This window comes from Pterocles gutturalis, unplaced genomic scaffold (genome assembly GCF_000699245.1).
Source record: "Pterocles gutturalis isolate BGI_N339 unplaced genomic scaffold, ASM69924v1 scaffold9388, whole genome shotgun sequence".
NCBI lineage: Eukaryota > Metazoa > Chordata > Aves > Pterocliformes > Pteroclidae > Pterocles > Pterocles gutturalis.
In genome coordinates, this window is record NW_010120460.1 from 287 (window position 1) to 62738 (window position 62452).

Genomic DNA, 62452 nt, shown 5'->3' on the forward strand with positions numbered 1-62452 from the left:
GCACTGGGGAAATGAGTGTGGAGCACCGGGGGATGCAACAAAGAGCCAGGATCCTGCAGAGCTGAGGTGTCCTCTCGCCCAAGCAAGTGACAAGATCAAGCATGTTAAGTCCAGTAGAGATGATGCAAAGTTTGGAGAAAGTCTGTTCCTGTGGTTGTAACACACTGTCTGTGCCACCACGAGTTCCGCCAACACTTCCAAACCTTTGCTTGCGTGAAAATACATTTCATTTAATTCTACCATAATTACAAAAAAAAAAAAAAAAAAAAAAAAAATCTGGGAAACTGGAAGGCGGAAAAAAAACCTAAATGAATGCAGCCAGCAGGAGAGTAAAAACTAGAGCATATGCTTCCCGACCAGCAGTGCTGTGCTTTTCTCGCTAGCTGTGTCAAACTTCATCACGTACAAGACTCTGATGTCACACGAAAATATTTTGGTTTTCCAGCTGCAGTTACAACTTTGCCAAAGGTTGAAAATTTTGAAAAATTAGAGTTTGGTTTTATTCTTTGCTGCACTAAAGAGCAACACATCCAACAGCCACCTCCCCAAGTGCATGCAAATCAGTTTTTTAAAAAGTCTGTGTTAAAAGAGAAAAATCAACTTTATCTTCCGTATTCACATGATGATCAGCAGACCTTTTACACCCTTACTTGAAATGTCACTACTGGAGTGCTCAAGCCTCTGGACTACGAGATTCAACTCACTGTCAATAAGTGGTTTCTGCTGGCTAAGTCAGAGGCATTTTTTTGGAATGAGAGGAGTGACATATTCATGGAGGAAAAACATATAGAAATTATTTTCATTCGTTTATGCTTTGTTAATTTATTTTGCCAATATTTTAAGAATGTTACTGACTTTGACATTGCAATGGATTCCTCTGTCCCTATTTTTTGAGTAAAGGCAGATCGGAGATAACATTTCTTTAGCTGTTTAGTAGTATACGTTCTATTATTATGCAACAAATTGACAGATTATGTTGGAAAACGAGACACAGCATCTCAAGTAAAATTATATGGGTTTGAAAATCTCATTTCAGTCAGAGTTTTTAATTAAAAAACAAACAACCAGCAAAGATGTTTTCCTCAATAAGACAAAAATCAATCCAAAGTTTATGCCCTCATTTCTGTTTTTTTCACTAATACATAAAGCTGCCAGGGTAACACACAGCTGAATAACAGTTAAGATATTAGACTTTGGCTTATTCTAAAAACTAGAATTATACCGTAGCAACACATGACTTTTTAGCTAGCAAGAGGTCTCCGTGCTGTCAGCAGGTTATTTGCAGCCCTACATCAAGTCAAGACCTGCAACCCACAACAGGCCTCAGTTTCTTGCAAAAGCTGCTGCAAAGACAGGGTTTGGGCATTGCCCAGGCCCTTCTTCGGCTCAATTTGGTCAGACTTTTCTTAGCAGATAACTGTTCTCGCTAAAACAGGTTTAGTTTTATGTCCAAAGTAGAGGTGTTGGGTTTCTTTAAAAGTTATTTTTTGCTCCATTAATTAATACAATCAATCATTGCTTTTTTTTTTTTTTACCATTTTTTGTACTTGAAAGAGTCAGATGTAGGAAAAAGGGTCAAATCAGAGGAAGCAGCCATGCTATTGAGAGGCAAGTGCTGTTTGCAGAGGTGTCCAGGTAAATGCTGAGACACCCATGCAAGAAAAATAAAATATTTTCCCTCCTGGAATTATAGCTATATATAATGATTTATTAAGAAATTTGCCTTCAGTTATATGGAAAGACATAACAATTCAACATTTTTGTATTAATCTTATAATGTACTTTGCTATTTTATCATAAAAATGTTACTGCTGTGTGTGCAGTATGATTTCATGTGCAGTAAGTATCATTCCTACAGGAGATGCTTTTAAAGCCTCCCTTTTTCACTTAGGAAAATTTCAAAAATCAGATCCACAATTGTTTTTTTTATCAAAAACCCTCTTGAAGTCAACGATGCAAGGATTAGAAGGAGCCACAGCTGAGCGCAGTTCAGGTGAGAAATTAAGTCTGTATAACTACAGAAAAGGAATGCAAGATGGGAGGAAATTTAAGATGGAAACTCTCAGTTTGGGGAGTTCCCTTGTGAGATTTTGAGAATTAAATTAGAGGAAAGTGTTTGAGAACACAGTGAGGTGAGTAATCTTGCTTTGCTTACTGTAGTATGGTTTGGGTTACCTGGCAAATCTTTGCCAGGGCTATTGGAAGCTGGCTAGAAACTATAAATGACTTTAACGTTAATGAGTATTTCCATGCTGGGAAATGCAGCTGGAAGAGAGGAGCTAGGCTCCGTCCCAGTTCCTAAGGAGCTACACATTTAATTTGCAGTGTCTGGATTTCAGTCTTATTTTTCACAAGCGTAAAGATGCCAGATGGAAAGCATTCAGGTGAACACTTCTGAAATAATTAACTGGTTTCAGGTTTAAGACATTTTGTGCTTGGGGCACAAGGAACGGCAGAGGTTCCATCTAACGCCCTGAGGAGCGGCGTGCCCTCTGTGCCTTAAACCAGGATACGGCTGCTGTCAGGTGCTCATGGGTGCTGTCGTAGTCCCTGTCGTGGGTGTTACTGTTAACTCCTCCTTAATTAGCAAGTTACTGTGCAACGTGAGGTTTTGAGTGAGATTTCCAGATGGAGACAGAGATGTCAGCTTTCCCTGTAGCAGGGTGTTTCAGTAGATGTGTTCAACCAGGTGTGCTCCTGCTTCCGAGTGAAATAACATGCTCACATTTTTCCTTAGATGAAACAAAAAGCCTTGGGCTAATTAGCTGAAGAGATGATGGTGATAGCTAACTTCTGCATCCCAGATCTTGCTGATGTGATCTGGAAACACGTCACGACAGACTTGGACTGAATGTGGTGGCATGCTGCGTTGCCAGATGCTTCCACCACCTTTCTGGAGGCTGTCAGACAGCAACGAGGCATCCTAAGGCTGGCTGTCCTAACCTGCCCTGTCACTCACAGTGGTTCATTTCTGTCAAGTGACCATCAGTCTGCCATGCAGGCTGACAGCGTGACTCCTTGTATTTTTTGGCCTGAACTTGAAACTTGTAGAGGAAGACAAATTTATTGTGGGCTGTTGACTAAAGATTCCAGGTCATATCTCCCATTTCACAAGAGGAGTTAAACTGGTGTCAGCTCTGTAACAAAGCTGGCTCTGCCCTAAAGCCATTGGCAGCCCCCCACAGCCCTGAGAGGGAAGCACACAGACCTTCCTAACCCCATGGGCAAACCAGGCTCGTTCCCGACCTCACACAGCTGCACCGGACACCGCAGCCCTCCTACTCCTGATCCTGAGAGCTCACACTGAAAAAGGGGGTCCAGGTGATTTAGGGGCTTTCAGAGGCTGTCTGCAAACAGGAGACAGCTTCCCTCAGAGCGTGCAGAGGATGCAGGATCTCACCTAGTCCACAGAGCTGTAAGCCCTACCCTCCTAAAATCAGGAGAAATGGAAAAAAAATCTCCTTATGTCTGCCAGGAGATTTCTATATAGGTATGAATGGGACTAAATGGATTACAAGGCTTGGTCCTTATCTAGCAGGAGACGACCATGAATGTATGTGAGGGATACACAAACCATGACATCAACAAGGTAGCAGGGTACCTGCAGGTATGCTGTGGCTGTGAAAAAAAAACCCAAATAACTGAAAATGAGCTTACGCTGGTGTCCTGGTGTCAGTTGGGACAGAGTTAACTTTCTTCATAGCAGCTAGTAAGAGGCTGTGTTTCAGATTTGTGCTGAGAAGGCTGATAACACACTGATGTTTATGGCTGCTGCCAGGACAGTCAAGGACTTCTCAGCTTCTCTGCTGTGCCAGTGTCTGCAGGGGCAGGAGAAGCTGGAAGGGGGCACAGCCCCAATTCCTAGCCTAGGATTCGACCTCAGGTTTAGGATTGAGACACAAATTAACCAATACTTGCTAGCTGGGTCAAACCACAACAGCTGAACATAATATGCCAGAAAAATGTGTGCAGTGCTGTTAGAGTGGAATGAGAATCAACAGTCAGAAAGGTGACCAGTTATTAGTTTTGTCTCATGCATACATGTTGTAAGAGTCTTCCTGTGGTAATAGAACATTTTCCTGCTGCTTGCAATGAGTGGTAAAAATGTTCAGGTTTCTTTTAGTTCCAGTGTGAAAGCTATACATATTCCAGAAGGATGTATACATTAATCAATGCTTTAAGTGCAGCTTCTGTATCTATTAAACATTTATATTATGGAATAATCTCAAAACGGATGGACTTTAAAATATTTACAGATCTTAATAAATGTTTAAAATGCAATTTTTGTAGCAAACAGCAGAACTGGACTTCCTTTGAACTGAAGGACATTTCTGCATCTTCCTGTGTCTCTGGTAAGACATGAAAATATAGAGAACATGGATTGCAGAGGTATCTGGAAGCTCCCATTCCCTGTGAAGCCAACAAGGTAAAGGAGAATGTAAGCAGATGGTTGAGACACCTTGCATGGGGCAGAGTGAAGGTCCATGGAGCAGATGGGCGTAGCTCAGTAAATACCTTTGGACAGGTTAAAGGAACTGTTGCATGGACAGTTTTTCTTTCCCAATTTTCAGCCAAGTCTTACTATGTACCAGCGACACAGTGGGTGTCTCGGTGACAGCTCTTCCAGCTATAAGGCTCCCTGGGGTGAAGAACCCCGCACAGCTAGTGCTGCGTATTCAGCACGGTGCCAACCGTATATAGTGCCACACTCTGTTTAATGCCAAGACTATACAGTCAGGCTTTGCTCAAAGCGAGGGATTTAGTTCTCTCCAAGGGGCGAACGTACTCATAGCTCATGTCAGTCTCATGCACAGAGCACATAACCAGACACGGTATCTAACAGAGCCAGGTTTCATGCTCTTTGGCACGGTAACATTACAGTGCTTTAAAAAAGCCTTTAAAAAAAATGAATCAGGTTTCTAATGTGGGAATAGAGCAAAGGCCAGCTGGAAATGAAACCTAGGACTGAGCATGGCTTTTTGTATCTGAATTTGCAGCATTTTAGATCTTTAATTTTGCATGGATGACATTCAGGTTTTGTGAGGGTTTTTTTTTTTTGTTTTTTTGTTTTTTTTTTTTTTCAAAGACCTTAATGTTTTCTTTTTACAGAGGGGGACCACAGTTTCCATACATATGTGATAGACTTATACTACCATAGTACTTAGTGGCCTTAATGGGTTGCCTCTAAAGAAGCAGCAATGGCAACCTCAAAGCATCAGGACAAAATGAATGAAACAGAGAGGAGTGATCAGCCAGTCTCCATGGATTAGATAAATACACTTTTGTCCACAAATTCAGATGATCTCAATACCTGAGCTGATCTCAGTTACCTAATGTGGTCAAACTTAACAACCTTCTATTTTGGAAATGCTCCAAACTCTTCTAAGTGAAAACTACCATTCATCTCCCCAGAACTAGAATTAATCACTCATGTCTAAATTTTCCTATGTAATGAGTAAGAATTGGTTCAGTCTTCAAAACAATTGAGATGAAGCATGTCCCGATGTAGCTACAGAATCTTGGGTACCGTACGAGAATAAAATAATTAGTTGTGTCAGCACAGGGAAGAAGACTTGCTTCAAAAACAAACAGGAAAAATAGGGCTTTGGATGATCTAAAGCTAGCCAGAGTATGAGGATTCATAGGAAAGTAGTGGCTGATTGCTTCCCAAGTATAAAACACATATTATTGCTTGTAATTTTTGGAAAACCATGTAGAATGGCAAATTTATTAAAATGCTGTTCTACTGTAGACAAGACATGGCAACAACTTCATTGATCAAAACTAGGAGGCAACAGAGAAAATCAGCAAACAGACAAAATCCTTTTTAGACCCTGTTCATAGTAAAACTTAGAATGTAAATCTGAGAGCTTAGAGATATTAGATCTTGAGGAACTATTCAGAAGGCAATTATTCCCAAAGATGTCTGCCATATAATTCATTCAGGACCCTATTTCATTTGCAAAAAGCAGATTTAAAATTATTCAAGGAAAGCACTTTCTTGACCTCTCAAGACATTTAGCAACTCTTGAAGAGGCAACAGTCTCCCAAAAGAGCAAGCTGAAGAATGCTAAGTAAAGGAAGAAGCAAATTTCAAGTATAGTTTGGACCAAGAAATAAAAGCGTAAATAGAGAATATGATGAACTATCCTGCATATTAAATAAACAACTATCAGGACTTGAAATCAAATTAAATTTTAAGCTGCAGAGAAAGTAAAGCCCATCCAGTCCTGCCAATGTCAAATGACTAAGGGGTACGTACACTGCTGCTCTTGGGTACCCACCCAGAATATGGCAATTGTATTTACTAAACGCACTGGTTCTTAGCTTTAATAATGAATTATTCATGTTTTGTAATATTAGATTCCCTAGAGTATCCATGCACAGCATGCACAATGATAAATTCTCATTGAATTTAACAGAAATACTTTCCTTTATGACTATCAGAATGAGGCTTTAATAACAAAACACACCTCTTTACTAGTTCTTCTTCTCCAACTTTATATACAGAAAACTGATTTCTTTAACTTTGAGTACCCATGGGAAAATGATAATCCTAGAGATAACTGAACAACAGACTGACTTGACTAGGAATGGATTAGAGAACACAATTAAAACAATGTATTGTATCACAGAAAACCTAGCCAAAAAATAAAATAAAAATCCTACAGAGAAACTTCACATTGCTTCCAGGACCTTTGGTACTGTTTTTGAACATCGTCTTACTCTTTTTAAAGCAGGTTATAATTCAATTATCATATTCTATTGCCATTTTCTGCACCTCTAAAGAGACTATCTTCTTTGCAATAGCAGTTTTACCATTATAATAATAATAAGGAATTTCAAACACTTCATTTCACAGGGTGCTTATACTACTGTTTCCTGATGCATATTCTGGGTTATTCTTGGATTTAAGGGAGCTTTTCGTGATGCTCAGAACTGAAGTGAAACAGCAAATCCATTAAAAAGATGATGGGCCTTATTTTGAGTCCTGATTCTGCAAAGCATTCTGCATTTATAAAGCCTTAATCCTCATGCTGTTTTAATCTTTGTATAAGAAAAGTCCAATTTAGTTGGCAAATTGTAGAAAGAAGTGAAATTAATTTGCTGCTCACCAGTTTTCTCATCAGCATTCTAAAAGCCCCAATGAAATTAATATATTAAACACTGTAGTGGAAGAGGATATGGGAAATTTAAACATCACAGTTTAAGGCAAGAGGTACAGTGATGCTATAAAACTCAAAATATTGATTTAAATACATTCAAAGAAGAATACTCCCCTATATCAAACAACATAATAAAGTTGTGGAACTATTTATATAACAATTCTAAAAATAATTCAGTCATTCAGTAACTCACTAGAATGCAAAGATTATTTCAAAGCATTACATGGAAAAAGAAAATAAAACACATATGGTATGAAATGCTTCTAACACCAAATTTTAACGCCACATTTAGTTGTAGTTTAACAAATGAGATGATCATCTCCTTTTATGCATGCTCATAGAACAATTGAGAAAGCCACAAAATCCTGCAGAATGGCAGATTATACACATGTCAAATAACCTGTCCTGACTTCTATTTACCCTAGAGATATTTCTGAAGTAGAGAAAAAAAGAGCAAACAGTAAGTACAGCCAAGCAAGAGCACTCCAACAGTTACTCAGCATCAGGTTACAGATAGAAACTCATAAAGGCAAAGCAACTGGAGCTTCTGGCTGGTCTAGCTCATCAGCGGAATGAAAATGGTACAAAAAGTTACAGCAGGAGCTTTATGATGACCCGCAGCTTAAATCAGGTGAATGAGCCAATATGAGCAAGAGTCAAATAAATAAAACGCTATATGCTGACACAAAAGTAAATAGATGTCAAACAGCCATAGCCCTAATTAGTCTGGAAATTATAAAGGAAGGTTTGAAAGAATCTTCTAGCAGGTGGAGGGTAGGAACACAATGAATTTTAATATGAAGAGTGATCATTTTATCTGCAAGATTATAAAATATGGTTGCTTTGATAACAGGAAACAGAATAACATCTCAGGGTGTCCCTTTCAATTGTATGATTTGAGCAGTACAAAAAACACACAATTTGTCTCTAAGAATTTTTGGTAACATTTCTTACCCACCCATACAGTGACTAATTGACTACTACTGGGATGTGTTTAAAAAAATCAAGCTGGTGGAATACTGTGGAGAGGTTAACTTGGTTTATGGAGCACAGCTTTTGAGCAGATGATAGATTCTCTGGTATCCAAGTAGCTTTTCATGACTTCTCCCATACTATCCTCATGTCTGGAATACTCTCCCCAGAACTTGGTTGTAAGAGCTTTTCACCTTTAGAATATTAGTTAGCAAACCCTCTAAGTTTTTAAAATGCCCCTTCCACATAAGAATCAAACCTCTTTACACATCATAGATTATTTACTCCTTCGTCTTCCAGATGTCAAGGTTTTCTCTGCTTTATCAATGTCTGCTCCTCTCCCCTCTCAAACTTCTCTTTAACCATATCTTACTGAGAGCATTTTTTTTTCTCCTCACTTCCACCATTCCCCAAAGTATCTCTCTTTCCATGTCTTCCCCAGCTCCTTTCAAGACGAGTTATATTTTTCTTCCCTTCCTGAAAAACACGTTTGGTTGTGCCTTTTTATTCTTTACTCCAAATAACTGCCTTCTGTTTGCTCCTGCCTCTCATAATGAATGCTGCGTGAAAGTTTGCACCTCTTTCTTTCCCACGATATGGATTTTGTTCTCTCAAGCATGCAATGGACTTTCCCCCTCTTGAAGTACCAAATTTTCCCACTACACTTTTCCATCACTTACTGTTTCCATGCCCAGGTCATTCCAGTCTATCATCATATTGCACTTTTTCGCATTTCACTGAATTTGTCCCATTTAACATTTCTTCCCTGGTTCTGCGATCTAAACACTCACCTGTTTGTCAGCAGACTGTACCAACAGTTGTTGCTTATTTACTGGGAAAATATTTAACATGCAAAGGATACTGTCATGACTATATGACAAAGTCCTCACACATCAGATAAGCATAGATCACAAGTGCGTCAATAAATTTTAAGAATCTTGCGATTCATTTGAAAAGAACCTTAAAATCCAGTAACTCTAATGAGAAAAGTGTTTGAAATGGCAGCTTAGTTGATTCAGATGTCAGTTCTACCAGAATAAAAAACAATTGCAGCTACCTCTGTACCAAAAAAAAACACCATTATTGAAAAAAAAAAAAAACAATTAAAAATGAGTTACATGTAGGCCATTTTAAACAATTTAATAGGAGCATTTCCCGCAATGCTACATACAAGAAACTATTTTAAATAACATCAATACAAACTCAGAAAAGTCAGAGAACTTGAAGTTAGAAAGATTTAATCTTTCTTGCACATAATAAAAGACATAATACATATGATTCATTCAAACAACTATGTTATCATAACTGTAAGAAAAAAGCTTAAATAAAAGTGTTTAAATGAGGGAGCTAAGAGTCGGGCATCTAAATCCATGTGTAGGCACTGAATAGCTGGTTTAATTTTCAAAATTGCAAACACTTTCAACTTCCACAGAGTTTAAGGTGACTGACACCTACAGAAGTCCCATTAACACTTATCCACATAATTTAATTCATCTGAGTAGGTCCATCAAATTAAAAGGGAGGATTTATATGCATAAATCACATGACTAATGTTTACAGGATTACAACATATGCTGATATATGGATTTAGTTGTCTAATTTAAGTCTCAAATTTTAAAACTTTAAATCACAACATTTAAAATACGAGTTGTTTATTTAATTATGCATTTAGGATGTAAGCTATAGTCTTTAAAAACATACGCCGTGCAGAACTCCCACTAGATTTTAAAACAGAGCAATTAGTACGGTTTTTTTGAGTGGCAACCAGAGTCCTCATGATCAACATATTATCTGAAATATTGAGGTATACAAATAAGATAAATCATTCAGAAGCAGTCATTTTCCTTATCGACCATACTACTTCCACAGTTCAAAAGCAGAAATCCTGTTAGCAGAGATTTCTGCTTAGAAATGGATGACATAGATAGGTCTGGAATTTTAGATGCTTATGTAACTTCCTAAGCACCTAAAAAAGAAACAATCTCTTATACCCCAAGTTTTAATCAGGGATCAGTATTTACATTTGAATCAACACCTCTAAATACTTCATTAAAATCAGGATACTGGCCATCACAACACCATTAATATCAGTTAGTTAAACATCTTTTCAGTTGCTAAATGAAAATACACTTTCCAACACAAGGAATTTTAATCATTCTTCCATTATTATTGATGAGGTCAGTGTCACATTATTTGTCTTTACTATGCTCTTGTTCACAACAGCAAGATAATTAGATTGCTCTTTTTAGCACAAAGTGCTTTTCAAGTGTCTAATTTTATAAATGCTGATGGTCATATTAGTATACATAAAATAAAGTGACAAAATGTTTAATCAGGGTTCAAATCACCATAATAGTTATTATTGATATCAAGCCTGCAATGGTCAGAGAGCTACAGCACTGAAATTGCAAGATAAGAACATACTAATCAGGTAATATCTATGAAACTGAATTAATCTGAGGTCTACCAGCCACTTCTGTGATAAGATTAAAATACAAACCCACTTTGTTCACAGGAGGGAAAGACAAGGCAAGCCACGGATTGGGTCTTACCCTCTCCTTCATCACCACTGAATGGACAACTACAGATTGTTCTGGTTTGCAATACAGGTAAGGACTGGTTCTCTTAAAAGACTAGATCTTTCAAAATTTAAAACTTGATAAAGGACTGATCTGCCCTTCATTGTGTCTACTCAGATGTTTTCAACTTGCAGTAATCCACCTTGGTTTCAGAGTAAAGGTCTCAAGCATCCTCCCAGTTCCATCCTATTTTTTAAAAAACAAACCAAACTAAAATCATTAAGGCTGTTGTATATCTGTGTCAACTTGATTTACATATACCAAATGAAACAATCACTTTGAGGATCTTCAAGTGGAATGATTGGTCTTGTCAATATTCCAGGAAAAGTCATGGCATCCATTGGAATAATTAGTCTCCGACATCGCCATCTCTGTCACCTATGAGCCACAGAAAATGAAAACCTATAGCTAATAAGGCAGTTCCAAGCAGATCTCCCAGTGCAGTAAGGTAAGGGATAGAAAAACTGTCAGGATCTTTTCCTTTTTTCCAGAAGTGGTGCACCATCCAGTCAGCAATCCATAACAGAGTAAACACCTACAGAACATCAAACAAACAAAATCTGTATTATTATCACTGAAGTTATATTGCAAATAAGTCAACAGCCAACATTATTGTCTCCTTAGTACTTAGCACTATTGTATACAACTGTTTTTGAAAAATATTTTCCAAAAATAGTTTTTTTAAACACTCCCCACAACTAGAAACAGGGACACTTGACCAGCTTCTCTCAGTAAATCTCATGCACAGGTAGAAAGAACATATTGAATCATTGACAGCACTCTTCATCAGTCTACACTTGAAGACTTCTGAAAATGGCAAGAAAAAGCAAATATCCCAATGAAACATGCAACTGCACTTCTCACACAAGACATCCTTCTGTACAGTGAGAATGTAAGTGGGGCTTTGAGATCATTCAGAACTGACTGATGTTGCCCCAGCTGAAAACACTCAGCACAGGCATAACTCTTGTTTCCACAGGTCTAGAACTGAGCTGAAATCAGATGTGATATAATGAATAACAGGTCAGGTTAAGATCAGTTTAATTTGGATTGTATGAACTGCAAAAAAATGGGCTAGAAGCTACTTTTATGCATGAAATACCAGCTTCAGCCCTTCTGTAATAAGGCACACCTGCAACACATATTGTGAAACTGTCACTCCAGGCTGAATTTGTCCCAAAGTAAAGATTTCATTCCCAACTGGGAATGTCTGAACATTCAAGAGGTTTGATCTTAATACCAAAGGTATGCATAATCATTAATCCAGTTTTAGAAAAGAGTTCTTTTAATGTTTCACAGCTGCATGATAAGAGACTCTGGTTCAGTAGAATCATGTGGTGTGGCACAGCCCGAGATGAAGAGAGAAAGGACCTCTAACTGAGCATCCATTTCTTCTTGTCTCTTCTACAGAGATGCTTAAGATGAAATAAACACTGCATTTTATGTCTTTTTAGTTAATCAGATCTTTAGGAAGAGTAAACTTGAGACAGTTATTACCACAACTCATTCTTTAAAAAATCTACTATGTACATTTAAAAGAAATGTAGTATCAAAGTAGTAAAAGGTACAAATTTTATATTTTCTTTAGTAAATGATCAATTACTAGTATCAAAAGCATCTTTATAAATAAATGCACACATTTACTGCAATACTGATAAGATGGGTGCAAGCCACTTCTCCACAATACAAAATATAGTAAAATGAATGGCATATAAAAATTGTTGGAAAAGTGTATTAAAAAGTTTGTCAAAAAATCTTTGCAAAAGTATATGTTAAAATACAAGTCTGAATTTCTAATTTTTTAAAAAAAAAGAAAGGGAGGAGTATTTGCTTAATGAAAAATGCATGGCTTATTTATATAAACATATCTTCTGAAAAGGGAACTCTGTAGTCTAAGCTAATTATGCAAGTCCTAGGTGTGCTGACTGGAATCCAAACAAATATATTTAAAACAGATGTTTTCTTTGGAAGACTATCAGATTCTTAGAGTCAGCTCCTTCTTCTAATAGAGACAAAAAGAGGCCTGTTTATAAAGATACTGTACATTAACATCTCCTGCAGCATGTACACAGAAGACCCTGTAGCACCCCACATCAACAATGGTTATGCATCTCTGTTAGAAGATGAGAGCATTTGTTCCAAGACTAATTTATAATGCATTTATATGACACAACTAATTAGACACAGCATACACAGTTTAATTTAGATGACAGTATGCACTTTTGGCTGTTAAAAATTGTGACATTAAAACCTTTAATTTGTCTATATATTTTCCACCCTAAAATAACTGACTTAGACTATTGTGAAAAATGGGTAGTTTGGAAATTAAGTGCTGTGAACTTCTCATATTAACTTACAGATGCATAACATACAACACAAATTACAACAAACCTAGCTTCTCTAAGCAATAGGAAAAAAGTTGTAGCATATTACATTAACTGATGCTTATGAAAGTATATGGTGGCAGTTGGGACATACCACTTACAGAATGAGACTGCAGTTCACTAACGTGTACTTTGCTGAAAGAATAATGCTATCATCATGCATTTGCAGAGCTAGAAACTCACTAATATTTAAGAATTATATGTATCAGTCTTTGGAAATGGTTACTTATTTGGCCACAGTAGTTGGAGTTGTAAGATCAGTGTGATTTAAATCTATAATGAGATTTTACTTCTTATCAATGTTAAAAAGGGGCAATCAAATTCATCAATCAACACTTATTTTGGGAAAAAAAAAAACAAGTAAAAGCCCTACTATGAGTTTGCCAATTTTTGAAAGTAAGACAGTCCTTGAATTTAAAGTGATAACAGAAGTCACTCACAAAGACCTGCCAGAGGTAAAAAGAGAAAAATAATACAAAAGACATTACAAGACTTGTTACTTTAAGTGGCACAACACTTCACATTTTCTGGGATTTATCAGTGACCTTATACTTATTTCAGTGAAATCACGCAGATGGCATAGCAATGCAAATACTGTGCACTACTACTCTGCACTCATGCTAGGAAGAAGAAAGCCTTCCTACTTTGAATTGAAAACCACCTGGTTTTGAGGGAAAAAATAAAGGGATTAACATCACAGAAAAGCCTAATAAGACAGTGCAAAAAAATTATCTGTTTAGCACAAAATGCTGTAGAAAAGTGATAAGAAAAGCTTGTAAATATATTCAGAAGCGTTCAGGATGTGAGGTAGTATTTTTAAAAATTTTAATATACAGAGGAAGAGAACAATGAAGTGTTTTTCGCAAAAAAGAGACAAGTAGTAGTAAAATTATGAAACAGAACCCTAAGAGTTCTTCCAGACTGAAGAATTATATAACTCTGAAGTTTAAGAAAGGTAAAAAGTAACAAAATATCTATGTACATAAAAAGATCTATTTAAGAAAAGGGAGACACTCTTTAGCCACTGATCAAGAAAAAGCCCAGAGCAAGGACTGCAAAAATACAGGCAACATTCCGGATTTTTTGATATTTTAAAAGGAAGGTCATGCTAAGTTATTACTCTTCTGAAAAAAAATACAATCAAAATGAGGAAAATGCAACTACAGACCTTATCAGTTTTACACTAACAAAATATACAATAAGTATCCTAATAATGACCGATATTTTCTATTTATAAATGTGTATTTGTGAAAAGACGTATCAGTCACATTGTCAAAAAAGGCCCTCAGAAGACAGAAGCAGCAGGACACAGTGATAAGAATGAGAGGGAGAGAGCGAGCAAGGGAGGGAAAGAGCAAGAGTGAAGTCCTTATCAAATCCTAATGATGACAAATCTGAAAATAAGGAATATAAGTGCACATACCATTTTGTACAACAAAGAACAGAAATAGACAGTAATTCTCAATATTGAACTTTCTGATTAAAATTATGAATATCAGATTAAAATGGAAATCAAATATGAATACTTAAATAAGAGTGAGCCTCACTATTTAAAGCTCAAATATTATGATTGCATGACTAGAAGTGGGAACATTATACACTACAAAGCAGTTTTTTTTCCTTTGCTACTGGGCACAAAATTTACTTTAATTTTTGGCAGGTCTTTAGATACTATTATGGTTTTGAACCCTGGCTAGCAGCAAAACACCACACAATAACAAGTTTAGCTAAAGAAAAGTTATTTTTGGTCTTTTGCATTTAGTAAGGACCCCTGAGAGCTATATGCATTTTCTCATGTAATTACTTTCTCATTATTTCTGAAATGGTAAAAGAATGAAACTCTATTATTTAAAATAAAAACACATGATTCCCTCCATACATTTCTAATACTGTCTAAACTTCCTACAGCCTAATTGATATGTTTCAGGATGCTATGCCATTTTTACTGTTTCTTTCATCCGAGATTACCATGTTTCATCAGTGAATACACGTCAAATTTACAGTGATAAAAAGTATAACATTCAAATGCCTAATATTTGTAAAATGGTCTTGAATCTTTTATGTTTCTATTAGCTTATACATTAGTTGCTGTGATTAGTGAATTCCAACACCAGACTGGAAAGAGAAAGTTTAGGTTATACATTTGCATATGTTTTTTCACACAGGCATTATCAAAATTCTACTATAAGTTTAGCATGTAGAAGCAAGACCTTTTAGCAGTTTATTTAGCATGTCTTAGACAGAATATCCTACATATTGCTAGTCCTGCTGATTCACCTCAAATCGTTTCCATGTGAAGGTGCATGACAAAATAGTTTCATTCTCTTACTTTAGACAGGAAACACAGATGCAAATAAACTGTGACAACCTTTTTTTTTTTTTTTTCCAGTGTATTTTAATTCTGCCTTACTCTGAAACCTGTATTAGGTCAAAATTTACCTATATTGTAACCATGACAAGGTCTGCTAATTACTGCATAAGAACTATTTTAAATTCATGAAATTCAAAGGTAAGTTCATTTTTTTTAAATTATGAGTGAAAAAACCCAATTAAGTATCTCTAGAAACTACTGTGTCCTGACTCTGACATAATTCTCATCAGATTTATGGCTTTAGTCTTCTTGTGGTTTTGACCCTTCATGAAGTTAATTTTTAAATTACACATTACATTTCTCAGATTTTAAATGGCTTTTGATGTCTTCATGTGAAACTAAGTAGTAACTGTAAGGCACTCGTAATAGATCTACACTGAACTTAATTGCTAAATTTCCATTCTCTACAGCCAAGATTCTGTAGTCAGTGAACTCTCAGAGTAGGGTCTATATGTATTTTTCTAAAAGAAATTTTTCGACACTTTCTTCTCAGGTAGCATATCTGGTGTTAATCACGTCCAGGAGAAACAAGACCTTATTTCCTCCAAATACACAGAGATTTCCTTCAATGTCTGGTTGCAAAGAAACCACAGAACAGCAAGTTCTTGCTGTTGTTTGTGTTGTAGCTAAGTGGTATTAGCTACACTATGGTATCCAAGTACCCAGACAGAATAACATAAATTTATGTAAGACAAATAACTTAATCTAAGTAAAAAAGAGGATATCCCCTTCAGTTATTTCTAAATCAATGTGATTATAATGATGTAATTTTATGGGAAGGAACTTTTTTTTTATTCCACAGTTCAAATTCCTCAGACTGTCTTCCTGATTTCTTTGTAGCTTTGCCAGACACCCTAGTTCGACCGTGATAGTCCTAATTTCTGGCTGTTTGTCAGCTGTCTGAATGAGGAGTGCAGCCCAAACCATTAAGTGTTCAGGTATGCTCAGCCTGCACTAGCTGTAGCACAACTCAGGGTGTCATGCTACATACATAAGCACTTTGAGCTCAGCCTTCCAGAGGCAAAAACAAGATATCGCTGTGAATGACTCAGTAGGAGCGAGGCTTCTTACCACAGCAGCAACATGCCTGGGAAGTGAAAGAGTAGGTGATAGCCACCCAAAGAATCTGGCAAGTCTGCTTCTCACGCTGCAGTGAGAAAACACTGAACATGCAGAACTGTCCAGGTTTGGTCCTTGATTTCCGTCTTTCCTTGAATCACGTGCCCTCTTTAGCAGTTATGTGCTCTACAACTCTGAAGTAACTTTCCCTATTAGAAAAAGCTGTATTTAAAATGCATCAATGTTTTCTCTATAAACACAACCTTCCTTATTTCTCTGTAATGTACAGTATACCCCAGGAGTTATTTTTCCACATTGAACTGGCCCATACCATCATTAGAATCCTCACACTAGTGAGAAATCCAAGATGTTTTTGATGTGAGTAGGAAGTCATTATGACACTGCCGAATTCTTGGCTTTCTATTGCCCCAAACAGCCTTGAAGCACTGCAAAAGTTACTTCACATCAGTAGACATCTGACCTTCACTGGATAAGAAGGACTGCATTTTGGAATTACTTATTTGCTTGGTAATAGCTCTGGGAATCTCCTATTGTTTGTTTATTCCCCGAATCTTTAGCATAACTGTGTGCTCAGATTTGGTTAGGAGGTGTGAAAATTCCTTAGAGGGCATTTTGCTGGCTCAGTGAGAATGTGCGGAACAGAGGCTGCCTTTGAATGCTCAGAGCCATGTGCCAGGACTGATGGCTTGGCAATTCCAATGCTGCTCTCATTCTACTGCAGGTTGACAAGACCGAGGATTAAACTTTGCTCAGTGCATAGCCTCATACAGCTAAGAAATATTTGTGCCTTTGTGAGGTATAAGAGGACTGATTTTCAATTAATATATTCTTTGCCGGTCAAAGGCCAGTTGTAACTGCATGTAGCATACTGGTATGTGCTTGAGGGTGACTTGTTTTTGTAAAACTTTCAAGAAAAGAGTAACCCTCTTAAATAGAGGCCACTCACTAAATCCAAAATATATTTAAAAGCAATATACTGGTTCTCATTAATGCACATTGCCTTGCCCAGATACTGTACATTGCATTACATTAAGTACCCCACATACTTAACAAGGTATACCTTCCTCACAATATTTTTGTGTGTGTTTTCCTCTGGTGCTGCCATTCATAAACACAGAACAGGCTCTTCACTACAGAGCTAATTCAGACCCTTTGAACTCAAGCCTAAAAGTTCTAGTTGAATGCAGATTAATATAAATATTTGTGCAGTTTTCCCCACCTTTATGAAAATATAATTGTGAAATCATAGCCCTGCTAAAGTTAAAGGGCATATAACCTTGGATTTCAATAGAACTAATGTATAAATTTAATTGAAAAACATTTCAAGAATATGTATTTATTTAAAGAACAAAAAAACCTGTGTTATTAAAGGTAGGAAAATTAAAATAAAAGAAAATAAAACACTTCCTGGGTTTTCTTAAGTCTCGAAACCCAGAACTGTTATGTTCGTAGAGAATCAGAGAAAATGCAGATCCTAATGCTGGCTACTCATATGATTTAAAATATCTTAATTTAGTGATTTTTAGAAACAACTACATATTCAGTGAAACTGTACTTTGTTTCACCACATAGTGTATTTTTGGTCAATAATAACTAAATCATGCTATAGCTAACGTATATAATGTCAGATTAATTACTTATTTCCCATACATATTTCAATTAAATTACATGCTGGGGAGAGAATATCTAAGAACAGGTAGCGAGAAGAGAGGAAAAAAGCCGGAAGGCATGGGTGGTGAAAAAACAAAAATCAAACAATGAAAGTATCAGAACTAGATGAAAATGAAATTAACTATCTGATTGGAACTTCAGTAATACTGTATAGAGCTTGCAATGGAAATAAATTCCGTTTTATCACTTTGGAAAGAAGAATACTGAACTTTACAGGTGATCTGAAAAAGTCTTGTTAATATCCCAAACAGAATTCATATATATGCTACAAATTTACTGTAGAGATAATATGGAATAGCATAAACTGACAGAGGAAGAGAGAAATAGAAAAGCAATAATTAAAGTTTTTGTGTTAACATCTCCTTGGTTTTTTTTCAGCTTACTATAACATTCCAATTCTACTTTTATCACTTCCCTAACCACTTCCTCTCCTTTTTAAACAAATACAGAGCTGGACAGTCAGAGATAATAAACAGATCTTGAAGCTAATTAACAATTTATTTCAGTCCACTGTAAAATATGTCATTAAATAATTCAACATTTTACTATAGTCACTTGAATTTTAAAGATAGAAAAACCACTTCGTTGCTGTTTTTTTTTTTCAATTTAGCATTAATTTTTTAACACAGTGGAGAAAATGTGAATAGGTGGTATATTGCCATAATCCTTATTCAGCTACCTTTTCTGCCCCCCAAGTCAATGTAAGTAAGGAACTGGAAAGGGCAAAACAGTGATATCAAACTTCTTCAGACAAAGGACTGACCATAATTAAACTCTTACCTTTAGGAATCACTATTTTCTATTAAATTATCATCTACCACCTCAAACATAGAAACATAAAAAGATACAGCCTGCGAGCAGGCTTGTAATTTTTGACATCCATTTTCACATGCCTTCCATGCAAAGTGAAAATAAATGTGAAGTCCAATATACTATAAAAAAAGGCCTAGAATGCAGATCTCTCACTGCTCAAAAGACTGACAGTGGATTTTTTTTGTTCATAATTGAAATTACAATAACTAGCTGTGAGGTATTTTTACAGCACAACTGGAAATGTTCTTATTAGGAGGACAAAAATATAAAAGAATTCTGGAAAAATGAGATCAGTAGATGTTGGCTTATGCCAAAAGACATGTCAGCTTGAAAACTGTTCCTTACTATATCCAGGTGCATCGAGGATGTCAGTGAAAAAAGGGAAGAGGAATGAGTACAAATATTTAAGTGTTTTCCTTGAGAGAGGAGAAACTTAAAACCACATAACTGCAGCAGGAAGTGCTTCAGACTGTCAGGTAAATATGTTCAAGATTTAAGGGTTAAAGCAAGAACCATTTCTCTGAAAATTTTTAATCTGCTCTTATTATGGTTATGCAAAATTACAATAATCACTACTAGAAAAATGCCAGAATGATTAAAATGGGGAAAAGAATCTATTAAATATTTTCAGAAGGTGTTAAAATACATGGGGTTCCAAGCTGTAAATCTGTCAAGACTCATGAGAAGTTATAATGTGCAATACTGTTACTCAGTTTCAAAGTAAATACATCTCAAACTGCCTGTTATGGCTAAAGTCAGAAGATAAAGAGGAAAAAAATAGTCTGTAAAAAGGAGTGGAGAAAAAAGAAAAAAAGCTGTATGTTTGCTTTATAGGTGAAAATCAAGAAAATCAGGTGTGGCCTTATGGACTGCAATGGAGATGCCTGACTGCAAAACTGAATACTCTAATCAGACCCTGAATTTATAAAAATCAACTTTATGTATGTGCTGATGCTGGGGCTTAAATACTGTGTGATCTAGAAGTCCTGTCCTAATGGCTTAATTTGGTTTTCAGCTGAACTTCTGCATTTCTCATATCTTACCCTATCCTCTGCTGCTGAAGAAAAAGTTTGTACCTGCAAACATATTATGATTGCAGTTCTGTGAGCAGTAGGACTGTATGGATTTCATATGAATTTATGAATACAGGTTGATTCCCATGTGAAATCTCTGAAGTCTAATAATGGCTGAAATCCCACTGCAGTCTTATCTTCAGCAGAGGCATTAACAGGGACTCCTTCCCCAGCATCTTTTTGTTAAGCTTATAAGAACTTAGTATTACTGAGAGCTGAGACTTGGAAAAACTTGACGGAAATGGCCCAAAGAATTCAAAAGTTATTGGAAAGGACAGACAGACATAACAGACAGAGGGAAGAAATAGCATTATTTCCTCAGGAAAACATATTATAAAACAAGTGATACGGTTGGAAACTAGGAATATTATGTAGGAGGAAAATGAAAAGTAATTTATAACTTTCAGTATGACATTCTCACTTGCAAAGGTTGGAACATTACCAGTTATAGTCTCCCAAAAAAGTATAGGATTCTCATATGAAATTAAAATAGTAACAGTTTTTGAAACCTATCTTTATTGAAACAGTAACATGATAATCACAGCAAGACAATTCAGAACTTTAAAAATTATAATTTTTATTAAGGATTGACTGATGATAATGTTTGTATTTTAAAACCAAATTGGTCAAATTTTAGAAGGAGTATGTATATTTTACTAAAGGATATTTCAACTGCATTTTTATTGTGTAACATGAACAGTCAATTTTTGTTATTAAGGTACAATGAAATATGATAATTAATCAGACAGATTTTAGATAAAAATTGTCTGTAGATTTAATAAAAACATTTCATTTTGTATTACTGATTTCTCTAAGTGAAATTATTTCACCTTAAGACATTGCCATTTCAAAAAGCATCTTTCAAGAACTGCCCTTGCTGGGTATGAACAGGACACTAGGTAATAATGTAAAAATTTTTGACAATTAATGCAATTACACTTTCTTGTATAGTGATCACTGTCAGACTAATTTCAACTTTCATAAATATTAAGAATGCATCAAGAGCAAGCCATAACATTCTCATCTACTGCATATTTGACTATGTTAACTAAAACAGTAATGTTTTACTAAACACTAAGATATTACTTTGAGAGTTTTCCTTGATATATTCATTATCCATAAATGCTACTTTTCCTTCTCTCCATCTCCCCTCTAGTTGATTAAAATGATGGGGGTTTTAGATGCAATGGTTCCAAGAAGCACGTGAAAGAGAAAGCGCCAAGATGCATGACTGGGAAATAATGCAGTCAAGTGTCTTCTGAAAATCACTCACAATACAGATACACCTGTGTAAGCTGAATACATGTGGAGATAATTAAGTTACTTCAAAACTGTGCTGAAGCCTGCATTAACCCATACCTTCTTGTACTATTCATGAGATTTCAGAAATCAGATAAAACATGATTTTCTTCAAGAACTTTATTCTAGACAAGCATTTTCAAGTTGTACTTGTTCTTACCTGTAGCAGAGCTGCAAACAAATATACTGCTATAAAGATAGGAGTTAAGGAAGTGTGTCCACTTTTCATTAAGTGGATAGTGTACAGGAAAATCAGGTGTCCAGGAATCACCAAAAGAAGCAGAACTTGGGCTGATTTGTTATTTACTCCTATAATAAAAAAATTCAAAATTCAGTTAAGCTCTTCAATTACTATATCAGATTTTTATTAATTTTAATTTAACGAGTAGTTTTGGAATTCCACAGCATTAACTATTGTGGAACAGCAAGCATTATTTTCTGCTGAAAGCCTCCTTGAGGATTTTCACAGGGCGAAAAAAAGCCACCTCTAGTGTCTGCCAGAAAAGTTAAGCAGTCCCTTACAGAAGAGGGTACAAACCGTTGGCTTTCATTCTGCACTCATGTAATACCATCTACTTTTTTGAAGCCGCAGTGACCTCCTAAAGCTTTCCTAGAAAGAGGATGTTTTGGACACCATATTCAAGACATCCTCAAAAGTACTTTATATTTCTAAAAAGTAATCCCACATTTACCATTTTCTCATCTGTTCCAATTCATTTCATAAATACGAAAGTGTAATACATGCTGTTGACACATCACATTTCACCACAGTTACTACATTATTAGGAAAAGGGGCAATACAGGGGATTAATAAGCTGTGAAGCAAGAATCTATAAAGAAAATGGCAAATGCGAAATGGAAAGCAGTGACTTGGCTTAGTAATAACATTAAAGTTTGGTACTATCAGGAGATTGGTTTGAAATTCTGGAGCTAAATGACAAAGGTTAGGAGCAGGTAAACAATCTAAGGAAAGATGAAGGTTGAAATCCTTCTGAGTGGGTATCAGTCCCCATCTTCGAGCCTTGCAGGGTTACACCTTTCTCTGTGTTCCCCTCCACACACTGCTTCCTGCAGGGAGTTCCTTTCGATTCTCACAGGCAAACAGCTGCAGGCAAAGGAAACTGTCAAGCCTCTGCTGCTTTTGAAGTACATACAACAAGTTCAGTTTGTTGCCATTTCTCACTGGTAGTACAGTCTGGCATACAGAGGATAAAAGAGGAGAAATGAAACAGTAGTTTTAACAATTAACTGACTAATACATACCTGTACCATAATAGGTTCTGCATGGATAATAGCAACCCTTGGCTTCTTCTGGCAGCTCTCCAGGAATGCTATGTAAATGGAGGTAGGTAGAAATTCTGCTAGCTTGAATAGCTACTAGATTACCACCAATGCCTGAAACAGAAAAGGGAACAAGCATTAACTTTTCAACTATTTTTTTCCTCTAGTAGGCAATAGTTTTGTAAATTTACCAACTTTCTCAATGTTTACCACAGTCCCCTTCATACAACAGTCAAAAAGAGAAACATCTTTAGAACATATGTTAGTTATAGATAGGCTAACACCAAGCACTAAAATAAGTCAAAAAACTTGGGCTGCAATTTGCTGTATCACTGGATATTTGGAATATTCAAATTGGAAATCTGGATATTTAGAGATCAGTTTTAATTCTTTATAAGTGCAAAAGGTCTGATCTGGTGCTTTCTCATAGGTGAAGCTCCTTTTTATTGCTCCCTCTCCTTTGGAAATCCCTCTTAGAAGAACAGAAGTACTACATAGTTATGTCACTACTATATTACATTCCTAGGTCAGTATTGCTGGCAAGTATAAATAATGCAAAGCAGATGCACTCCCTACCACAAGCATAAATGCAGATTTCACACACAGAATCATAGGGCTGAAGAAGACTTCAAGAGCTAATCTATCCATTCCTCTTTGCTACAGAGCATGATTAACTATAATCTTCTGCCATTCATAATTCATGTTGAAAGAACAAGACAAGTGTCTGAATAACTGATTTTTAAAAGAACGGTACTGATGGAGAGCCTACCTTCTCTGTGACAACTGTTGATATAGTTCCCTACTTTCCTTGGAAAAAAGATTTCTATGAAACAATTTCTATGAAACAAACCACGCTAGAATGCAAAGAGACATAGCTGGCATTCAATCTTTGAAAAGCCATGGAGATCAGGGGATACCCCTGACAGCTGGAAGAGGGCAAATATCACACACAATGTCAGCAAAGCATTTGACAGTGTCCCACAGCTTCCTCCTAGACAAAGTGTCAAGTTACACACTGGATGGGTAGTTTGTGAGATGAGCAGGAAATGTGCTAACAGGTTGCACCCAGAGGATGGTGATCAATGGTTTTTACTCAGGCCCGCAGCCTGTCCCAAGCAGACTTCCCCAGGGATTGACACTGGACACCACACTGTTCAACATCTTCAAAAAACTGGATGGTGAGGTGGACACATCAGAAGGGAGATCATCTTACAGAGAGACCTGGATGCCATCTTACAGAGACTTGGCAGCCTGGAAGAGCGGGCTAGCAAGAACAGCATGAAGTTTAACAAAGACAAATGCAAAGTCCTGCACCTGGATAACATAACCAAAAAGCCCAGTACAGGCCAGGATCTGTGTGGCTGGGGTGCAGCCTTGCTGAAAGAGACCTGGGGGTCCTGGTGGACGAGATGGACGTGACTCAGCAGTGTGCTGCTGCAGCAACAAGGGCAAGTTGGATCCTGGGCAACATCAATCTCTTGCAGAGATAGAGACATGACTCTACTCAGTGTTTGTCAGGCCACATCTGGAGTACTGTGTCCACTCCTGGTCCCCACAATTCAAAAAAGTTGTCGACAGAGAAAGTCGAGAGGAGGGCCATGAAGATGATCAAAGGGCTGGAGAACCTGCCCTATAAGGGAAGACTGAAGGAGTTACACCTTTTCTCCCCGGAGAAGGCCCAGGGGAGACCTCATCACAGTTTTTCTGTGCTTAAAGGGGAGCGACAAAGAGGACAGAGGCTCTCTATTCACAAGGAGACACATGGAGAGGACAAGGGGCAATGAGTACATGTTGTGCCAGAAGAGTTTTCATTTTAATATCAGAAAGAATTTTTTCACAGTGAGAACAATCATTCACTGGAACAACCACCCCAGGGATATGGTGGGGTCCCCACCACTGGAGGTTTTCAAGATGTGACTGAATGGGGTATCCTCAGATTCAGATAGATAATCTCATCTAGGCTCCCCTTCCTATGAAAGGTTGGACCAGATGATCTTTCAAGGTCCCTTCCAACCTGGGCTATTGTATGAGTTTTTACTTCAGTCAACAGAAAACGAAACCATTTGTTATACCTACATTACAGAATGCAGTGGCACTAGCATAAAATTCTCCTACTGCTATTATACACTAGGAGTTGTCTACTTGTTTATCAAGCATATGCTTTTTTTTTCCCCTGATGCTTTACACAGCAATGGGTTGCTCTGAGAAGATATGATTAGGCAGAAGTAATGCACATCTTGTCCCTACTTCAGAAGGAGAAAGCCCTTTTTTATTCTAGTTGAACTGAAGGGTTTGTTCGGCTGCAGAACAAATGTCTGTGCTCACCAGAAGATGCTATAAGCCAAATTATTTTGAGGACTATAGAGTGGTTAGGGCAGACATCTAGTATTTAGAACTCAAAGATTTCCTGTTTCACCACCGCCTAAAGACAATTTATGGCACAGCCTAACAAAAGAGTAGGACTTTGAAGCAAAAGGCTTCAAACATAAATCAGGAAATAAGGTAGAAAAAAACCCATGGAGTTGGCAGAAAGAGCCATTTATGAAACTTACCTGCATCTTCCCAGTCAGGAGATATTGTGACAAAATGTGAACTACAAAAAGGTTGAGTCAGTCTTTGCAAAGAAAATTAAAACAACAGTAGTTTTTTTTCAGGCAAACTAAAGAATAGTAAGTAAAATAAAGGAATTATATAAACTACAAAAGGAGTTTAAACAGATTAAAACCAGTCTAAGCAAGGTCCAAAGTCTGTCTTTTGACTGAGAACAATGATTTTGAGACTTCTGACAAATGAGAATAAGGAATGCAAAGGGAGGCAGAAATAAAACTAAGGATCAAATGCACTAAATTTGGATGGGGATCAGATAATATCTGTGACTGAATTATAAAAAAGCTGTTATGTAAAGCTGCTTCTTAATAAAGCTACAAAGCTGGGGATGGTGCTATATGACTAGAAAATACAAAACAGTTTCTGCTTAAAAGAGGGGATAAAAGAAATCTGGGTAATTACAAGCACGCTAACAATTGCAATAACTGAGATATTAAAAACAAGGTTAAAAGAAAAAATTGATGAACTTTTCTCTCACTATCTGTATCTATTATAGCACTATGAGAAGAAATAAAAGATAGAAGTAAATAGAGCTGTTTTTCAATGTATGCTTTGAGGTTTGTCACAATGCAACCAGAAACCATGTTGGCACAAAAAACCCCAGATTTCAAGTATTTCCTAGGAGGTATGCCATTTCTTCTTGGGACTGATAATTATCTGCTTCAACAAATTCAATCAGAAATATGATAGATGATCTGGACCTCTTTGCCTAATTAATAACAAAGGAAACTGAGTGAGAGAAAAGAATTAAGGAAAATGAAAATTTGCCAATTTGAAATGGCAATTAAAAAAAAACCAAACCTATCTGGACAACAGAGACATGGACAAGTCTATGAAAGAAGGCAGGAGATTGGTTGCCAATCTTTTGATGGGTTGCTATGAATTAAAAATCTTTTTACTTATATACCATTGTTTAGATAAAGTATGTCCCAAGCTCTATTGTGCATGTAGATAACAAGAAAAATTATTGAAAAATATTAAAATTTATTCTAAAATAAACTAGCGAGGCAAGGGATACTGGTAAAAGAAGGTGCTATCTACTCTGCAAAGGAAGCTGACATGCTAACCATGACAGCCAGTGTAGAGTGTGAGTTCAAGAGGTGTAACATTCTCTCTCTATTTTAATTACAGCTAAGTTGAATGTATACAATCTATTTTAGCTAACTGGAAATGCAGTATTCATATGTTAAGCAAAATTATTTTAAATTTCATTTGGTCTGAGTCTCAATAATCTAATATCAGTGGTATATTTTTAACTCGTAGAAGACAGGTAGGTGTACTGAAGTGCAAAAAGCTTCTAGAATCCATACCTCCTGTTCAGATTCAACCAGCCAACAACATGTATGGTGATGGACAGCAGCAGTCACACTGTCTTTTAGTCCTGTCCATTCATCTATCAATTCTTCCTTCTAATTATTTTTCAACCTTTGAGCCAACTTCAACCATGTCTGACACAAGGACAGAGATACTAACTACTTCCAACTATGGTTAAACAAGCTAACAAAAAGGAAACAGTGGCTAGGTAAGTAAAGAGAAAGATTCAAACTCGTACCCTCAGGGAGAGAAAGGCAGTAACAGGAGCTATATAGTTAACTGCATAAGAATGCCAGCTGGCCAGTCAGCACCTAGCTTGGAGCTAGGCATGATGCCTCTTGCTCTGCCAGTAGTTCAGTGACACAGAAGAGGAACGATTATGTTGTAGAAAGCAGAGGGAGAATGGAGAGAATGCTGCAAGCAGTAGATATGCAGGGACACAAGGCCATAGGAAACACTGGGGGCTGAAAGGGCTATCCGGTGCTCTGAAAACTCAGGATACAAATCAGCACGGAATCAGGTTTCATTATTCTGCTGGTCATAGAATGACTTGTATAAAGCTGTGCTTGCACTGAATGAATCACTTCAATACGTACAGAGATATTAAGTTTGTTTTGTAACAGGAGTTACTGTGCATATGAAGTTATCTCAGCAGTATTAGATTAATCAGATCCCAGCAAAAAGTAGAAAACATAAAACTGCATAGGTTGACAAGATGTCAGTACATGAAATTGATAGCTTCTCAGCATCTTCTGAATGCATAAAATGGTCATGTACTCAATAGCTGCTCATATTATGAAAATCTCTGTAGACATATGAAGACTGTTTCCATGAACATTTAAGTCAGAAAATTATTTTCCTGGAAAACAGTATTGCAGTCATCATAGCAAATAATTTATAATAAAGAGTAACTTTGTTAGCTTCTTTTCATTCTCACGAAAACTACAACACAGAGGAAAATAATTTATTTCAAAAGTAAAATTCTGCAACTGTTACTGCATTCCTCTCAGAACAGCAGATGTGTTTAACTTCAATATGAGAGTGCTACTTTGTCAATAAGCAGAAGAGACATTGCTAAAAGCATGAAGGATGTCAATCTGACTTACAACAGTAAAAGAATATTGAAAACCTCATCATTTTATGACGCCAGCTAAGGGCTAAGCAAGAACAAATATTTCTTCTGAAAATTGTTATCACGGTTCTTTTTTGTCTAATAAGCACAGAAAACCTTATTCAAAGCAGAGCCAAAACCATGTAATGTATTTGCAAACAGGCCTACAGGTGTGATTCTATTAATCATTATCTGGAAAAAAGGACTTTTTTCTAAAAATAGAAGTAATCATGCTATTCTGAAAACCACATTGAAAGTACTTTACATCAATGCATCTTAAGGAATATTTCAAAGCAAATCTGTGTCTCATAACCCTCATTACAGGTAAAGAAAAACAGAAGGTAAGGGAAGCTGAATGGGTGTTGTGGACCCAGACTAGTCTGGGTAACACACCAGCCTGGTTATTTCCTCAGTTTTTATACTGCATGTTTTGATAAAGAGGGTAACATTTTCCAGGGAAAACTGGGAGGAGTGGCTGATAAACTGGAGGGTTGTACTGCGATTCAGAGGATACTAGATAGGCTGGAGAACTGGGTCAAGAAGAATCTCATACAGTTCAACAAGTGGAAGTCCTACATCTGGGTAGGAATAACCCCATGCACCAGTACACGCTGGGAGTCAATCATCTGGAAAGCAGCTCTGCAGAGAAGGACCTGGGAGTCTTGGAGGACAAGAAGTTGACCATGACCCTGCAATCCACTTTCATGGCAAAGAAGGCCAACAGAATCCAAGGCTGCATTAGGAAAAGCATCACCAGCAGGCCAAGAGAGGTGAAGCTTCCCCTGTACTCCGCACTGGTGAGGCCACACCTGGAGTACCATGTCCATTTCTGAACTACCCCGTACAAGAAATGGACTTACTGGAGCAAGTCCTACACAGGGCCATAGGGACTGTAGCCTCTTTCATATGAGAGGCTGAGTGCTGTGGCTGTTCAGCTTGGAGAAGAGAAGGCTCAGAGGGATCTTATCAAAGTACATAAACACCTGAGGGGAGGGATGAAGACAAGGGACCCAGGCTCTTCTCAGTAGTACCCACTGACAGGACAAGAGGCAATGAGAAAAAACTGAAACACAAGATATTCCACGTGAATACAAAAAACTCCACTTTTTTTTACAGTGAGGGTGGTCAAACACTGGAACAGGTTGCTCAGTGACATTGTGGAGCCTCCATCTGCGGAAATATTCAAAACCCTACTGGACACAGTACTGCACAACCTGCTCTAGTAGACCCTGCTCGAGCAGGGGGTTGGACTAGATCTCAAAAGGTCTCTTTCAACCTAAATGATTCTATGATTTCATGAAAAAAGTAAATAAAGTCACTTCAACCTCCTAACTCTGTTTCACCTATGCTGCAAATGAGCAGAGCAAGCACTACTTACTCCTTCTGAAGAACAGATGTATCCACTTAACCTTAGAAAAGGACTAAATTTTGAACCTTGAGCAGACAAGGTACTTGTCTTCCTGTGATTTTCCAAGGCAGCTCACTCTTTCAGATACCGTTGGGAGCCCCTTGCTCAGGGTTTCGCTTTATCTGTAGAAGGCCAGGGACCCTGAATCAAGGTGTTCCAAAGCCAAAGTTCATAGTAGATACAGATAGATTAGAGGACTGCAAATGCTCCATGGGTAAAATTGGTATAAATCATGATGCAGTCGAATAATACAACTACTATTCTTCCTCTCAGACCTCTGATTCAATACCACAAAGTATTGCCTAACTAAACATCACTTTGATAATTTCCTTTGTCCTTAGCATATAATGAATACCTGATAGTCTTATTTAATATGCACTATTCAAAGCTTGGATTGATTAGAGACTTACTAGTTTTCTTTCTGCTTTCCAGTGGTGCTTGTCACCATAAATCTGAGTGCCTTACAAACATTAATGAATTTATTTTTAAAACATACCTGTGAAGTGATATTTTTGTACTCTCTGCAAAGAGCATTCTTCAGTTCTGGATATTCAATGTAAAATATTTACTTTTTTTTTCCAAAATGTTTTAACATTTAAAGCAGACTTCTCAATTATTTCATTTGTACCAATAGATGTGTAGTATTTCTGAGAATCTCTGACCAGAGATTCCAGAAGAAGAAAATAATTAAGTTATTACTAATTAATAAAAAATCTAGTTAAAAGTACTTGTTTAACACCAGGGGAGAATTATATGATAAGGTCAGAGCAATTTTCCAAAGCAGTATTCAACTACCTTATTTATAAAGTCACTTTCTCTCCTGAAGGTCCCCATCTCATTCTTCCTTTTTTTCTTAAATATATATAAATGAAGAAAGGTTTCTCCAGAAAACCACCTCCTATGAAAGCACTGAGACCACAAGATAAAGCGTACATATTCAGCTTTAATGACCAGCGCCATAACTCTTCGCGAGACTACAAAAAAACAGTTGCATGATGTGACACACAAATAATTCTGTAGGAATGGCAAACCACATGCCTATCAATTCATTGAGATTAAAGATTTTTAGCAATCCAGTTCTACGGAGACAGATTAACCAGCGACAGAATACCATGTTCTTCTCAAACATTTACAATATAGCTTGTGCAATGGGACAAAAATTAACTAATTCCCACACAAGGGAAGACTTAGTCCAACACAGTTCCCAAACTGATTCTTCGTGTAAATCTATCACGAGAAGGAAGGCAAGAACATTCTCACTTTTTGTGCACTCCTGCCTACAATCCATAATTCGAAATAATCAGTTGTGACAATTAGTCTTTCTAGAATTCAACAGCAATTTGCTTCTTGATGTCATTTGCATTACAATGAAATTAAAAGGAAGGAAAAGAAACTCAGTTACAATAGAGCCCAAAACCTCTAAATTTTTGAACAATCGTTTTATCTTTCAGAAAATTCAAGACCAATTTTTGTCCTGACCTCTCTATCACTAACTTCAAACATTCATGTTTTATGCAAGGGAAATACTTCGAATAGAAGCCTAGCTTAACTAGGCACTTTTTAATGTTGCTTTTTATCCATATTTCTTCTATCTTCCTTTGCACTTTGTAGCTTTTCTTTTAATGTTTAAAAATGTTTCAGGGGAAACAGCTGAAATTATTAGCTTTTCTCTAGGGATGTTTAAGAGAAATCTCTGAGACAACATTATATATGCAAATTATTACATTTTAAAATGGAGTAGTGTATGTTTCATTTGGCTAATAAATAATCTCTTTCTTATGCCTAATTAAAAATTGTTCTGTGATTGTCAAAAAATGAAAATATTCTGGATATAATTTTGACATGAAAACAATTATTGAAATCTTGTAAAAAATTTACAAGTAAGATGTAAAAGAATGAACATACATCTCTAATAGCATAGAATATGCAGATTTACATGTACAGGCTAGCAATTAAAAAGTAGTAAAACTATCACCCCATAATGCATTGGAATTAAATATCTAGAATCAAAACCCTCCTCCTTTTTCATGTGAAAATAAAGACTGAATTATAAAGTTCTCGTACAGCATCGGTGCCTTCTAAGACTATCATATTCTTTCCAAATCAGGATGCGGAAAAATTAATTTGCTACCCAGCCAAATTCCTCTACTACCATACAGGTACACTAATGCTTTCCCTTGTAATTTATAGAGGCAAATTTCAGATGCTCAACTGTCTGAGACAATGGTTAACTTCTAATCAAAGCACTTCTCTTTTGTGTGAAAGCTGAGAGTACAACTATGTTGTAAGAGATTAAAATAAACAAAGTTATTAAAAATGCATTTTCTTTTTCGAGGAGAAACTGTTTCTGGGTATTTTCTTTCCATACTCTCCAAAGAACACAATTTACAGCAAAAGCTCCCTGAAAAACCTGAAAGTTTGTCATTCAATTTGTCCTACTAATAGATAAAAAAAGGTATGGTTTGGGGAATAGACTATGTAAGCTTAACTTTCATCTCCCAGACAACAGATAAATTTTGTGTCAGGTTTTCTCATATGAGTTTCTCGTATTTCTTGATCTACATTTATTCCCTCCAGATATCAAATAATCTTACAATATATACAGCCAAAGAGCAAGAAATACTACAATGGTTTTATGTCACCCTTAAAGAGTATTGCTTCAAACCACCTGTAAAGGCAAGTTTTTCTACATAAAGCCTGCAAAGCATTTCTGATTTTCAGATGTTTTCAGAATTAATTTGCAGAACCTCCATTTTACAAAATGCATAAAAATGGGGTAAGGTCTACCAACATGTTTGTCATTATGCAGTAACTCCTGAAATCCAAACACTTAGGAGATATCTCACAAGGTTTTGTTAAAGCATACAAGTAAAACGCATAGGAAAGTGGTTCTATCTGGTAACTGCACCTTAGTTCATTTCAGCTGCATAATCAGAAGCATATAATTGTTTAAGGCATTATCTTTTTTCTGCACAAAAGGAACTCAGTTACTTGCAAACTGCAATTCCTGAGCTACAACACGCTGTGATGCTGTAAGAGGATTTGCAATTTTTAACCATCTCATCCATTAGAAAACATAAAAGATCAACCGGAGTATCTAGGCTGAAGCACAGCCACGCTTGGGCTTAGTTATTTTATTCAGAACTTCAATACATCAAACACGGACATCTAAATCTCAAGTAGTTTATAAGTACCACAGTGGCTAAAACCACAAAACAGTTTATTTATCTTCAAAAAGCAGAGTTACAATTTAACCCAACCAACCATAGAATTAAACATAATAATTCATCTCAAGAAATTTGTTTAACAAGGGAAAAACAGAAAAGTGGTTGGGAAATACTTCTGGCCACCAGCAGTAAAGCTGACTATAACTGCCTGTCTGCTTAAGAACTATTTTAATATTCTTGGCAAATATTTGCAGTTATTGTTAATAGGGGTAGGAACCTTTGAGGCTGCTCAAATTCCAGACCAATATTTCTTAAAACAAAAGATTTATGGCTCCACACCTGTAACATGTGATTAAAGTAACTTGTCTCAATCTAAGAATACGCAAGTCACCTAGACAGGACCAGCCTGAAAGCTACTTAATGGCACACAAAGGAAGGCTAACACCCGACAACTTTGCAAGTACATTCTGTTCAGGATTTTCAGAAATGGTAACTGGCACTGAAAAATACAGTGATAGATTGAAATCCTGGACAAATTTACACTCCTCAAATTTTGCCTGGACACAATCCCAATAGGTTACAATATTTCTTTCAGGATTCTCCCCTTTCTTTCAGGTTACTTGGGTCATAGAAGCAACAAACTCCAAGGTAAGAGAAAGCAAAAGGCATCTGAAAAGTGTTTTGAGGGTAAATCCCTCAACTCCTTTTGCTACTTAGGCTTACAATGAGAATTCCAAGGCCAGGAAAGCACTGGTAGAGAAAGCTTTCTGCAACAGTGATATTTAAAAAGCCATCTGTTAAGTGGTCACCTTTTATGTCAGTAAATGAGGGTCAACAGATGTGGTTTTTTTAACTGAAAGATTTCCTAAACTCCAGTTTACTACACTACACTGACCAGCAATATCAAAAGGTACCAGTAGAATTGTGAAACCCTGGAGAGGCTAATCTAACAACAACCAAAAAAATCACCTACTTACTATTTCCTGTTTTAGGAGGAGTACCATAAAACAGGCACACTCTGCATCCTCTACACAGAACATATTTGCTCTATATTTTCCAACAGAAATTACTCTATCCTTAGAATTCTGAGGGGGTTAGCACACACACACACAACACTTACACGTTACTCCCCTCTACTCTTTTGTGGAGGAGGGAAAACCAGAATTCCTTATTGCTTGTATTGTTGCCCAGTGGCACTGCAACAGCATTATTGCTATTAAGAGGCCATGGGCCTTGGGCTTTACCTTATGCTACTGTTGCAAGACTCTAGTCTTGGTCCATTAGGCTTGTTGTGAGCTTCTTATGAGCTCCAAAATGGAGCTTGGCATGAGGTTTCTCTTCTTACAATGTAGAGTTCAAGTTCGGGATAATAGCAAAGGTCCTGAAAATATGGACACAGGACTATAAACAAGTTGCTGACAGTCCATTACTGGTCACTGAAGAAGTTTAAACTCTGAGAGCCAGGCAAACACTGCTTTATGCATAAGAAAAGAAGGAGCCAAGCATGAAAAATCCAGATGAAAACGGAGTAAGGCACCAGATGTGGCTTGAAAAATAACATTCTCAGGGATTGCATAGTAGTTCAGGGGGCAGATGACAAAGGCTAAGAACAATCCAGAAATGCAAAACTTCTTATGAAAAAGCAATATTTTGAATGTGGGTGGTACAATCATCACAGGAATCCTCACCACAGGACCACTGCGGGTCTGCCACAGCTACTAGCATGCCTCCTGCTGTCCCCACCTTCTTGAAGGACTCTTTCTCTCCCTGCCTGCTCCAATAAACCCAGCTTTTCCTCTCTTCCACCTGCATAATTCTTCAAGGATCTTTTGGCCTGTCAGCTAATCATCCAGGGCTATGTATATTTTTTGGCTAGTTTTTTTTTCTCTAAAGATAGTTCAAAACAATCTATGCATGTTGCCTTAATTCTGTTGACAAACTTATGAAAGAAAAAAAAAAAACAGTGGTACATTTACCCTTTTCTTTAGAGGCTTGTTTACAGTAAGATGTCATTCTTAGCAATTAAAATTATTTACTTTAGTCCAATCATTAGCTAAAAATGTTAAAAAGCTAAAAAGTAAATGCACAGGCAACACAGGTTTCACAGTTAATTTTGTGAAAGAAAATTACCTTGAACAAGATGCATAGTTCCACTTACAAGAGCAGGCCATAACTGCTACAGGATAAAAGACCATCATCATCTCCTGGGCTGCAATAAAAAAGGGGTGGCCAGCAGGGAGAGGGAGGTGATTCTCCCCCTCTAGTCTGCTCTTGTGAGGCCCCATCTGGAGTACTGTGTCCAGGCCTGGGGTCCCCAGCACAAGAAAGATGTGGAGCTTTTAGAACAGGTCCAGAGGAGGGCCACAAAGATGATCAGAGGGCTGTAGCACCTCTCCTATGAAGAAAGGTTGAGGGAACTGGGCTTGTTCATCATGGAGAAGAGAAGGCTCCAGGGAGACCTCATTGCGGTCTTCCAGTACTTGAAGGGAGCCTATAAACAGGAGGGGGAGCGACTGTTTACAGGCGTTGATAGTGAAAGGATGAGGGGGAATGGTTTTAAACTAAGGGAGGAGAGATTCAGGTTAGATATTCGGAGAAATTTTTTCCTCAGAGGGTGGTGAGGCACTGGAACAGGTTGCCCAGAGAAGCTGTGGATGCCCCATCCCTGGAGGCATTCAAGGCCAGGCTGGATGGGGCCCTGGGCAGCCTGCTCTAGTGGTTGGCAACCCTGCCCACAGCAGGGGGGTTGAAACTAGATGATCTTTAAGGTCCTTTTCAACGCAGGCCATTCTATGATTCTATGATTGTTGCAATACCTGGTAGAAGCATAAGGCCTTGAGAAAGGTATGTATCCACGAGACCTGTATCCATTGTAAGTAGCAAGTCTAGAAGTGAGCCTATAGAGAGTAAGTGAATCTATAAAGAAAATCCAGAAGTATTCTTGTGCTGTACTGGAGCAGAAAGAGAAGCCTATGGGGAAACAGTAAGAAACAATCACCAGACAGTTGTTGGTTTTCGTAATCAAGGGATGTCATCTGGTAAAGCACGACCACTGGTAAGCGTACTGGTTTGGGTACACCTGCCTAAAAAGAAAAAAAAAAACAATCCTCTTCTCTTAGGAAGAAAACCTGGGGGTTTCCTAAAAAGGACAAAAAGTTTCAGATGTAAAGCAGAAAAAAGTGGAAGATCAACATGTCTGCCCTGCTCTTTAGGTATCTGGAAATCAAAATGGGAACAAATAAAAGGTAGGTGGAACTACTTGCAATTTCAAATTAACATAAAGACAAGGCAGAGGCAAGAAAGCATAAAAGCTGAAGCGTAAAAATTAATTTACAGTTAGCAAGGGAACACAAATGGCACCACAGAAATTCCTATTCAAAGTAAGAAGAAAGGAAATACAGGATGTTAATGGGAAAGAAGAATAAGCAACGTGCTCCATGAAAGACTGAAATGCTCAGTTCCTTTTGTCTACTGCCTTCATAAAAATTACGATGTCTGATCACAGACTGATACATATTAAGTCTGTAGGGCCTGAGCATAAATTAAATTCAGTACATACTTAGAGAGCTAGATGAACAATCCATGAATTATCAGTGATCATTTTTGCAAACTGATTATCTTGAAGCTTAGAGAATACCAGAGGGCTATAATGGGGAAAGCAGAAAATATATCTTTAAAAAGGGCCAAAAAAATGGTCCAGGGAATCTGTACATCAGTGGAATTTCTATTCCTAAATAAGTATTAGAACAAATTATTAAAAACACAATTTATAAGTATCTAGAAGATATGAAAGCCATAAAACAAGACCTAACATGAATTTGCCAAAGACATCCTTCTGTCAAAACAATATGATTTTCTCCTCTAACTGAACAGCTTGCCTAATGGGCACAGCAACAGATACAGTAACTCTCAGTTGTAGTAAAGCTTGGAAAGATGTTTTGGTGCTATCCCATGCTACATTTCCATTAGCAACCTCTGGAAAATTAATTATACCAGGGTAATGTGGTTCAAAAGTGGAAAAGAAGTGGTTGTAATTCATTTAACTGGTAGCTTAGAAAACAGAATAGAATATACCCATATGGAATTTGCGAAGGCCAAGTTAAATCAAAAGTATTTTTTAATCCAAACATTAGAAGTCAGAATCATCTTACTTCTCACAACTGAAGAAATGGTTTAAAAATCAACAATATATAAAAGTGCAAAATAATGTAAGAAATCAAATGGAGAAGTACAAAAGGGGAAAAGAACAGCTAGGCAACAATACAGTAGGAACAGATCTGGTGATTTTAATTATTGCAAACTAAATTTGTATCAACCCTGTGATACTGTAAGAAAAAAAGCTGAAAAGTTTAAATTTTTAAACTGCATCAGTCTAACAAGATATTAACTGTTCTTATGAAATTTGCCTTGTTGTTAACCTTGGATGATAGACCTCTTTTAACTTAAGCACCAAATTTTCACAAATACATTCTTAGACACCTGGAAATGCATACCAAGCATGTGAAAAAAATACACACTTTTCCTTGAGAAATCTATTTACTTTCTTGTAGCATTCCTGTTAGTTCTGATATCTACATACATTACTGTAAATAGTAAATTACTATTTTGAAAACTTGTACTTGGATGTTCATAAGAAAATCCTTTGAAAGAAAATTTTATCTACATTTTCCTCAACCATAATTGTTTCAATATAATATTTGATCTTTTAATATCTGAATATACTACTTCAATATCTACATTTTCTGTTTCTTAATGCATATTTTAGGTTCCTACTTCTCACATTCTCTATAATTTTTTAATGGCTGCAGTATGTAAGATCAGGAAGCATTCCTTAGATGTTCAAATAAACCACCATTGACATCAAAAACAAAACTTGAAATTAATATAGCAGATACTAATTAGCAGAACAGAAACTTACTGTAACAGACTTTTCTCAAACCAAGGTACACCAATTGATACATAGTAGCACACAATCCTGTCAGAGTCTTACCATTAATTACCGGTGTATAAACAACAATTCCAACCAAATTAGGATCAGATACAGTTGTGTCCAGAATAAGGCCACCAATACTGAAAACCAAAGCATAATATTTAGAATAAGGCAAGCATGTACGCTCATTAGTATTTAAAAACTTTTTAGTAATCTGTCTTGGAACATCTTTGAGTCCCAATTTTCTTCGCAATTCATCTTTCCCCCCCACACCATTACCTCTTTCTCAGCTATAGACTAATAGCGCTATAATTATTTATATATTAAAATCAACTTCTTTTATAACAAAGACCATAGAATTTCAGCCAATCACTCCACTTTTAAGATTCATATCTTTCATGAAACTGCAGGAGACAAATAGCTCACCATTTCCTTCCCTTGATATGGCACTCTTCTGCTCAGTCATTGCCACAGGCTACTGCTGGCTCCCCCCTCCTTCCCACCTTTGACTTTGCAACTTCCTCATTTTCGGAAGATTCAAGTTTATTCACACTCTACATTCTAGAGGCTCCTTACATGTTTCTTTTTAGTACAATCATTTGTTCAAACAAGATACAGACACACAGGATGACCATCAAGATGAAGCCAGACAAATAGAATTATAACCATGGCAGTTATAACAGGCTCCCATCCTGAATGGAGAACAGTTCTGGTAGCTGGGTGTTTGGCAGCTATGACAATCCCCATCGGAGTCAGAGCCAAAAAAAAGGCACCAACCAAAGGAGATATATAGTAATATGTCTCTAAAATAATATAGAAAAAAAAAAAAAAAAAAAACCTGATATACTTTCAAGACATTCACATTTTTTTTTCTAATTCAGAACTCTAAAATAGATTATAATCTACACCATGCAACTGAGGAATTTTAATAGTCTTTATGACTACTGTACCTACTGCACTAAACAATATAGTTAATATCTGCCATCCGTGATCACTGTCTCCCATCTTCTCCAGGATAAAACTGTCTGCACAAAGAAGGAATTTTGAAGAGAATTTTTGTATGATGCTTTATGATAAAAATGCAATAAGGATGTGGAATATAAAACATTATTTTGTAACATGTCTACAAAAAAAAGAAACTGAATATATTGAAAATGCATTTTGTTTATACATAAACTCACAGCATATGTGCACCACCTTCTTTCCAAAGCACAGATAATACTGTAATCTTCCCAGAAATAGCATATGTAAAAGGATGCAAGCACAATGTATAATATTGAGACACTTATATCAGTAGCTCAGTTGTTTTATAACCAGTTTGAGTTTGAAAGTTCACAGCCACAATTCTGCTGCTTGCACCTATCCATCAGAATTGCATCATATTTCATAGAAACACAACTGCAAACACCAGTGAGTACCATCATAAAGCTGAGCTTATGAGGCAAACAGCTGCCTCCACAGAAAGAATACTATTTTTTTTTATTACTTGGCTTTATAATCCTATGCACACAGAAGCTATTACAGTCATCCGAGACTTCCTAATTCAACAGTGAGGTAAATGATGGAAAACTTATCCCAATGATAAATATACATATATATAAACTATGCTAATATTCCACTTTTAAATACATTTAGTTTTATGAGAAATGTTTGTCTAAACTTTCAGAATATGGACAAGTCTTAAAGGAAAATATATTTTAAATTAACAGGTTGAAGTAGTTAATGTAGGTCACACAAACACTTTACCAAATAAGAATATTTAGTATATAAAAAATTATTCTCATCCATGTATTATGGCATATTACAAATGCTGCAAATTCAACCCTGAAGTTACTCCTGGAAGAATTGCTGTAGGCTTTCTAGAAGTTACTATCCTTCTGCATTGACTGGCAACAATCTCTGCAGCAGAGCCAGCAGAAAAGATAGTAAGCTACCTGTCACTGGGTAAGCTAAATGTAGAAACCTATTGGAATGAGAGTGAAACAAAACCCAAAAGAGAACTAATTTTTTCCTTTCCTTATCTAACTGTTCTATAGTTTGTTATCTCCTTCTTCCTTTGTGGTGACTTTTTTTGCTCCTTTCTTCTCTTTCTGTGAACTAAGAGATGGGCCTAATGTAAAACAGTTCTCTCTCAAAAGAGTATGCACAATCCATTATTCCTTTATTTGATAATTATAGTTTTATCAAACTTAATAAAAAAGGCAAAAAGGTACTGATGTAAAGTTCTTGAACTACTTACTGGCCAGGTAAATGCATCCTTCCCTCCACTTGCAATGAAGAAAGATCCCTGTGTGCACTAAAATTGGTCACATGGAGAAGCATCATTCATTCTACATCTATTTATTTGAAGACTGGAAATTTGTCTCCTTTTCCCCTCTCTTTTTTTCCTCCAAGATATAAATCATACTGTATCCCTGCTACTTTTACCTTCTCCCTCTCTGAATGTTCCTCTCATATGGAAACAAGTTGAGGCATTAGCATGTTCCAGACACCCAATAACTGATTGAAAGGTCAGAATGAGAGAATAGCTCTAATGTACTATATTCAGTAAAATAAAAACAGGCACAAATAAGTTCCAAGTCTTTGCCACATTTTCGGAGAGGTTGCCAATTTCATTAAAAGGTAAAGTCTGATGTCAGCAAAGATCCTCTGTTGCAAACAAACATCAAACAGCAAAATACAGATGCAATGGTGAGCATTACCCTAATTTATCACTAATTTTTGAAATTCTTTCACTTGTACATCAACAACTAACCCACTATAGGGGTTAGTTATTACAGGACTTCCACCAACATAGGAAAGGAAATTAAAATTCAAAAAAGTATGCCTTTTACAATAATTTATTTTTTAATCATACTAGCAACTAAATAACTGTTTACAATGTATTCATGAAAAAAGGGAGAATATTTAACTATCTGCACCAGTCTAAAAGCTCGGAGAGCTAGTCCAAGAATGTAATCCAAGAATTACAAAGAACACTAAAAATAAGTAAAGTATATCATATAATACCTTTCTTTGGGGAAAAAAAAAAAGGCACACAAAGTACACATAGATAAAACTGAAAATGAACAATGAATACTAACCAAGAATTATTTAATAGGCGACTTCTAAATAAATAATAACTATGTAAAATATGATACACATATGTCATCCCGCCACTGAAGTGTTTTGTAAGAAGTTTAAAAAAAGGAAAAGAAAATATGAGAAGACAGTCTCGCTAGTGTATAATGATTCATGAATTATAACTAAAAGAAATATAATTTATATCTGCACTGCAATAGGACCATTTCAGAGGTCAACAAGAAGCTAGAAGCAAGGGCAGCTTTACAAATCTTAGAAAACATGACTAACCCATGACTGATTATCAAACCTTTCACTAGTTGAATTAAACATATTTTAAGTTAGTTAACAGCAGCCACAGGAAAAAAAGAAATATGTGTCCATAAAATGATATAAGCTGTCATTTTTACAGCTAACAAAGCAAAAATTAGATGAACTTTCAAGAGGGTATGTGTTTTATAGCAATAAAACGAAAGTGCACAGTGATACAAAAGACAATGACATGAAACAAAATGCAACCAGTGGTTTTTTTACATGTTAAGATAGGACTTTCAAGACTACTCAGCAATGGCTTAGCTTTGTTCCTCTGAGTGAACAGAAAGAGAGAGGAGTTAATTTTTTTTGCTTTATTGTTTAACATTTAGTACATATACATGTCTTAATTTCACTGTAGAAAAAGTACAGAGAAAACTTACAAAATAGGTTTTATATCCAAAGCCTTTATATGGAGTTGGACATAAAATGGATTATAAAAGCTACCCCATGTTGTAATACTGACATAAGTTTCTTCTTGAAAATAACAAAAGCCAGGAATGGTTCTCATGGAGTGGAGGATCTCCAAAGACAGGACACACCCAGAGCTTAGATTCTTTAAAAAAAAAAAATCTTTTGCTGTGGTAAGACACTAACACTTTATTGGGATTTTCTGTTCTAAAGTGCTAGAGAGAATGATAAATAAATAGGCCACCAACCATGCTGCTAAACAAGGACGAGGTCAGGTATACATATTAATGTGTTAACAAGTTTTAGACCAGACAACTGAAATTCACCCTGCCGGGGTTTTTTAAGGCAAAGATGATGTAACAATTAAGGCAAGGCAGTTGCTCCCTCCCTTCAATTTTTTAAATTCTACTGCCTGTCTATTAAGTTATATTAAAAACAGAATTATAGAAGCAATTAATAGTTTAGAGTTATATTACAGAATCTGTCACAAGTGAGCAACGATAGACTCCAACTACCTACAGGACCACTGAAACTACTCAGCTTCACTCTAACTCTTGGAAACAGAGCACAGGACTTTTTTTTTTTTCAGCTATAGGAGACTCTACTTGTAGAACACCTTACTATAAGAATCTAAAAAGACGTTAACCTTGAGATGCATCTTTTAAGCAAGGGTGGGCCATCTTCCTCTTCATATTTAATTCACAGAAGAAGAAAAGGTATTCTGCAATAGCTGGAGAATGGGAAGAGGGAATAAATGACTCCTGTTTTAGGGTTCACTTCACTCAGTTTTTGATAGATTTATAGCAGGCAGCTTACACAGTAAAAGAACTCTCGCTCAACCTGTCTCTGCTATAGAATTCGTACCATCCCACAGTGGAAGAACAACTCCTAAAAGCACTGAAATCTTCAATGAACTACTGGCTGTGACCTTTAATTAAAAAAAGAAGGGGGGAAGAGGAAAGAGACAAGGTTCTCAACTGAGTCCCTACTGATCTTAATTTACTTTAACCCTCATCCCTTTAGTAAACAGTGATATAAATTAACCTTCTAGTTCAGAGAACTCAGGTGCTTAATGTCTTACTCCTTGTGCGGGGTATCTACTGTGACATACTGTTCAGCGCAGTGCCACTAAAAAACAGTGCAACCTCTGGCAGGAATGAGCTGTAAATTGGAAATATACTACTTCAAAGCAACTGGTAAGAACCTTAAAATAATAACGTGAATCACACAATTTGTCTTCTCAGCCTGGATCCAACTTGCACGAGATACAACTGCATATATTTAGGCCATGTTCTGTGAGAAAAAAAGGAAAGCTTTAAACGAAGCCTTCAGATCATTACTGACAAATGACAAGCAGATGGACTTCCACATTTAATAATATATTGGGTCTTGCTATTCCAGAGCGTTCCCCGTGTTCTGTCCAAGGAAGAGGAGCGGGGTCTCAGCGCCGGTCCTGAGGAGCCCTCTAGTGCTCTCCCCCAGCTACTGAACATCGATTCCCAGATACAGTTCTCTTTATGGAGTTGTTACGAGAAAAAGAATTGTTAACCTTTCATTATTTACATCCCCATGTTTGATAGCTTTGACACTATTTTTGAAGCACTCAGATGAACTTTTAAGAAATTTTATATATATATCTATATGATGATGGCCAAACAAGATATTTCATTTGGCTCTAGCCTAGGTAAGAATGCTAAAGTCCTTTCCCCTGCCTCTTCTGGGTATGCCATGAAGCATCATATCAAACCAAACACTGAGCACAGGTGTACAGCTCTCCTACAGGCAAGCATAAGGGTTGTATATAAATCATTCCCCTCTTCCAGTCTTGTTATCTGAAAACAACTCTTCCCACACAGACAGAAGCCAGAAACTTACACTTTTGTTTCAGTACATTTAAGCAGTTAGGCTAATAAACCATAGGGGAAAATCATAGTTATTCAGAATACAGTTCTGAGGTGAATCTCACATGCTTCATTACTAGCCCATAAACTGTGAGTTTCTTTATAACATGCCCATTGTGCTTGTTACACTAGCATTGAGAAAGCAAGGAAATGAGAGAAAGAACATAAGAACATCTGTATTGGATGAGGCCAAAGGTCTCATCTAGGCCAGTATCCTGTGTCTATGGTCAAAAACAGTACGAGTCGGTATTAATGATCTACTGTCTTTGAGTCATATGGGTTCAACTTAGGCAATTTTATAGACAACATTTCAATGCAAATACATAAGAAACTAATATTTTTAGGGAAAAGATTTAGGAAACAAATGAAAAATCACTGGCACATTCATTACAATGTAGTCTACAAAGGAAAATTTTAAAAACCAAAATTAAGTCTGACCCACAGGGCATAAGTTTCTAAGAAACTTCACTTGAAATACTAGTTAACATTTAAAGCCTGAAGTCTACCATTAATTATTTTAAATCAGACACGTTCCTGGCTAGAACAAATTTTAATTATAACCCTAGCCCCAAATCTGATCTCAGTGTTAACCGAAATTTGGCAAACTTCCAACTCCACAGAGGGCTAGTATATGCCAGTAATCCTGGCTAACTCTCTCCTAGATAACTCCTTTCTATCTAGCTGGTATAACACCTTCCCTGACACTTTATTGACTAGCATAAACTCTAATTTTGAACTCAATTCCAATCAAATGTATCAATTGTTGGGACCTGAAATCTATTTTAAGCAGAATAACCCAATATCCCAGTCTAGTAAGACTTTCGGCCATAGCAATAAATCTAGATAAATAGTTTCTAATGAGCTAAACTCTTAATTATTATCTCGGTCCTAGCATTAGCTAGAGACACCAAATTTCATGAGAATAGAGGCTTCCTCTCTGATCTTCTCATTAGAAGAAAAGAAAGAAGAGAGGTTAAAAAAACTACTAGTTTTCTTTTCACTGTAAGTTTATAAACTTCTTTAAAAGAAGTATCTAAAGTAAGTATTTCTGAAATAAGTTATGGAATATAATATATTTAAATATAGTTATGAAATAAACAATATCATTTAAGTTTTAACAAAAATACATAAAATATTAAAAATGGCTGTATTGCACACAATACAATTTAAAACACAATATACTTCAAATAGTTTTTGTGGAAGGAGACAGTTGCAGCAATAATTTAATTTTAAATATTGTTCTGAACATTCTTCTCCTGTGAGAAAATGTTTTCACACTTTTTCTTTCTTCATGGGGGGGGGGAGATGAAGAAACAGGAAGAAAAAGACTGATTGTTGAGTTCCTCGTTCTCATCTTCCAAGCTCAGCTCCCCTTTGTGACAATCAAGCATTTCATTACATCAGCTACTATCTGAACATGCTTTTAATAATAATAATTATAGGCATATTCATTTTAGTAGATATGGTAATGATGAACTTTTCTTCAGTGGACAGAGTAGGATTTAGACAGTACAGGTCCTAGAAATCAGAAAAGTCATTTCAAAGGGACTACAGAAACATGCAAATAACCAGTAGAAGAGAAGAACTGCAGTCTGAAAGAAAGTAATTTGTAAGAAAATTAGTGTGGAGCTATTTATGTGTAATTCATAGCTATTAGTGGGAAAATAAGCAAACAGCAAAAAAACTCATCCAGAAGCCAGACAGAATTCATAGATGAAGTATGATTAGATCATTGCCCTCTGTAGTCAGCGAAGGCCTCTCCTTTTCTGCTTAGCTATTCAAAGCGGTTACATATGTGCTCATCTTTCATAGCAGAACTGCTGTTCTGAAGAAAGCTATAGCTAAATTAGCAGAGTTATGTTTTTAACATAGTCACCAAATTTACAAGACAAGACAAAACAAAGAAAGCAGAAGAGACTAGGGCCATTATTTGGAGAACCTGGAAGTGGCTACTTCCTTTACTGAAAAGCAGAAGGATATGCTCGTAAAATCAAGCACAGACGCAGGGAACAGGAGGGAGACATGGAAGAATCACACTGTGAGGGAAACAAGAGATAGGAAAGAGCTGAGGAAGCGGGTATTGCAAGCGAGTAGGGAAGACGAGGAAAGAAGGAGGTATTGCAATGGGAGCTGGAAAGCACTTGGAAGGAATCAGAATGAAACTCACAATAGTCTTTTCGTAAATCATTTAAAAGTCATAGCAATCACAAAGCACAGATATATCCAAAATTAGGCTTTACTTCTTTGAGTACATAATTGTAAACTTGTTATTGTTACTCCAAGTACTTAAATTATTGCTATTTTGATTTCTGCGCATAACTGCGGTTCAAGATATGCTTGAATGTTGTCTAATACCACACCCTAACAAAAAAATTTCTCAGAACTCCTCTCGCTGTAGCTTATCAGGATATCTAATTCAACTCCTTCCTCTTAGTGCATGGGGAGAACATTTCACAAGGGCTCTGGGAAGCAAATATTTGATTTACGAGTGGGCATTCAAGAACACTTGGATGAAGACAGCTTCCTTCCCCTCCAAGAAAAGAGAGTAAGTTCAGCAACTTCAGTTTCTAATTCACATGTAGATTGACTGTGATACTGTGAGAGTCTTTCAGATATCCGTAGACTGTGCCAAAATTGTGGTTAGTGACCTTTATCATCTTAAAAAAGATCATGGCATAATGTTGCAACCCAAGATTCATCATTCACTGGTATAAATGTCGACAAAAAAGTCAGTCAAACTAAAAGGTTTTCTAAACCTCTCCCTGCCTGCCTTCTCCCCATTCTCCCAACCCAAAGGAAGTTTTTAGGGAGACACACACACTTAGAAATATACTTACCAAGGCAAGTATAAAGACCCTGACTTATCCATGCTAGTATAGCAAGAGTGATAAGATCTCCAAAACTTGCTGCTATAGGAGTGGCAACATTGTCAGGATTAATACCAGTCTTCTTTGATCCAACAATAACTCCAACCATTATTATTCCTAGAATCACCAAAAGACAGGACAGTAACTGTATCTACTATTGTAACTCCACAGAAAATTCCAAGATAATGGCACTTTCAAACTTGATAAATAAGAAGTCAGTGCTTTTGTCCCAGGATAATTATTCTTCCCACCAGACTGGTGTATTTTTAAGTTTTAGCCATTTTTAAAAATGAGGTTATATATTTAAAAGACTACAGTAAGCATACACACACAAAGATCAAGAATCATCTGTACAATGAACTATTTTGCTTATGATTAGAATTAGGACCATTGAAATTGTAAATCAGCCATTTCCTGAAGAAAAAAAATAGGCAGTGTATTATTTCTATACCCTATTAACTTTAGCCTACTGAAATTTAAATTACACTAGGCTGAAAACAACATAAGAATAAATACTTTGACATCTGATATCATGCAATATTCCCAGTCATAGACTTAGCACCAAATGTAAAGAAGCTACATCATAAATCAAAAACTAGACAACATATAAAAATGTTACTTGCTATACAGTTTAAACATTTTAAATTGAGGATGTCAGTTTCTATTTTTTCCCTATAAACAGCAACAATAACTTTTTAAGAGGCTCGTCCCTGTAGAATGCAAATGGCTACTAAAAATAAAATTCACATTGTTATTCACAGCCTTCTTTGGCATAACTTGAGTAATTTCCCTCTCATCATATAACACACATAAGAGCTTCAACTGCGTATACTAACCTTTATGTTACTTTAAATAACTTTTTAAAAATTGGTATTACGATTTTCATGTATTTTAGCATTATGTAGTGTAGGCTACATTAGAAGTTCACTTTGAGAGAAACTGCCTAAAGAGTTACACTCCATTAAATTCTCAAAAGAAAGAACTGAAATGGTCCTGTAGGATCACAATATTTCAAAAGCACCTGTTTCACATGTAGGAGGATGAAGCTTAGAAAGTAATTTCTTATGTTGGCCCATCACCAGATAACAACAAAAGTTTCTCTTCATGTGCAAATTACACATGAGAAGTGGAAAAAATGCACTCATGTTCCCCAGTTCTCTTGCTGCTCTTAATTCTGTGCATGATCAAACTTAATGGCTTTGCAGTCACTAAAAAAAAGTGTGTGCTCATAAGTCCAAGCAAAACTTTAAAAATTTTGTTATTTTCACATAGGTAAGCATATCAAGTGAGTAAAAAAAGGAAGTTAAACAATTTACTTGACTTACTATTATTAAGACTACTGACTATATATTTTCATTAAGAATATGTCACAAGCAGAGGTACTTTTTTCCCTCCTTGTGTCCACTAAGTACCATCTTCTACTGTTAAGTGTTTCCTGACAATTGGGAAGAGATTAAATTCATCACACCATATCGCTCCAGACATTGGCACTGTTTGTAAAGGGGGACTTGAACTTGGCCCAAACACTTCACATAAGAAGCCAATTTGTTCACTACAGATACAAAGCAGAGCACAAACTAACATAGAAACATCATGGGCAACCAGGAAGTTTGGATTCAGCTGAGCTAACATCTGGGCTCACTTGACCTTAATTACAAGTTCTACCTGTTTAGTACTAAGAATATATTTTTTTTACATTAATGAATATAGAAGGCAGGGGACAAAAGCTCTCCATCATATTAAGTAAAATATAAAAAAAAATAATTTTGTTTTAGATATGCTCAGGAGGTCATGCAAATCAAACCTTTTCAAAGAATATGACAGGAGAGGAATGCAACATGCAGGCCTATATGGAAATTGCAAAATGACATCCTATCCTCAGCTGTGTTTCAGATGTATTATACCTTACTGGATTTAAATTTTTAAGGAACAGCAACATAACATACATTCAGCACCCACAGAAAACTAAGTAACTGTAAAAAGTAACATATATATTCCTTTTACCTTGCAAAAGAGAAGCTATGAAGGCAGTTGCTACGCTGCTAGAACACAGAAGGATTGAATGATCAAAGCGGTATTTGCCCTCTGGAATCCAGCCCAATATAACTGCTGCCACTGCTGCCAGAAAACCAACTACTGTTGCCTGAACCTGGAAAAGAAAAAGAAGGTGAACAATTCTTAAAATTGATAGACTTAAGAGGACTACAGAAAAAAATTCTGGTGTTCTTTCCTCCTATCTACATTTATTTGCAAGGTGTAAAGGAAACACGCTCATCCATTTTGTAGCGCTGATGATAACCTTGGATAATCAAGAAGAAAAATCTTATGCCAGCAGAAAAGGCTTTACCAACATTTCAGAGACTCAAGACTAACAAAAGTAAAATCAGGGAAAAGAGCTGAGGATTTACCACAAGTCAAAGCTGAAATGCCTAAAGAGGCTCTTAAGCCATTTAAAACAGTGAAGTCACAGAATAAACATGTCACTTATTTTTAAAGCAAGTTGTATTACTACATATGAACATGAAATAGTTCTTAGTCTTAAAAAATTGTTACTTTGGAGAACAAACACTCCTTTCCTCAAATGACCCAGCTATTTAAAATATTGCTTATCCAAAAGCTTCATCACATACTTCCTTTAAACATTGAATCCAATGCAAATGCAGTACTGAAAACATTTGAGAGGCAAATTTAAAAGGTTTTGCCAAATCTGAATTTTTTCTCTAATCATCCTCAGATCCTCTCTCAGAAAAATTAAAAAGGAAATACCCTTGGTACAGTCACAATACTTTACCTCTCCTTCTGATAAGCTCATACTGTTTTAGAGAAGAACTACACTGTTAAAAAAAAAAAATCAGTCATGCAAACGTTGTATGTTAAGTACGAGCCAGTGTAGTAGAGTTAGTTTCCCATTAACACTGTCCAGCTCCATATTTACCTATGTTTGTGATGGACTTTTTCAATAACTTTGCTCACTTACAAGAGTTAATCAATAAGTCCATTATAGTTACCTGTTTTAAGGCCAAATTGCCAATTATTAGGTTCCATTTCTCAATGGGAGAATCCATTTTTCCAATATTTACCTGTCAAAATTACAAAAGAATTTCAGAGATCTGGGTTTCAAATTACATTACTTGAAAATGCACTAACAAGGTAGAAACAAATAATTCAACTCATACAAAAAGAGAGATTTTGAAATCAAGTTAAAACCAAGATCTACTTTTTTCATGTGAAGCATTGTGATTCATTTTAAATTGTATTTACAGCATCTATCCAAAAGTAGCTAAACTTGATGCAGTTTTACATAGTAACTTGTTAAACACTAGCTTACTGTGCAAGATATACTAGCCACTGTACATTTTAGGAATGTCCAAGTGCCACCAGTGATTAGATCAGTGGCTAGAAAGGAAACTTACCAGTGTTCTGTCACTTTAGACTGAACTTGTTTCTATGGACCTTAAATTCTATGAGCTAATAGAAAAAATGTGTAGATACATGTGTGTGTGGACACAAACACTCTCATGCAAGTGTATTAACTGACTGCAATAAAACTACCTGCACAGAGAAACTGCACGTGCTTACAGAAGATCAGAAACCACATCTAATACTGTTCAGTGTTCTAACTTTACATTTATACAGTACAGCTAGAGACTTATGACGATGTAAATTATGTAAGTCCAGTCCAAAGACAGTAGCTGGAAAGACAGAAAATAAATTATTCTATGAGATTAAAAGGTACATACATACTTTTTTATAATGTATTTCCTACTTTTACTTATTTTTTGAGTTAGCTGACAAGGTCTGAAGAACAGTACCTACCACTGCAGTATGACTATATTTAAAATAACTTCCCTTTTGAGATAACTGAACAATTTTTACATGTGGAGCACAGATTTTAATGTTTTTTCCCATAGAATACTAATTTTTAAGATAATATCCTTCTCAAAACACAGAACGCCTTAATGCGTATTTTTTCCTCTTTTGATAATTTCTTTCCAGTTGGTTTTACTTCCATTTCTTTTCCACTTAGTTCCATTTTGTGATAGTAGTGACTTGTGAGGAACAAAGTATTAAAGGAAATGCTAACTTAAAAACTTAGAAATATAAGACACCTTATCTCAATCTACACTATAAATATTTTACAGTGTTCAAAGTATGCAAAACCATGCATTAAATTTAACTACTACAGCAATATTTAAGGAAGTGCAGATAAGGATGTCCTTTGCATCCTTCTTAAATATATATGCTAAATGAATGAAATGGCAGGCTATGGAGAGCTTCACAATTTTTCTCCTTTGAAGTTTTTGAAACATATCCAAAAAATCCCTGTTAAAACAGTAATTTTGCAAAATGCTTAATCCAGCCTAAAAGACAGCTGCTGCCAAATGACAGAGTTCTCTCTCCTACTATCAGCTACACAGTCACATTTTCTTTCTTGAACCAGATCTACCAACTGCATGAGTGAGTTCATGGCAACATAAACTTGCTTGCTGGTTTGATGGTGTCCTGGTTTCAGCTGGGACAGCCTCTGGAGGTGGCTCCTAGCAGCTGTAAGTGGACCAGTATCTTCAGCGGTTAGGAGCAAGTGTTCCCCTGCTCAAGGGAGACCATGGGGCAAACTGTGGTTTTACCTGCATGACCATGGAGAAGACATGAGAGGATGGGATCATACCCATGGGTTTTGGAAACCTTAGCTACATCAATCTTATCTGTTTATACAGTGGCTGGCACCAAACCAAGTGAGCGAGCCGATGTGTTGTGTAGAACTATGGCAAATGGAAAATGCTTTTTTTCAGGGAGCAAAAAGGGGTTATCTTCTACAAAATGATCTGATCCATCACATGCAACCACGTAACCATGCCCAAATGCTCTCAGGGTTTGTAGGGGAGAAAAAGACCAAGAAAACTCCTTTCAGCTGCAGATTTCCATAAAGTAAGGTCAAGTTTATTGTGATATGGTAGAATAGGTTGACCTAAACAAAAGTTTTGTAAAGTCATATTGCTAATGCCTAACAAGAGGCTGAATAAATTCACAGGGATGACTGGATGAGTAGTCTTCTGGTGTTCGGTTTGGGTTTTTTACTTCCTCTTAAAAAAAAGGAATAAGTAGAAAAAGCAACAGTATGGACCAAGACAATGAGAGAGACTCAAACTACAAAAAAAAGCTGAAGAATACAAAACACACAATATAAATATTGCGCTTGAATGTGCCGTTGACCTAAGTACACCTCACACAGGCCAGCACAGCAGTGGGAGGAGGGAGAACAGTTTACATTCATGCTAACACCAAAGAGAAGTACAAACTATGCCATGACGTAGATTAAAAACACAGTCTTGAGACATATTTAGTGAAATGACTGATTCTAAAGTGGATGGGAAACTGTGAGTGACCAGTAACAAGCAGACAAAATAGGCATTTGGGCAACAAGATGAAGGCGATCAAACAAAACTTGAAACCACATATATTACAAATAACAGAAACCTGCTAACAAGACATTACTTTTTCACTGACTACATAATTACAATGAAGTAAAGATAATTAGTTTACAGCCCCAAGAGCATAAACAGGTCTACAAATTCAGATGCAATTATATGCTAACCAAGCAAGAAGGGTATGAATTAGCTCCAATGCTGAACTCATGTTAGAAATTTCCTCCTCAAAGGCAAAACTATTTACAGGGGCAGTTTTGCATTTACTGTAAAGACAGTATCTGGTGGGGAGCCAGCTACTCCAAATTTAAGTAAAAGAAAGTAAGATACAACTGTCTCCAAACAACTGATCAACAAAGGCCTGGAGTAGCAATGTTAGCAATGCTTTTATTTTGGTGCCACGCAAGTGGTCTTTAGAAATACGTATTCAAAATATACACATTTTTTAAATCTATTCAAACCCCATCAAGGCCAAAGAGACCTGCCAACCTTACAGAATACACATGTAAATCTCAAAAATTTACTTCACCTCTTCTGAATGACGATTCAGAAGACACCAAATAAGTAAAATTTTGATTTGTGGAGATGTAGAAGACAGTTGTCTTTTTAACTTTGCCAATTTAAGAACAGGTTTTAAGAGCCCCTGTAACAGCCAAATTATGCTATAAAAATAAAACATTTCTGTTACAAAGATTAGTTTCCCTTTTGAAATATTTACAACACACATCTGAAGCACAAAGGGGAGGGAAAGTTACTTACAGCAGTTGACAGCCGGGATGCCAAGGTCATTTCCAAATTTCCTTTGAGACCAAGAAGTGCAGGAACCAAGATAAAAACTTCAGTAACATTCTTGAACACATCCCAATGCTATTTAAAGGATACAGTGGGAAACATTCAATTGAAAAATTCTCTTTCAACCGTCCACAAAGTATTAAAAAAATTCCGTAACTCATAACTTCAACCTCTACAAAAAAGAATCAATCTTTTTGTATGAGGTCTAGAAGTCTAAAGTTAGAATTGTTATCCTTCTAGATAAAATAGATTTATGACTGCATATTTCTGCTTCAAAGATGAGAATAGCATAAGAGATACAAAACTTGGCCTTAAATCAAACCTAGTTAAAAAAAGATGTTGTTAATTTGAAGTCTTTTTTTTCATTACTTCAAAATAGTACCAGGTGCTATGACTGCTCTTGAATTCTGCTCTTAATTTACAATAATATTTTCATCTTTTCCTTTCCAGATGTGTAGAAACCTCTTGTAAAACCAGCAAGTAATTAGTTGTCAAATGAACAGAGCCTGTAAGTGTAAAAAGCTTCTCTTTATTCTAAGTGTGAAATTTAGAAGAGTACAGTTTTCCAAAACCCAGATTTTATAAAGCAAACAAACTTTTGGTGTGCACTGAGTTCTCAGCACAGAAGTGCTGTGCTACCTTATATGTCTGTCAACCCATGTATTTAATTTGTAATCATTTACTAACTTTAACTAAGCTAACAAAACTCTAAATTGTCTTTGCATTCATGGATTTGCAATCATTCAAATTATTATTTTAATTAAAATAAAAGGATTCAATTCTCAAATGTAAACAAGATCCGAGAGTTTCCTACATGTGAAGTTACATATGTAATTAATACTGGGAAAGAATAGCCATGAAATTGTTTGCAAAAAACAGGCACAGAATGCTTTGCTGTCTTCAAATTTTCATTTTCAAAACATGTTCTGTCACATTTCAAAATCCTGCTTTACTGACATCACAGTTTAATGCTTAGTTTAAGGTGAAAAAAGGTAGTAATGACACTAGCTAATTATTTTTGCCTTTGTGTCACATCTCTCTCATTCATGGTGAGCTGGCCTGGGAAACCAATCAAGATTAAAAGTAATATAGATGGAAAAATCAAGATACATCTCAGTCCAGCTCAGACTCCAGCTATACAAACACTTACATTCCCTTAAGGGAAGGAAGGCAAGGTGAAACATTTGGCTGGAAGCCAGTAGTGGGAGCAGGCACAACTGCCTCTTTTTGGCTGATCATTATGCAGTATCATGAAGTAAATCATATATTAACAGACTACAAAACATCTATATAAAGAATAAATTGGTAAGATGTAAATGAACATTAACTTCTCTACTGTCTTTCAGGTTCAATATGGTGGTTCAATAATTGTGGTAATATTTCATATTTGGTAATAATTTTTAGTGAACCTACTCATACATAAAGAGAGAATCCATGAGGTTTGTATTTATAATTCTTGTTTTTAAAAAACAGACATGAGGTAGTAAATAAAAGTATATCTAGCTTTCAAAATGCAAAGAGAAGGCAAGAAAATAAGCTAGTCCAATAAGCCTTTCTTAACTGTTACTTTCTCCAGAATTTTCTTCAAGTATCACTGCACAAATAATTATTTCATAGGCAACTGTTGATTTTAACTCCACTGAAATGCTGCTGACATCTACAACTGTGTTAAGCTAGAAACCAGTCCTAAGTATCTTAGTGACATAATACTCCAAAAGAGGCTTTAAAAATATTATTAAAGTTCAGTCTTAAATTTCAGAGAAAGTTCAATTTTGTTTTAGTCCTGAATAACTATGATCAGTTAAATCTGCTACCACAAATCAAGATGATCTGGCTTCTCTGGAACTACTACAATTCTATTTCAAGGTGGACCTGACTTTGCAGCCCTGTTCATGTCACTGATGTTTTTAATTCAGAGTGTTCAGTATACCTGATGTTATATAAAAAAGTCACTTAAATACACTTTCAAAAAAGCTCTAAATCACTTCATATGAATTTCATGTAACATATGAAAGTAATGCATATTTTCATACACCACATGCACTAGCATGGACCAAATCTACACAGTATTTCAGAAATTGCAGACTTGAAGCACACAAGGAGATGAGATAAACCAATAAATTATTCTAGTCTTTTTAAACTGCTATGTATTGCAACATCATGGTTAATTACAACTCCCACTTGACTATGTATACATTTATTAGTGCCAACAGAATTTTGAATCATTACTGTATTTCAATCCTCAGTTAAAGCAGAAGGTAACAGTTTTTATTAACCAGCTCACTGTGGCTAAACGGCAACACTTACCAAGACTTGAATAACACAAAATGAAACATCGGAGCTGTTTAAAATGAGGGCTGGGGAAAAGCAGTTCATGGTAGTAAAACCATATGCAGACCCAATTACTTCTCAATATTGTAAACAACTACAATATCACACGTTAGAATTATAACCTCACAGACTACCTATTAAAAAACTACCTTTCAAAGGAAATACCAACCTGTACAATATCCAAAACCATGCCAGCAGAAACAGTTCCAAATCCTGCTAGCAAAAAAGGTACAAGTATCTGTAATGCCATAACACTACTAGATTCTTTGGGTTGTTTCCTACTTCCTTCCACAACAATATCTTCATTACTGTCACTAGATAGGTTGTCTTCCTGCAACATGGCATCTGTTTCTGAAGTGTCCATTCCATCACAGTAATTATAACTGGTAAAATCATCATATTTAGGGCTACAGCTAGATGGGCTGCGTCCATTACTACCATGAAAACTTGGTTCTGAGAAGTGATGGTACTCTGTGTGTTGTTCAGACCTAACATTAAAATTGTGTCCTGCTGGTTGTAATCCATCTTCCCAGATACCATTCACTTTTTTGTGTCTTTCATCCTGGTTTATTTGGTAAACAACAGGAACCATACTCAAAAGCAGTCTCAAAAATTTATCAGACTGAACTGTATTAAGATTTATGGTCCAGTTTACAAAACCTTCTCTGTGATGAACTTTGCTGTGTGTTTTGGAGATGGTAGACCTGCCTTTACAGTTAGTCATAGTGCTACAGAAGTACAGGTTGAAAAGCACTTTGTTCTTCAGATGTCAGTGAAGAAATCTTGTAGATGAGCCATCAAGTGCCACACTTGATGATGTTAAAACAGATAAACCAAAATGATCCTTTTTTGGATGCAAAAATGTTTTTTCATTGATCTCAGGTCTTCAACAATTCCATAAGCAAGACTGGATCTGCAAAAAAGTAAAAAGTATACATTCAAGGTTTAAAACATTTTAACTCTACAAAAGACGCAAGATACTGGTTTAAATTTTCAGATCACCCAGTATCTTTCCAAAGCAAGTATTTGTAGAAATGCTAATCTCCTCCAACATTCAACTGCCTAAGCTGAAAGAAATTAGAAGGTAAAAAGGGAAAGCGGGTGGGTGAGGGACTTTCACAAACCAGTGTACTTTCCAGTGAAAGAAAGAGACAGCAATGTGGACTGTGAGTTGGTGAAGGCCTAGTTATTGCCTTCTTAAAGCCCAGGAAGTCCAAGTCTTCAGAAAGATACTGTATGTAGCTCTAGACTTCCAGTGGCTTTGAAAGCAGAAGGTCCCCAAAGAAACATATTTCTGCAAGGTGCAAGGGTATTGACAAATGGAACCCACATGGTGCACTGCAGGGCCACTGTAGTTCCTCTCACTCTATGCTATTGGCAAGAAGCATGGAAAAAATAAGGAAAAAAAACCCTAACTTTAAAACACTATCAGAGGTGGTAAGCCCAAAGCAATATTCTGTGTGGCAAAAGCCTGATGTGTTGACAGTCCCTGCCCTCCATCCCCATAAAAAAATGACAAACTGATATGGATATGTACCATTCAAAAGCATGCTAATTTAAAATCACAGGAACTGAATTTTCTCTGAAGCAAGCATACAAACTACGTTAAATATAAAGAGCTACTATATACATAATAAAACTGGACATTTTTTTCATAAAATACTACAGTATCAAGGAAAGAAGACAGTAATGAAATTCAGACCAACTAGTCTAAAACAGTTTAACTTAGTCTAATTTAAAGATAAATCTGTAGTACTACAGTCATAAATATGGCATACTAAAATTTAAGTAAAATTAGAAAAAAAAAAGGTTAGGAGTGAGGATAATTAAAGGAAAGATATTAAAAATCTGATTTGAATTTAATTTTGCATGAAGTGTAGGTTGCAGATATTTCCTGAAAGATAGGTTATTCTCATGTCTAGTAACCACAAAAATAAAATTATTTGATCCATATTAACACTAGGTGTGGTCAGTTTGGTTTGCTTTCTGCAAAACATGCAAATACAATCTTTTCTCTTTTATGACTAATGAGATTTAATGTGCATTTGTTTCTACCTTGAAATTTCCATCATGGTAGAAAATTAACTAATGATATATTGGTAGTCTCAAGTAATCTGATATTTCCTCCATCAGAAGCCACTTTACCTTCCTCTTCTTCAGTTTCCACATGGTGATACTAGTTATGGTAACTTACTAAAAGAACAGTCTCAATTTGACTTGAAGTTTTGTTGACTTTGGTATTTATTACTAGACTCCATGAATATCAGTAAAAGATTGGCATAAACAAAGAAACAAAGGTCAGGCAGACTACACCAGTATGATGTGGCATAACACAATTCCACAAGCTCAAGACATTGTATCTATTCAAAGCTGTGAAAACATTTTTACAGACTGCAGGAAATAAAAATAGTTTAGGGTTGGAGGATTTTTAACCTATGTTTCCTAAGAAAATTGGGCTCCTAAGATCATATAGTTTATGTTATGATCTCTATACTTTCCTTCCCTCTGTTTCAATGTTTTTAAGTCATACAGTATTTCTGGAGCAATTTCAGAGAGATTTGAGAAAGTAGAGATGTCAAAGCTTTTAGTAACTAACAGACTTATAAGAGACCCAAAATTGTGCCCTTGCTGTAAGGCATCTTCAAACACTAGTTGGGATAATTCACTCGTATATGGTCACAGCAAGTCAATTTCAAAAGTTCTGCCAGTCACAGAATTACTTGTCTTAGTTTTGTTGAATGAAGAGATGACTCAGACGGAACATGAACATTTTCCCTCTACCAATTGCTTTATCCAATGGAGCTCTGACGGAGAAACAAATATTTAAAAAATGACAATGGAGTTCATTGGTTCCTTTAGAAAGGAGTCAAGTTTTGCAAGAAAGACTAACAGAGGAATTTAAGTAACCAAGATTCCTGCAATTTTTTGCTGCTCTGTAGCACATTGTGCTATGTTGAACCTTTTAGCATGAATGCATAAAACCTCCTAGGCCTCAGTTCTGGCTTCCACACACTTTAATCAGAAATAACAAAACAACTTTTGCTGCTATCCCAGAGGACCTCCAAGCACAGGCTAAAATGGTGCTCTGTTAAGTGCTACAGAAAGACAGAATAAGAGGCAATTTTGTTTCTTCCTGGCTCAAACGTAGCATTATCTATGTAAAAGAAAAGATATGGTGTATAAAAAAAGACAATCAGAAGCTATCAACCTAACTATTACCAACTTCCACAACAACAGCAAAGAGCTTTATAGAAGAACTAAGAGGAACACAAGAGAAGAGAAGTTAATGGAAGTTAAGGAAAATTAAAATTTCAGGAAAGGTATAGCCTAGCTGAAGGTTGCCAACTGATTTATGACAATGGGAAGTGACACACTACTTACGAAGCCTGCAGAGGGAAAAGCTTTGCTTCACTCCAGCTGGCTGGGTTTCAGCCGGTAACAAGAAACATCTAGACTGGAGAAACTTTATGATAGAATTCAAGAATGGGATGTAGAATTAAGATGTAAAAGTGTCCACGATTAAAGATACGTACTGAAACCCACAGCAACCTCACTGGTTTTTTTGAGGGGGTCGTGGTTGTTTTTTTTTTTTGAGGAGGGGTGGATGAGTAACAAACGAAGGATTTAATTTTACTCATGGGGAAATACACTGGGAAAACTTCCCAATAACTTTAACAATGCAGAGTCTGGCTCTCATTGCGGTTTCTGCAGTATGTCCTCCAGTCACATCACCAGAGTGCTAGACCAGTGACTTAGAGAAGTTACTCATTGGTCTGGAACTCTGGACAAAAACATTTAGGTTAATTATCCATATTTTTCTAACTTATGGATTTCTCCCTTTTAAGTTTTTACTATCTTTTTTTTAAGGAAACAAATCTTTTGGGAAAATTATGGTTTCATTTAATATGAGAAAATGTTAACAAATAGAAATGGCACTTGTATTAAAAGAGGAACAGAAAAAATGATTCAGTCAAATAGCAAGTTACAAAGGGAGGAAGAGGCTGGCATGAACAGCTAACAGTTGAAATAGTACAAAGCAGTTTGGATGACAGTTATTTATGTTTTTCCTACCAACAAGACTTGGAATGACAGAAAGTGAGCTAATGATAAATGCTGAAAAATGAGAATTTAAGAAGACAAACTGAAAAATGTACTATACCGGGAAGACTCATTACCTCCTCAGAGCACACAGAGAGCAGACAACTATGAAGCCTTCTGAATGTAACTATTCATTTCTGAAAACCGGTTCCAACAAAGATCATTTCCCAAACATTATCTGATGCAGTAAGTTTATCCTGAGTTATGTGACACTAATATTGCTGTACTTCTAGGTGATTTTCTGTACCTATAAAATGCTTCAAACCATCTAAGGAACAGTATGAACTCAGGGACAAGAACTCCCTAAGAAGCTTTATCATTGACAAGACCAACACCAATTTTATTGTGTTGTCTAGAAAAGATATAGCCAGCTAAAGAGGCAAGCTCTACTCGAGTAACTCATATGAAGAAAAGGAGGTAAAAATCTCAAAAATCTGATCCCCAGTTTCTGTAAGAAAAGGAGATAAGAGAATCTGTTTTCTTGCTACAGAAGGTTACAGTGAAAGGTGAAGTACTAAAAAAAATGAAAAGAGACAAAGATCTTTTGAGAAGACAGAAAGCAGCCTTGAATTTATCATACCTGGCATGATAGAAGAAATGAAAGGACACCTTGTCTTTATCCCTACAAGCAAAATAATGAGCTATGCCCAGACTATTAATATTATATTTTCCACTTCTTTATTGTTTCCTAAGCACCTGCTTTTAATAGGTTCTTCTTCTCCTTCATACATTTTATAACACACAACAATTATTGTGTAATATTCACCACTCTTTCTCAGTCCTGCAAACATACACAAGCATAAACAAATAGTCCCGCAAACATATACAAACAGGAAATACAGACATACCCTGCTGTCTGCTGAAGACACGTTCCTGAAAAGCAAGACACTTAGCAATCCAACAGATAACAAACCAATTTTCCCCATAAGAATTAGTACAATTGATGCATTCAGCAATTTAAAAAATACAAACAGAGACAATGTATATGATGTGGAAAAGGACATGCAGAAGCAGATAATGTGGGAAATAGAGAGGACCATGAGCTGAAAGAGGTGCTGACTTTTGTAAATGGATAGGTGGCTTTAGAAAAAAACCTGATACTTCAGCTATAAAACTGAACATCTCATTATTATCACATTTTTCCATCCTTCACCTCTGATTGGCTTGATTGGTCTTGATTCATCTGAGGAAGATGAAGATGACAAGGAAAATATAACTGTTCAGCAAGAGGTGGCAAGAACGCTTTTCATCATTACCCAAACAAATTGCCAACATTGCTTCAGACACACTCACGATTCAGTTCTCAAGAGCATGGGAAGGAGATGTTTCTTCCATATTTTCTCAGGGTTTAAAGAACATCTAGCATGAGAAGGATTAAGGGACTGGATTCTACAGCTAAATTTGATCATATAGTGATTAGACTGCTGATAATTTATGCAAAGCATGAAAACAATTAGCAATGAAATCACCATGCTTTTTTAATAACCTTCAAAAAAGGGAAATGGGGAAGAATGACAAATCATCAAGTATGAAACTTTTGTAGAGCAGCAAACATTTTTTTACAGATAATCTTTTAAAGCAATAATAATCTCTTCTAGGCAGTCCATAATAAAACACAATAGCTTAAATATGCCTGTGTGAGAAACACCTCTCGGTACAAGAATGAGCCTTTGAAAGGGATATTCAGGAAAGAAATATGAAACATTAATGGAATACTGAGCTTTAATATTTGCAATAATAAGCAAAGATGAAGATGGATTCTGTTCTGTCTTCAAAGATTAAGTCAGACTCCTTTTAATGAAAGGATGGGAGATAGTGGGCACAAATTGAAACACAGGAAATTCCATTTAAACATAAGAAAGAGGGTTTTTTTTACTGTGAGGGTGGTTGAACACTGGTTCAAACAGATTATGGAGACTCCATCCTTGGTGATATTTGAAACCAAACCGGACATGGCCTGAAGCAACCTGCTCTACTTGACCCTACACTGAGCAGAGGTGGCTGAGAGACCATTTCCAGAGATCCCTTCCAACCTCAACAATTCTGAGATCCTGTAAAGTTTGAAATGTGAGGTTTTGGAGGACTTCTTTAAGCTCAGAATAAGATTTACAGACCTGATACAAGGATCTGCATGGCCTCGGATATGTGTCCTGTATACATACAAGTTCCCAGTATCACACTGACACCCTCATCACAGCTGTGGCTAATCATTTATGTTGCTGTAGTGGACGTATCAGCAGAAAGTGAAAGCTACATCATATCAGGTCAGCATACACAGAGAGTAAACAAAGAGACTGTATTAGAATTAACTGTTTTGTAGAATCCAGAACCCTAGGTGGTGAGCTGGGCTAAGATTATTTATACTAGATACTTCATGTTGAGTATTAAAGACTGGAAAACATGCTGAAAATTAACAAATGTTGCATGCAAGGCAGATACATGGGCACTCCATAGCATTTCTTAAATATTATGCAGTAAACTGGTTAACATGGTGTTTATTTGTGCCATGGAAGTTGTAGGTTAAATCAATAGCAAAGGAAACAAAAGAAAAAATAATGAGGGGGGGAAAAAGACTAAAAAAAACTCCAGATGCCTCCTTGAATATGAGACACTGAGAGAGCTGCCAGCCCCAGGCTCTGTTTTCAGCCAAGTTTGAGACTGCTGCATTCCACTTCCTGAACATGGCAGGTTTTGATTTTTGGCCCCAAGAAGAGAAAAGCAGCTGTTAGAAAAAGATTTGGTTTGCCTCGGCACTTTTAAGGCAACTCAATTAGAAGAGACCAAAATAGTTAGAAATGAGGTAGCAAGGCTGTGAAATGTGGTCAGGTTGCAAAACCAACACAAAAACTTCCAGACAAATCACATCCAGCCCATCAAAAGCAGGTGGGAAAGTTTGAAGTATAAGAGATAATGCAGTCCTCTAGACTAAGTAACCAGTAAGTACTTACCAGGATGAGTCCTAACTGTACTATTTGGGATCCTGATTACAGGTTTCTGCTGTCCTCACCAAAGAGGGATAAATTGCTTATTAACTCAGGCACTAGGATACAGACTTCACATTGCTTTTTGTGGATAATATCCTAAGGTATTTCAAAAGAAAATTATACATTGTTATGTTTTCCTTATGAAGTGTCTATCAGTCATAATGTAGTATTTATGGTTCCAGTTTCAGAACCTCTTTAAGGAAGTATATGTATGGAATGTTGCCAGAACAGGTCTTGCCACCTGCTCTCATCTTTTTACCCACATTACTGAACTAGTTAAGTGAGGATAACTTAGGATGTCTACTAAAGCCTGGTAGGACTCAGGAGAGATATATGAGCAGACTCTTTTCATATGTTTAAGTTTTCTTTGTGACACTAAGGCTACACATTTATTTAGTTTTATATGTTCCATTCATCAGAGGCTGGCTAATGTACTGTGGTCAATAATCTAGGATCAAATGTGAGTGAAGAAGGCACACAACTGCATCCTGGACAGCATGGGGGGAATGTGGAAAAGGAAATTGTAATATTCATTTAAATTAAAGAAAGAGGCACAACTACTACTTGAACTTAATGGAGAATTAATGACAGAATAGAAAGTAGAGTAAATCACAAAAAGCTCCTACATTTTGGCAGAAAAGTATGGAAAGAGGATAAATGTACCACCACACACTAACTAACAATGCTTATAAACAAAAGATGATTGTTGAAGTCTGTATGTGTGCTGTTCGGGTACAGGTTCCACGCTTGTCTAGCAACTGCATCTGCGGTGGCAAGATTCTGTTGTATTTTTAGGGGTGCAAAGGTGGGAACAGAAATACAAGCACCCACGGCTGTACAGAGTGCCAGGCAATACGGGCCACGGGAAACACTGGTCAGACCTTGTGCAGGCACAGAGCAACCAAAGAAAAGGCTGATTGCCCCGGCTGCCTGGAACGCTGTATGAGGATGGGAACAGCTGCGGGGGTTTGAGCAGCGCAGGGACCGGGGCGCGGGCGGCCTCACGCCCTTCAGCATCCGTGGGCCGTGCGCAGGACACCCGGG

At 36.4% G+C, this 62452-nt stretch overlaps 1 protein-coding gene across 2 annotated transcripts; it reads right to left on the bottom strand.

Annotated features, from left to right (window-relative positions):
• Window positions 1-10615: 10615 nt before the first annotated feature.
• On the bottom strand, window positions 10616-55189 carry SLC41A2 (solute carrier family 41 (magnesium transporter), member 2). 2 transcript variants are annotated; one of them, XM_010076913.1, is made up of 10 exons: window positions 54496-55189; window positions 51963-52070; window positions 48786-48857; window positions 47782-47926; window positions 45748-45894; window positions 37893-38029; window positions 37287-37377; window positions 22672-22803; window positions 21569-21717; window positions 10616-11252 (listed from the first exon to the last, which is right to left on the bottom strand). In XM_010076913.1, the coding sequence occupies exons 1-10, from the start codon at window positions 55048-55050 to the stop codon at window positions 11067-11069; spliced, it is 1722 nt and encodes a 573-aa protein (XP_010075215.1). In that variant the 5' UTR covers window positions 55051-55189; the 3' UTR covers window positions 10616-11066. The 2 variants fall into 2 exon arrangements, with proteins under 2 accessions (XP_010075215.1, XP_010075214.1); XM_010076912.1 differs by having other exon boundaries at window positions 37287-37373; window positions 37889-38029.
• Window positions 55190-62452: the final 7263 nt, after the last annotated feature.

Bases quoted from the DNA above. Each gene is read 5' to 3' on its own strand.
- SLC41A2 (XM_010076913.1), bottom strand. From the start codon at position 55,050: ATGACTAACTGTAAAGGCAGGTCTACCATCTCCAAAACACACAGCAAA. The intron at 48,858-51,962 runs GTAAGTAACTTT...TAATTTTGACAG, and splicing joins CATCCCGGCTGTCAACTGCT to GTAAATATTGGAAAAATGGA. The intron at 21,718-22,671 runs GTATGTATTAGT...TTTTTATTATAG, and splicing joins CAGAACCTATTATGGTACAG to GAGTAAATAACAAATCAGCC.